At 41.1% G+C, this 72,089-nt stretch overlaps 1 protein-coding gene and 1 long non-coding RNA gene across 4 annotated transcripts; one reads left to right on the forward strand and one right to left on the reverse strand.

The window, feature by feature from the left end:
- Positions 1 to 573: 573 nt before the first annotated feature.
- Positions 574 to 12,093, reverse strand: PSMA1 (proteasome 20S subunit alpha 1). The gene is made up of 10 exons (XM_032358658.1): positions 12,002 to 12,093; positions 10,476 to 10,520; positions 9,842 to 9,943; positions 9,621 to 9,724; positions 8,133 to 8,221; positions 7,458 to 7,528; positions 7,008 to 7,137; positions 5,737 to 5,816; positions 2,305 to 2,415; positions 574 to 942 (listed from the first exon to the last, which is right to left on the reverse strand). The coding sequence occupies exons 1-10, from the start codon at positions 12,002 to 12,004 to the stop codon at positions 886 to 888; spliced, it is 792 nt and encodes a 263-aa protein (XP_032214549.1). The 5' UTR covers positions 12,005 to 12,093; the 3' UTR covers positions 574 to 885.
- On the forward strand, positions 11,082 to 45,478 carry LOC116599033. Of its 3 annotated transcripts, none has more exons than XR_004289223.1 (7): positions 11,082 to 11,283; positions 11,679 to 12,247; positions 12,347 to 12,416; positions 14,819 to 14,861; positions 26,104 to 26,198; positions 27,264 to 27,345; positions 45,295 to 45,478. It is a non-coding gene; the product is annotated as an uncharacterized LOC116599033 (long non-coding RNA). The 3 variants fall into 3 exon arrangements; XR_004289222.1 differs by lacking the exon at positions 45,295 to 45,478 and adding an exon at positions 29,885 to 30,671 and having other exon boundaries at positions 12,347 to 12,522; XR_004289221.1 differs by lacking the exon at positions 45,295 to 45,478 and adding an exon at positions 29,885 to 30,671.
- Positions 45,479 to 72,089: the final 26,611 nt, after the last annotated feature.

The raw sequence follows: 72,089 nt of genomic DNA on the forward strand, positions 1-72,089 counted from the left end.
ACATGATAAGAGGAAATGATGGTTTGGAATTAAAACCCCTTTTGTCATTTTTGCAAAAGTTCCCTACACTGAGACCAGTGCTATCACTACTGCCATCTGCTGGTTGTAATGAAAAACCATTCATGGTTTCTCAGGTTTTAGTAAGAATCTCCAGAGTTGGGGTGCCTGGGTGGCTCAGTGGGTTAAAGCCTGTCTTCAGCTGGGGTCTTGATCTCGGGGTCCTGGGATCGAGCCCCACATCTTGCTTTCTGCTCAGCGGGGAGCCTGCTTCCTCCTCTCTCTCTGCTTGCCTCTCTGCCTACTTGTGACTCTCTGTCAAATAAATAAATAAAATCTTAAAAAAAAAAAATCTCCAGGGTTGAACCCTGCAATTTGTATTCTGAACCAAATCTCCATGGATTCTCATGTAGCCAGTCCATACCTAGGGGATTGGTATAAGGCTGTGATAGATAAGAGGTACTATTTTTCCCCATCACTAAACCTAAGGCAAATTAATTTGGCAAACACAGCAGACGACCAGTTGTAATCTCATTACTATTTATAGTTGAAGCTACTTAAAAAACAAAAACCCAATACACAGGCAAGTGAAACAATTTTATTTCACAGTTGTCTTTAAAAACACAAAGACACTATGTTCTTCATATAAAAACATTAGTACAGATAACTATACTTACTAGAAAATGATTATATAGACCCTCTCAAAGAAAAATCATACCATTATATGGTTTCAGACAAGTTGCTTAGGAAAAACACATCTGGACTGATTCCTAAAACATACCATAAGACCACCCTGCATCTTTTGGTTCAAAGTATAGATTACTGTCATCAGTACATGTTCCTGAATTCTTACAGATTTGATAATACACACATAGACTGGCTTGTAACTTAATGTTCCATTGGTTCATCAGCCTTTTCTGCAGGTTCATCAGCAGGTTGAGCAGGCTATAGGGGAAGAAAAAAGAAAACAGGTTAAAAAGAAAAAAAATCACTTGACCAATATATACTTCTTATCACAAATATTATAAAAAATATGCAAGAAAAAGGGGTTAGGAGATATTCTGGATACTCAATTTTAGTTAACTAAAATTTTTTAGTTAACTAAAATATTTTAGTTAACTGCCCTGTTAAAGTTTCTGAACAAACGTTTTTTGTTTTTAAGCAGGCATCATTTTATAGGTCTGAAAACCAAAGCATCATTGAACAATTCCAGCATTTTATCATACTTCGTCTTGTTCAGGAACAAAGGCCTCCTTTTTATTATCACTTCTAGCCTTAGAATATAATCAGTACATTTTTGACATTCTCATCTTCTTCAGCACTAATAACACAGAGAAAACACGATCAAACAAATCAGCTGTGTGTAACTCACAGCATTCTTCCCAACAGCACTGGTTCTTACCAACAACAGTTTAAATAATGCAAATCCTACTCCTCCAAATAGTACCAACAATATCCTCTCCAAGTTGAAAAAAAAAATTCACAATGCAGAAAATATTTCTCTCTAGGACACTTTATTTTCAATTACACAGCCATCAGATAAGTATCTATAAATAGCAACTCTGTATTCTAAATACCCAACAAAAAAGACCAGTATTTCTAAGATTTCCCAACACTTCCTGATCCTTTTCTCAGTATTTGTGAAGGGCCCATTCAGTTTCCAAAGGGACCCCAATAAACTTTCAGTCCCCACTCCTATAGACTCGTGGCTGGCTTTATGATTTCCTTTAACCAACAGAATAAGCAAAACTGATGCTGTGCCCCTCCCAGGCCTAGCCTTTAAGAATGTCTAGCACCTTCCGTTTTTGAGCTTTTGAACTTTTGCAAGCCCTGAGCTGTTACCCTGCTAAAGAGACCCTGGTGAAGAGAGGCTCCGAGACTACATGGACAGTGGTCCAGTCATCTTAGCAGAGGTCCCAACCTTCTAGCTGTCCCTCTAGGATATACCTAGAGAGTATGAATAATGAAGACTGTGAATAAAGCCACCTTGGATGTTCCAGTCCCACTGCTTCAACTGACTATAAGAGACCCTAAATGAGACCAGCAAAAGAATGACTTAGCCACAGTCCACAAACAGATTTGAGAAAAACACCAACAGAGAGCCAAATCATCAACCCTCGTTGCTTATGGAGATTACCGCCCCCTCAGTACTTTACATTATTCAGTTCCAAGTTTTCCTACTGCCATTTGAACTGCGAGCCTATCTCAATAATTAAAGCCAAAAATGGTGTCTTTCCTCCACAACTGTGGTAGGAACAGCAGTTTATGACAGAACTAAACCTTCTGGTATTATGATTAGTTATATACCTGTGCCTTTCTCTGCGGTCTTTCTTCAAGACCTTCCAGGAATGGAGATACATCATCATCATCATAAATCGTGAACTCCAAGTCTTTACCAACAATTCCAATGGAAACATTCTGGGGGCAGGAGGAGGGAAAGATAAAAATTGAAAATCAGGAGAATTCATATTGAAAAATGCTTTTGATTAAATGTTGAGTGAAAAAAACAAAATAAAAGTTTATATAGCACTTACTAAAACTAAAAAGTACTTAAGTGTAGAGAAAAAGGGAAGATGAAAACTAGTAGATCCCTGTTTAACTTGCAAATTTAATATTCACTTTTGATAATCATGAGGAACGCCAAAGGTCTGGCCTCCTAGGAATTTGTAACTAGGCTCATAATGGAAATGTGCTGCAGACCAGTGTTACCAGACCAAGCAACTTGTCTGGGAAGTAAGCCTAACTTCAGAGAAATAATCGGGTTTGTTTCCTATGTGAGTTAAGACATGGTGACTCTTAATAAGGAAAGGGAATAAGTTTTAGGTTCTAAAATGTTGACTTTGGTGGGGTCTTGAACTATTTTCTACATGTTAAAATTTAAGAGCAATTCTTAAAATGCTCAGTGAATGCCAACCAGTGTAAAAAGGCCTCCTATAAGATTAAAATTTTAGTGAAAAATTGAGGCATGATATATAGGCCTTCTCTCAATGATTTCACTATCATTCTCCATGAGTCAGTAAACATATGAAATGAGAAAGCCAGATACCTGAGCAAAGTTTTCCAAATTGCAAACGTCAACAAGTAACTGTAAACCCCGATTTTAAAAGATAGTTGTCTTGGAGTGATGGCATTATGGGTACTTTACTCATTTTTGCGGGGAGTGGGGTGGGCAGGGAGAGAGAGAATCTTAAGCAGGTTCCACACTCAGCATGGAGCCTGATGCAGGTTCGATCTTATCATGACCTGAACCAAAATCAAGAGTCAGATCCTTAACCAACTGAGCTACCCAGGTGCCCCTATGGTAAACAAATAAAAATAATTTAATGTACATTCCTGATTTTTAAAAAATTATTTTTAGGATAGGAAAAATTATTTTTAAAAGATTACACAGGCTATAAATTTTTCACATACATATACAATAATAACTATCCAATCACGATAATAAGATAGATTTACAAAATGCTGACTGACCTCCCTTTCATGATCATTAACCACAAGGAGGCCTATAGTGGTTCCTGCATTGTACTATATGGGTCCCTAGATCATCCAATCTCCTCTCTCCTGGACATCTTTCTAAGATTTTCCATTCTCCTTGCTCCTCATTTCACTGAGAAAACAGAAGCATAGTAACTACTGTTTCCTGTATCTACGTCCCTAGATTCTCTCCCTTCCTGTTAGTGTGAATGAACCAATATCCTAAGGTCTACCTTTCCACCTGTATACTGTTTAAGGACATTGGTCCACCAGTTTTTCTCCTATTTCTCCAACATAAATGTTTCTCTTTACACTGGATTATTCTTATAATCATGCACCAGACATGCTGTAATTTCTCCCATTTTAAAAAACCAAAACAACGAAAAGACTCTCACTACATTCTCTTCCAACCACCACCCCCCATTTCTCTGAACCTGCAAGAGAATGAAAGCCACTTCCAATTCCTCTTCTCCCATTCTGTCCCGATTCCATTCCTTTCAGTTTTGGGCTCACTGTTTCAATAAAATTGTCTAGTCAAGTCCCCATCATTATTAATCTAATGGTTAATTCTCATTCCCTATCTTCCTTGATGTATTAGCAATTTTTCATTCCCTCTTCCTCGAAATAGTTTCTTCATTTGTTTTCAAGAATGCTTTCCTCCAAACTTCTTTGTCATCTTTCTCAGTCTCTTTTTGTTGATACTCACGTTCCAATCTCTAAAGGTGCGATAGGCACTCTAGAGGGCCCCTTGTCCAGGCCTTAAACCTCTTGAGAAACTATTTGATTCCTTCAGTGGTTTCATCCAATTCAATCTCTAAATGTCATTTCTACATAAAGACTCCAAACTTTCTAAGTCTAGCTAGATCATTTTCCACCAAACTCCAGGGCATACACATCTGATAGCTGCTTAGTATTATCATCTTTTTTTTTAAAGTAAGCTTTATGCCCAACATGGGGCTTGAACTCATAACCCCAAGATCAAGAGCTGTATACTCTACTGACTGAGCCAGCCTGGTGTCCCAATATCTGCTTATTCTTTATCAGCAATAGACAGTAGGCATTAACAAGTTTTAAGTCCTAAGCTAACTGCCTGATCTTTCTCCACAACTCCTACCCCAAGACTTGTTCCTTCCACTGTCTTATAATCAGCTCAGTAAATCATAAATCTCTCCTTCCTCTAATCAATTCCAAAATCTTGAAAACAACTTTTTTTGTTGTTTTTACACCCTCACAACCAATTCACTAGCAAATGTTTTTAGCTCTAATTTTAAAACATACCCAAAACTGAACCCCTTATCCTGATCTCCAACTTCAAGGCTCTTTTACACCACAATTCCTCTGTATTCTATATCGCCGTAACAGTTTCAAAACTATTTTCACCCATGTTGCCCATTACAATCTATTTTCAGAATGGCATCCAGAATAACTCTTTTGAAACCTAAATCAAATCATGGTATTCTTCTGTTCAAACTTAATAATCTATTCAGTAAAATCCAAAGTACCTACAATGGTTTATACACAATCTGGGCTCCATTATTACACTTTAGTCATTCTCTTCCTCTTGATCTCCAACACTCCTGGCCTTCTTGTCTCAAAGACTAGAAATATTCTGGACTCAAAGCCCTTATACTTGTATTCCCTGGAATGATCTTGCTCTAGACATCTGAATAACTCACTAACTCACCTCCTTTAGACATCTTCCTCAAATTTCACATTCTCAGTGAAGCCATCTTTAACCAACCTATTTTAAATGTCCCTCACCACACCTTCTTCCCATATCCAGATGGTCCTTCTTTCTCCTCTTAACCTATTTTTTCTGTAGTATTTATCATTTTCTAATGTATTATATAATTTACTTATACATATATTGTCTACCTCCCCAACCTGAATGTATGCTCCAAGAAAGCCAAGATGTTTGCTGTGTTTATTATATTCTCAATGTCTACTGCCTACACATGATAGGTGCTCAAAATATATATTTGTTAACTGAGTTAATAATACAAAGATATTCCCACCTGCTGAAGAAACTGAAGGACATTCCACCTAAGACTTATTGGTTTTATTGCTTTATTCCAAAAAGAAATGTTTGAAAATCATTTCAAAATCAGATCATTTAGTGAATAGCTTAAAGAAAAAGAATGAACCAACCAAGGGAACCATCTCCCAAATTAAAGAACTGTTAAGCATATACTCCTCTATTATATTTATGAAATCAATGACTGACCTATAATGTTGAAATCTTGAATTGAAGAACATGTTATCTACCTTTGTAGTTAGGTCCTGTTCTGCCGGAAGCGTCTCTCGTAAGGCACGCAGACCATGTTTCACCAGTTCATTTAAATTGCCTATATAATAAATTAACAATTATTTCTTAATTTCACCTTCCTGCTAGGCTACTTTTATTTGTCAGGTCTATTATGGTTTCAGTCACATACTAAATATATCACAATAATAACAGCCAAAATTATAATGTTTAGCCATATAATCTTCTAATAATAATAAATAACATCACCATTATTTTATGTATTAAGAAAACACATGATTTTTATTCCTAAATTTGGCCTTTTTTATGCTAAATCAAATGGGAATCCTGATTCACAAATCCTACAGCACAAAGTTTTGTAGATTGTATTCTATGGAAGGTGTTTGCTCTTTATAAACAAAGTCTCCAACTCTTTCTATGTGGCCAGTATTAACCTGATACCAAACTAGAAAAAAAAATCACAAGAAACTAAAACTACAGATCAATAATCCTTACGGATACAGACACACAAAAAAAACCTCAACAAAATATCCGCAAAATGAATCCAGCAACATTTATGTTTATATAAACATTTATATATATATATACATATATATATATATATATAGTTTATATTACAAATCATGAGCAAGAAGGATTTATCCTAGGAATGCAAAGCTGGTTTAACATTCAAAAGTCAAATAATGCAATATACCATGATAGAATGAAGGGGAAACAACCACATGGTCACCTCAAGAGATGTCCAAAAAGGATGTGTTAAGGTCTAAGACCCTTGCATAAGCAAAGCACTTGAAAAGCTTGTCCTATGACCACATCTTACATCAACATTTTACTTTTCTTTCCCATAGTTACATTAATTTTTTACTTGTTTATGGACTATTTAATACAGAAATATCTGTGTGGCTGAAAATAAGAGAATCACAGAAAACTAAAAGCTGATAAAAGAACTTATAACTGGTAAACAGTACACTGGTCCTCAACTCTGGTTGGGACACACTTCAGACCAACAGAACCAAGACTCTTCAAAGTTGAGGACATCTGTATTTTCCTATTTGTATTTTGACAAAGTTGTATTGTGATGGAAACTACTGTGATGGCTACATGGGGTAATAACCAGTATGTATGAGAGAAATAATGAACACTCCATGGGCTTATTTGAAAACAAAGTAAAACAAAAACTCCTTCTGTAAGGCTGATAGTTTTCTTCATTTAGGATACTATTTATTCACTATATAAAGACTAGAGGGGACCCCCCCCCCCAAAAATCACTCACACTCCATAAATCCAGACATATGTCTCTCCAAGTAAGTACGAGCTGATTGAGAACGGGCTCCAATGGACATAGCTCTACAGTCAAAATAGTTGGCAGACGGACAGGTTTGGAAAATGTGAGGGCCCATATCCTACAAATAGAAAAGAAATACATATACATAAACACACTGTATAATTTCTAGTCAGTTTTCTTTTGTTTTTGTCTTTTTAAAAGATTTTTTTAAATTTATTTGACAGAGAGAGAGAGACAACACAAGTAAGCAGAGGAGCAGGCAGAGAGATGGGGAAGTAGGCTCCCAGCTGACCAGAGAGCCTGATGTGAGCCTTGATCCTAGGACCCCAAGATCATGACCCAAGCCAAAGGCAGAGGCTTAACCCAATAAGCCACACAGGAACCCTCTAGTTAGTTTTTTTAAAAAATCATAAAAATATAATAATTCTATTAACTTACATCATAACCAGCAATCAGCAGTCCAACACCATATGGTCTCCGGCCATATCGCTGGGTTGGTATCTGGGTCTCTTAAACTAGTTAAAGAAACTGTTCTAACAAGTAATAAAGTATTAAATTTATTCTCAAATTAAACACTATTAACAAAGAGCTCTGTTTTTGTTGCTCTTCTTTTAAAGTTGCTGCACAATCCACCACAGCAAGAAGAAATACAAGAGAAATATTTCTTTGGCCTAGTATTACAAAAATGTTAGAACTATCCACCCAACCCAAGAATGAGTGCTAGCAAAATGGTCTCTTCACATAGAGTACCTCATCTGTTTTGGATGTAAGGGATCATGAATTTTGAAGGACATCTAGAACCACCAACAAAAAACTTTAAATCTTCTCTAAAAATGAGACTTGACTGATTTTCCTCAAATTGAGCTTATCTAGGGCTAGAAAAGGGCTGACAAAAAAGCAACCCAAATACTTATTTAGAATACATTTTTCCATGACAAAATGCCCCACAATTCCTTCAAAATTTTAAACATTTTGTTGTTGAAAAGTAACTAACCTTAAAGTTTTCAAAATTTTACCTATGCTATGTATTATATTCCCAATAATTACATAACACTTAAGTATCAAAACTCTATTTAAAGTTCACATTCATAAATGCTAACAAAAAAAGGATACTGCTTCCAATTAGAGATACAAGACGAGACACAGGAAGAGGTCTGTCAAATACAAATCTGGAATCCAAACACTCCTGGCGCATAAAATTACTAAAAAGGAAACAAGGAAAATTAGTTATTTCACATCAGAGTTATTTCAGTCTAAATAAAGTAGTTTGATTTTTTTGTTTTGTTTTGTTTTCTTCACATGGATTACATCCATGTAAGGGAATGAGAAAGGCCACAAGGATGTGTATTTATACCAAACTCTTGGGACACATGAGGTTTAAAAAAAAAAAAAGGATTAAAATACTCCTTAGTCTAGATAAACCTGGTCTCTGAGCACTTTAGAGAACAGAGAAGGCTGAGCAAGAGAAAAAGAGCAATAAATTACCCAAAAGGTACTGTGTTACATGCTTTACATGTTGGGCTCTTAAACAAAAACCTTGAAAAAGTAAATACTAAAAGAACTGATGATTTAAGTAACTAGCCTCATCTCAAATACTAAGGGGAAAAGAAAGAATGAAACTCAATCTGTGTGCCTTCAAAGCCCCAGCTCTTCATTTTTAGAATGCCTCTCAACTAGATATAATCTGTTTCCTCTGGACTCACAGAAATCTACCTGTTACTCTCCACTTTCTACCTTGAATTATGGATATACTACTAGATTTTAAGTTCCTAGAAAAGATGCTTGTATGACTCATCCTTGTGTACCCTGCAGTATCCAGTATTGAGCTTTGCAAGAAATATATGTCTAATAAATACTGGCATATTAAAGAAAGCAAGAGTAGTTCCCCCAACCCTCAGAAATCAGACCAAAGTGTCAAGGTCTTCTTCGTCATAACATTGTCTCAAACAATATATCCTGAGTTAACAAGTATCACATTATTTGGTGACTTCTCAAAAGCTTTAATCTTTTTTTTTTTTAAGATTTTTTTTATTTATTTTTTTGACAGAGATCACAAGTAGAGAGAGAGTGAGAGAGAAACAGGCTCCCCGCCAAGCAGAGAGCCTGATATAGGGCTCGATCCCAGGATCCCGTGATCATGATCTGAGCCGAAGGCAAAGGCTTAACCCACTGAGCCACCCAGGCGCCCTACAAAAGCTTTAATCTTAACATGGTTGGGGCGCCTGGGTGGCTCAGTGGGTTAACCCGAGGCCTTCGGCACAGGTCATGATCTCAGGGTCCTGTGATCGAGTTCCACATCGGGCTCATTGCTCAGCAGGGAGCCTGCTTTCCTCTCTCTCTCTCTCTGCCTGCCTCTCTACCTACTTGTGATCTCTCTCTGGCAAATAAATAAATAAAATCTTTAAAAAAAAAAAATCTTAACATGGTTAAATCTAGTAGTTTCTACTAGAGGGATCAAGAAACAGAGCATTCAGCAACTGAGCCCAAATCCACTAAGGTATCACAATCTGAATTTAGAATCTCTACCAGACAGCTTCCTAAAATGTCTTAGCTGGACGAATCAAAAGGGGTATTTCTTTTGTTTTACATAATCATACTCACCATAACAGTCTAGCATCAGCAGTAAGTCCCGCAATTGAGATACCAATATGGTTGTCAACATGGAGAATTTTTTTCTGATGAGCTGCAAGCTCTGACTGTGCTCTCTAAACAGGGACATTATAAAACACAAAAACATTTATGTTTTATTATTTACACAGTGAAACTTACATTTGTTAGTTCCATTTCCTACATGAGGAAGATTTATTTACTGCCTCACTCACCTTTAGTGCAACCAACACTGCATGGGTTTTTGATTTCAGACCAACCGTGGCTGAACCTTGCTTGACAGCTTCCATTGCATACTCAATTTGATGAATCCTGCCCTAAAGAGAAAACAACAACACATCTTAGAGTCATCTTACAAGACCCTTCATATATTCAAAATTGATCTAGTGTTCTTAAATCTCAGGTGAATATAGTTAAATCTCATATGATTTTTCTTTTCTATTATTTTTTAAAGATTTTATTTATTTATTTGAGAGAGAGAAAGAGCATGACAGAGGAGAAGGTCAGAGGGAGAAGCAGATTCCCCATGGAGCTCGATCCTTGGATTCTGGGACCACAACTTGAGCCTAAGGCAGTCCCTTAATCAACTGAGCGACCCAGGCGCCCCTGATTTTTCCTTTAAATTAGGAAAGTTACTTTAATGATAAATCTAGGTTGCAAGAATGTCTGAAATGATTATATTCCATTTTCTCACAGCCTACAAATTTCATGAGTTTTTCTTTCTTTTTAAAGTAGGCTCCACACCCAATGTGTGTCTCAAATTCACCACCCCAAGATCAAGAGCTGCTAGTGAGCTAGCTAGTTGACCCTCTAAAGCCACTTCACAGATAAAGTACAAAACATTTTTACCTGAGGGCTCCAAACAGTGACATCATTGTCATACTGGTTGCGAAACTAAAAGTAAAAGAAAAAACACCTATTGATTTAAGAACATTACAAATTCAAATTTTTAATAAGCTCTATCATTAAAAATGTTCTCCCATCTGTTTCCATTCAACATTAACACATGCTGTTATACAACCTCATTGGAAGATTATTCAGTTGCAAAACAAATTCTAAAACTTACCAGGAGCTAAAAGGGACCTAGATGGGACCAACTTTCTATCTGTCCTACTCTTTTTAGGTTCAATTACTAAAGTTCAATAGTGTTCAACGTTCGTTCCCTGTTTATGCTCTTTCCTTATCCTGGTCCCTAATTAAGAGTTAAAAGCACTCTTCCCCTTTAAACTCGCTCAAATGTCTACCTCTTTAAGTCTTCGTCTTTTCTCCCAAAATTCCAACATACACTCCCATCAATTCTTTATCTGCACGTCCCTTTCTGCTTAATGATTAGGAAGAGGGCAGATTTATCTTTGAACCCTTGCTGCACTCAAAACAGTGCCTTGAACGTATAAACATTCATACTGAATGAATAAACACAGAATGTTCTCAGGAAGTCTGACGTTGACACAAACAGTTACAGCCATCAGAACCACTACTGCTTTAATAGACACTGAAACGAGCCTACTAGCCAAAGAGTGGGAGAATAATCAGGACCGGGGGAGAGTGAGAAAGTTGAGTGCTGGAATGGCAGATTATGGCTGGAAGTCCTGAAGCCAGGTGGTAGCCGTGACACCACCACTTCTCCCAGCTTCGGTTTATTCATCCGTAAAACTAGGTGACTGGACAAAATGAAAAGAACCCTTTCTTTTTAAAAAAGATTTATTGAGAGAGAAAGAGAGAGAGAGAGAGAGAGCGCACAACAGCGCGAGGGACGGGGAAGGAGGGAGAGGGAGAGAAGCAGACTCTCTGAGAAGCAGGGAACCCGACATGGGGCTTCACCCCAGGACCCTGGGATCATGACCCGAGACAAAGGCAGACGCTTAACTAACTGAACCACCCAGGTGCCCCAAAAGAACCCTTTCTGATCAAGCGGTAGGGGAGAAAGAAATCAGACGGACCCACAAGTAAAATGGACGCTGTCCTGGAACCCAAACCCAGGGATCAAGTCTGCTCTGGCAATACAGTGAAGCGTCGAAGTCAAGTCCCTGTGTCCCCTTCTCTCCCACACAGGGCACGAGGGGCCACTCTGAGCTGCTTGGAATTACACCACTGAAATAACTGGAGAGGCGAACTCAGCTGCCTGACCGAGGAAACAGTGTCCCAGGCTTGGAAGAAAGCGAAACGAACCCCGGAGAACCGCGGCACCGACTACCCACCGCCCCTCTCCCGGCCAGGCCGGAGATGCTGAATCACTGCCGGAATCCTCCCGTTGGCGGGGGTTCCCATAGCCCCTAGCCCCGGGCCACTCTGAGAATGACAGGACGGGGGGCTCGCCATTCCCCCCGCCCGCGGACCTCAGCCCCAAAACTGCCCACGCTCGGAATCCAACGCACCATGGTTCCGGCGCGGATCTGGCTGCGGCCTCCTGCAGAGGTGCGGAATCAGAAAGGTTGCCGAAACTACCGCTCGACAATCTACAGAGAAGCCTTCGGGATTTTGACGAAGGCGGCGCAGGGCAAGGCAGTCTATCCCAGAGATATCGATAGAACCCGCGCTTCCCCGCCCTCAAGGCTCGCCGCCTCTCCAAAGTGGGCGGGGCTCAGGAAGAAGGAGGAGTTGAGATTGGCGGGAAATCTTGGGTCAGGAGTGCGGGCGGCAGCAGAGAGTTGCGGGGCGGCCGCTACAAAGTCGCCCTTCTTGGATTCTCAGTGGTTTGCAGATTCCCTGTGTTTTTGCAGATTCCCGCCAAGTCCTCACCGGCCCGACCGATACACCTGAAATCGATCGAGACAACACCTGCGACTCCAGGTGATCCAGTGTGCCGCTGGACATCTTTCGTTCAGGGTCCACAGAGATTTGGGGTGTTGTGTGACTGGGAGAAGGACGAGGCTATAAGAAAGGCCACAAAATAATGGTCCGTTTGTATGTGTGAACCACACTCTTCGTCTAGTATATTGTCTGTGTACATGCTTTTCTTTCTACTTTGGAATCCTTTTCTCCGTTTCCTGGAGAAAACATTTTTCAAGGCTGTTACCCTTGATCGCGCTTTATCGTGATTGGTTTCCTCTACAAGACTTTGAACTCCATGAGGGCAGTAATGTCTTTCTATGGTCTCAAAACCAAGCATCGATGCTTGGTTTTTATCTGTTTTTTTTTTTTTAAATATAATTTTTTAATCTGGTAAATTAGACTACTAGAGGGGGGGAACTGGGCATTTTCTTCTGAAACATATTTTCTCTCTTGAGAACTTTCAGTAAATCCCCAGATAACAGACTTCGGTACAGTAACATCCACTTTGCGCCAGGGTTCACTTATTTTCTTTACAAAGTAGAGAAGATATGTATGAGTTAAGGTATGAATTGAAAGGTTAAGGTATGAATTGAAAGGATCCTTAATGATCTTAAATTTGCAGGTAAATAATACACTCAGATCACTTAAGTGATTTGCTCAAGTTAAGAGCAATTTAGTATCACACTCTTTTTAAACCTTCGCTTTTATATTTTGGTCTTTTTCCCCTGTTAAACATTTTTAGGTTAAATATGACTTTCTAGTATTCTGTGTTATGCATATATGCATATATGATGTTTTATTTATCGAAGTCCCCATTGTTTAATATTTAGCCCCCCCCACTCACCCACTCATTTATGAGCTGCTTGATAAATATTTTTGGCTCTTTTTTTTTTAAGATTTTATTTATTTGTCAGAAAGAGAGCATAAGCAGGGGAAGTGTCAGGCAGAGGGAGAAGCAGGCTATACTCCTTTCTTTAGAATAAATTCCTGGAGCACCTGGGTGACTCAATGGTTTAAGGCCTCTGCCTTAACCAGTCATGATCCCGGGATCCTGGGATCGAGCCCCACAGAGCCCCACATCGGGCTCTTTGGTCCACGGGGAGCCTGCTTCCTCCTCTCTCTCTGTCTGCCTGCCTCTCTGCCTACTTGTGATCTCTGTCAAGTAAATAAATAAATAAAAATCTTTAGAATAAATTCCTTAAAGTGGAATTGCAGGGTCAAATGAAATGGATTTTTCTAAAGCTTTTAATAGAAAGTGCTAAATTGCCCTCCAGAAATGTTTTGCCAGTTTATACTCTGCACAATATTATATGAAACCTCTCTCGTGGTTTAGTGGTTAGGATTTGGTGCTCTTCACAATAGTATATGAGGGTCTTCTCCCTAAATTCACCAATACTGGTCGTTGTCATTTTTAAAAATCACTGTTAATTTAGTGAATTAAATTAACAGGTTTAAATTAACAGATTGTTCTCTTTTGTTTCTCTAGCACTCAGCATAATGCCTAGCACATACTAAATGTTTAATAAATACTGAATGTTGAGAGACTAAGGAACTATTCATTTAAAATTGTTCATGTAGCCCAAAAACATTTGACTATTCTTCACATGTATATATTCACTTGCTTCAAAAATACGTATAATGGAGGCACCTGGGTTGCTCAGTCTGTTAAGGGTCCAACTCTTGATCTCAGTTCAGGTCTTGATCTCAGGGTTGTGAGTTCAAGCCCCACATTGTGCTCCACACTGGGCATGGAGCCTACTTAAAAATATACATATGTATAATAGATATATAATTGTTTTTACAAATAAGATCATCCTAAATTGTTTTATACTACACTTAAAAAGTTATGATGGGGGTGCCTGGATGGCTCAGACGGTTAAGCATCTGACTCTTAGTTTCTGCTTAGGTCATGATCTCAGGATCATGGAATGGAGCCCCATATGGGCTCCATGCTCAGTGAGGAAGGAGTCTGCTTGAAATTGCCTACCTCTCTCTCTCCCCCTCTGCCCCTTTCCCTGCTTGTCCATGTGCAAGCACTCTCTCTCCCCTTCTCTCAAATAAATAAATAAATAAATAAATAAATAAAATATTAAAAAAAAAAAGTTATGGCCATGTTTTCATGTTCGTTAAATAATGATACATATTATTTTCAATAGTTGATATTATCCCATTGTGTAGAAATATGTTAATTAACTATGGGTAAGCCATTAGATCATTTCTAAGCCTTTGCTAATATAAAAATACTATAATGAATATTCTTATACATACACACATTTTGTGTACTTTCCTGATTTCCTCTTTATGATGAATTAATTCATAGTGATAGAATTGCCAGGTCAAAGGGAACCTGCATTTACAATTAGGATAAATATGGCTAAGTTACAAAACAGTAAAAAGTTACATCAATTTATATTCTACAGTGCCTGAGAGTTCCACTTTCTGACTTCACCAGCACTGGATAGGGTGAGTACTTTTTACCTTTATCAAGTTGATAGGCAAGAAAAGAAACAAACAAACAAACAAACAAAAAACTTTAATGTATTTTTTGATTAGCAAAAAAAAAAACTTTACATGTATTTCTTGGCAATTTATGTTGCTTTAGGGAATTGTCATTTAATTCCTTTTCTCAATTTATTATTATTAGTCATTTTCTCATTGATTTGTAGGAGTTCCCTTCCATTATCTTGTTACTGTGTTACTTTCGTAGAAGGATCCTGTTGAATACAAAAAAAAAGAAACTCAATGAAATCAATTCAAGTAAAAGTTGGTGGGCTGCAGCATGGGGATACTGTAAATATGTAATAGGGAATCACATAAATACTCAAGGATATGAATTTTTTTATTTACTGAGGTATTTCTAGGTGTTAGGACAAGGCCTGGCATAGTAATAGGTACTCACTAAACATTTGTTGAATGAAAGAGTGGTTAATCTCTTACTCCCAAACTTGCCCTTTTGCAAATATCTGGGGCTTTGTGATATATTATTCATTCACAGTGATTGGCTCTTATCAAGGCTCCACTTATGAGCCATCAGAAGAGGCATTTGGTTGTCCTTTTTGTCAAAACTGAAGGTCCTAAGTACTTAATATAGTTTTGATATGACTTTCAGCTCCTTTCTGCATGTTTTGGGGATTTGGCTTGGAATACATCTTGGTCCTTAACCAAGAGCTGAAAAATTAGTCAATAAAGATATTTAGTAAGAAGATTGGGTCAGCAAATGTAACACTGCTTCTTTGATTTAATGGTCATTAGTTAATTTTTTTTTTTAAGATTTTACTTCTTTATTTGACAGAGAGAGAGGTCACAAGTAGGCAGAGAGGCAGGCAGAGAGAGTGGGGGAAACAGGCTCCCTGCTGAGCAGAGAGCCTGATGTGGGTCTTGATCCCAGGACCTTAGGATCACAACCCAAGCCGAAGGCAGAGGCTTTAAACCACTGAGCCACCAGGCGCCCCAGTCACTGGTTAATTTATGTCAGGCTTTTTAATTTTATTTTTAAAAAATAGTTTATTTATTATTTATTAGAGAGAGAGGGAGATAGTGGGCAAGAGATAGAGCACAAGCAGAGTAGGGAGGGAGAGGGAGAAGGAGACTGCCTGCTGAGCAGGGAGCCGGATGCAGGGCTCCATTCCAGGATCCGGAGTTCATAACCTGATCTGAAGGCAGAGGCTTAACCACCTGAGCTACCTAGGCACCCATATGCCAGGCTTTTTTAGAATCAAGTTAAAAAGTAAATGCTCAATAAAAGCCAAGTTGGAAATTTTCCCCATGGGGATATAAATCTCAATATGTTACTGTTTAACAGCTATAATCGGTACATTGTGCAAATGAGATGTGTAAGGTACAATTTGCAAATAACTTATTTTCCCCCATACATTAAAATACACCCAGTGGTTGAGGTGCCTGGGCATAGGCAGTTGAGCGTCGGACTCTTGATTTTGGCTTGGGTCATGGTCTCAGTCATGAGATCAAGCCCAGAGTAGGGCTCTATGCTGAGCATGGAGCCTACTGAAGATTCTCTCTCTCCTTCTGCCCCTCCCACACTCCCCCCAGTGCCCATGCCCTCCCACTCTTTCTCTCTTAAAGAACAAAACCCAAAACCACACTCAGTGGAGTTAATTCCTCCCTGCTCCTTGAATGAAACATGACACAAATATCACCAGTATTATCTTCCCTCCAGCTTGAGCCTGTTATCACAGAAAGGGGAATGGTTGACTTCGTTTCTGTGTCCCTACCTAAAATTTCTTTTTTAATACCCCTTCCCTTTACCAAGGAGGTTTCCTTACTTCTCCCAAGTTGGAACAGAGGGAAGGGCAAGAGCGTTCTTAACATGGCTAATAAAGTTCTGCAATTAAGGGTTGATGTTCTCTGAACTTAACAGATGTTTACACTTGATACTTGTTACTTTATGCATTCTTTGGAAACACCTATACCCTCATCTTACCCTGATGAGCAAATACTGGCAATCTCTTGCTTACACTTGGGTGAATAAATGTCATCTGGCAATCAGTTCAATGGTTGCTGGCATCTGTGCTCTATGCCTCAAGCTTCTTTCTGTGGAAGTCTCTACTCTTCCACTTGACTTTCTTCAGTAGTCCATATCTGATCCAGTGGCTTTGCCTCACACCTCTGGGAGTATATATTTGGACCAAACTCAAAACTCATCTTTGCAATTAGCCAGCCATCTTTGCTTGTCCAGATTCTACTAGAATGTTGGCTCCATGAAGGCAGGAGATTTTCATATATTTCATTCACTGCTGTAGTCACCTGTGCCTAGAATATACTTGTATTTTGTAAGTGCTCTGTAAGTACCAAATGAATGATTTCCTCAAATATCATCCTGACACTAGTGCACTATGACCCCCAGAACCCCCAGCTTTAAGGGCCATATATCAAAGTTGTATAAAGCCTCTCTCCCTAGGCATGGGGTGAGGAAAGAAGCAATGTCAACACACTGCACACTGAAAACCCTCTCAAAATCTTTTTTTTTTTCTTTTAAGATTTTATTTATTTATTTCACAGAGAGCTGGAGAAAGAGCACAAGTAGACAGAACAGCAGGCAGAGGGAGAGGGAGAAGCAGGCTCTCCACTGAGCAGGGAGCCCAACGTAGGGCTCGATCCCAAGACCCTGGAATCATGACCTGAGCCAAAGGCATACTGGCATACCCGAGCCAAAGGCAGATGCTTCACCAACTGAGCCACAAAGGCACCGCCTCTCAAAATCTTCTAAACTTCAACTTTTTTCTAACTTAGAAGTGGATAGACAAGTAAGAATTGCAAAAGCAGCCCCCATTTTTTTTTCAGTTTCTACATTTGATGGCCCTCCACTTTACCATGGAATGTGGGAATAATTCACTTTCTTAGAGGCGCAGACAAAAGTAAGAGTCTCATTTTAACCTCCTGCTACACACACATAACAATTGCACCTGTTTTGAGTGCTGTGAAGTATGTAAGCCTGATGATTCACAGACCTGTACCCCTGGGGCAAATAATACATTATATTAATAAAAACAATTTAAAAAAGCAAAAAAACCCAATTGTACATATTTGTTTATGTACTGTCTCCATCTATTAAATCATAAGCTCCTGGAAGACAAGGCCTATGTTTTATATATATTTATACACACACACACATACATATATGCACACATGTATATATACATATATACACATGTATATATATACATATACACACATATATACACACATATAATTTATATTATATATTACATATAAATATACATATTTATATTACACACACACATACATATGGTGTCATGCAAACTGAGTGCTCAATATGGTTTAAAAAGTTAAGAATGAATAAAAGTACCTTAGTAGCAATAATAATAATACCAAACATATTGCACAGTATCAGAGATTAATGTCGAAAACTGTCTTCTGAATACTCTTCTAGAAGAAATCTTTAAGTTTGGAAGTATTTTTTTTCTATTAAAAATTTTTTTTTAAGATTTTATTTATTTATGACAGAGAGAGATAGGGAGAGAGGGAACCCAAGCATAGGGGAGCTGGAGAGGGAGAAGCAGGCTCCCTGCCAAGCAGGGAGCCCAATGTGGGGCTCCATGCCAGGATACAGGGATTATAAACTGAGCTGAAGGCAAATGCTTAACAACTGAGCCACCCAGGCGCCCCTAGAAAAATTTCTTTAATTGAAGTATAATTGACATACAATATTATATTAGTTTTAGTCTCAACATAGTGATCCAACAATTATATATGTTACAAAATGCTCACGTCAGTAAGTGTTGTCACTACCCGTCCACCATACAAAGTTATTATAATATTATTGACTATATACCCTATGCTGTACTCTTCGTCCCTGTGACTTATTTATTTTATTACTGGAAGTTTGTACCACTTAATTCCTAAATTTGGAAATATTTATAGCAGCTTTGTAGGATTGCTTATACCTTGATGTTTCTGAGCTAAATAGTCTCCATTGCCCCTATAGATCTTCTTCAGCAACATCCCTTTCCCCTCTGGCTTCTGGTTGAGCTCAGCGGATGGAGGGCACCAGCAGGACATCAGAAAGTAGTGGGAGAGGGACACCTGGGTGGCTCAGTGGGTTAAGCCTCTGCCTTCGGCTCAGGGCTCAGGTCATGATCCCAGGGTCCTGGGATCTAGCCCCACATCGGGCTCTCTGCTCAGCAGGGAGCCTACTTCCACCTTCCCCCCCATGCCTCCCCAGCCCCACGTGCCTCTCTGCCTACTTGTGATTTCTCTCACTGTCAAAAAAACAAAATCTTAAAAAAAAAAAAAAAAAAAAAAAAAAGAAGAAGGTAATGGGAGAAAGAGGTCAGTGTATTTATTACCCTCCCTCCATACTGGCCCAAGTTGGTAGTGGTACTGTACCATCTCTTGCTGCCCTGCCCGCATTCTGATGTACTCTCTTCAGTTGTGCCTTTTGAGTGTGCCATCTGTTTCCTGCTGGGACCCTGACGGATTTGAATAATATTTTAAATATTTACAGGGTACAGGAGGTATACAATACCCCCTTTTTTTTTTTTAAATGTGAGAAAAGCTTGTTTTCTTGAAGTTGAGTTTATATTATACCTCTTAGAAGGTTAATATTGGTAGGTCTGAAACAACTGGAAAATAGAACCTAAGATTATGATATATCCCTTTCCCTGTTTTTTTCCTGCTCAAATATACAGGGAAAAAAGTCAGCTTACAGTTGGTTTTATAATTTTTTCCAATACTAAAAGGAATACACATTTAAACTTTTTCAAATGCAAACAGCATGAAAAAAATTTCTTAGAATTCACTAGGTAGAGAAAAATCACTGTTAAAATTTTAGTGATTTTTTTTCTCCTATAATAATGTACATCTAAAGAAAGGAAGAAAATTTACCGTGAGAATATATTTCTAATATTTATAATATGCAGTACATTGTATAAGCATATATGTATCGTAGGTGTGGCTCTCATTCCACTGAAATAAATATTGCATTTCTTTAGATCAACCTGAATCTAATCTTGAGCTCTCAGCCTGCCAAGGCTGGTGGGAAAGTCAGTCTCAGTTACTGAGCATTTCCTCTCCACCTAAGATTGTACGAAGTTTCTAGGGCCTTAATTATTGTGGAAGTACGTGGAAATTATTATTTTTTAAAGGTTTTATTTTTCATTTCTTTGAGAGAGCTAAAGAGAGTACATGAGTGGGGGAGAGGGACAGAGGAAAAGGGAGAAGCAGACTCCCCGCTGAGCAGGGAGCCCGATGTGATGTGGGGCTCCATCCCAGGGCCCTGAGACCATGACCTGAGCCACCCAGATGCCCTATACCTGGAAATTAGTTGTCTGTCCACATTGATTTACTGCTGAGATTTCCTTTTATGCCATCTTCCCTTCTGGTCTGATGATTCCAGTATTCATTTACCACTCTTGGAACTCAAGAATCTGGAATCAAATGAGTGAATCTGGCAACCCCAGTACCCAGGTGCAGACTTCCCCTTTGAGGTTTTGCCATCATCCTGGGCTCTGTCACAGAGCAAGATGGAAGATTTAGCTGCTCACTCAACCTTTTGGGTTTCAGACTTCTAAGTCTTGAGGAATGTCTCTTCCATCTCACTTTGAAAGGCATTCCTGTCTTCCCACCCCCACTTCTCATTTCAAAAGACAGCAAGAACCTATGTTGTCACTAAGTAGCTTTTGCTTTTTGCCTTACGAAAATATTAGGATCTGGATACCTATTGTATGGGGGCAAAAGGTAGGGGAATAGGAGAACACACAGAATTAAAATCTCAACAAAAGGGCGCCTGGGTGGCTCAGTGGGTTAAGCCGCTGCCTTCGGCTCAGGTCATGATCTCAGGGTCCTGGGATCGAGTCCCGCATCGGGCTCTCTGCTCAGCAGGGAGCCTGCTTCCTCCTCTCTCTCTCTGCCTGCCTCTCTGCCTACTTGTAATCTCTCTCTGTCAAATAAATAAATAAAATCTTTAAAAAAAAAATCTCAAAAAATAACCTGCTATAAAAAAATATATGTATCGGGCGCCTGGGTGGCTCAGTGGGTTAAGCCGCTGCCTTCGGCTCAGGTCATGATCTCAGGGTCCTGGGATCGAGTCCCGCATCGGGCTCTCTGCTCAGCAGGGAGCCTGCTTCCCTTCCTCTCTCTCTACCTGCCTCTCTGCCTACTTGTGATCTTGCTCTGTCAAATAAATAAATAAAATCTTTAAAAAAATATATATGTATCAAATGATAAATGTTTATTTTTCCCCTGCTTTTTTATTTGAACATTGTACCATAAACATTTCATGTTGCAGTTCATGCTTGTATTTATTTTTAATTTTTAAAGATTTTATTTATTTATTTGCAGAAAGAGAGAGACCACAAAGTAGGCAGAGAGGCAGGCAGAGAGAGAGGGGGAAACAGGCTCCCCAGTGAGCAGAGAGCCTGATGTGGGGCTTGATCCCAGGACCCCGAGACCATGACCGGAGCCGAAGACAGAGGCTTAACATACTGAGGCACCCAGGCACCCCATAGTTCATGCTTTTAAATGTCTGTATAACAGTAGGATCCTCTATCATACGAACATATTATCATTTATTTATTTATTTATTTATTTAATTTTTTTAAAAAAAGATTTTATTTATTTATTTGACAGAGAGAGATCACAGTAGACAGAGAGGCAGGCAGAGAGAGAGAGAGGGAAGCAGGCTCCCTGCTGAGCAGAGAGCCCAATGCGGGACTTGATCCCAGGACCCCGAGATCATGACCTGAGCTGAAGGCAGCGGCTTAACCACTGAGCCACCCAAGCGCCCATATTATCATTTTTTTAACAGACATTTAACTGATACCTCATTCTAAAGGCAGCCTTATCTGTGTTTGCTACCTTTTTATTTTTACTTTTTCTAGTTATTCAGAAGCTACAGTTCTCTTCTGGTAATAACTAAAGCTTGGAATAGAACAGTTGGAACTAATAGACATAATTTAGAAGAGCAACAATTTAGAGTCTTATCTAAACTCATAATATAATTTCCCTCCCTTAGTATTACCAAAAGTGAGGCCTGTACAAAAGCCATTGGCATCCTTTAGTTGTTTAGAAATATTTTTTCCAGAAATGAAGCAATTATTACAGAATGTCATCTAGATTGTTGAGTAACAATGAATGTTACATATCCATGGGATAATTTCAACTTGGCTCATATTAGAATTTATTTTTATTTAATTCTAAAAAATCCTGAACTGGGGTGTCTGGATGGCTCAGTCATTAAGCGTCTGTCTTCATCTTGGGTCATGATCCATCCTGGGGTTCTGGGATTGAACCCCTTGTCGGGCTCCTTGCTTAGCAGGATGCCTTCTTCTCCCTCTCCCAGTCCCACTGCTTGTGTTCCCTCTCTCACTGTCTCTCTCTCTTCAAATAAATAAATAAATCTTTAAAATAATAAAAAAATCCTGAGCTAATAAATAATGGCTTTTTTTTTTTTTTAAAGATTTTATTTATTTGTCAGAGAGAGAGGAGCTAGAACGAGCACAGGCAGGCAGAGAGGCAGGCAGAGGCAGAGGGAGGAGGCTCCCTGCCAAGCAAGGAGTGCGATGTGGGACTCGATCCCAGGACACTGGGATCATGGCCTGAGCCAAAGGCAGTGGCTTAATCGACTGGGCCACCCAGGCGTCCCTTATTTTCATTTTCTTAAGTTTAATTATTTTTAAGTAATCTCTACGCCTAATGTGGGGCTCGAACTCACAACCCCAAGATCAAGAGTCCCAAGCTCTTCCAACTGAGCCAGTTGAGTGCCCCAAGACTGGCCTTTAAAAAAGATTGTCCTGATCCATGTATTGAGAACAGATTATAGAGGGCCAAGCAGGCTGATAAGATCAAGGCTCTTAGAAATGACGGTGGCTTGGGCCAGAATTGTAATGCTGAGATGGTGGGGCATAGTTGGATTCTGCATCTATTTTGAAGGCAGAGCCAACAAGACTTTGCTGATGTGGCAGGTAAGAGAAAGAGAGGTTGCAAAATGATGAATGTTACTGGCCTGAGCAGATGGAAGAATGGAGTTCCAGTGAACTGTACGGAAGGAGAGGTGGGAGGAGCAGGTCTTGGCTGGGGGGTGGGGAGATGAGAAGGCAGTTTTGTATATTTCAACTTTGGGATGTCTGCTGGACTGTCTAGTGGAGTTGAGGCATAGTTTGTTGGCATGTGAGTTGGAATTCAGTGGAAAGATGGAGGCTGCAGATCTAAAATTGGAAGTCACCAGTGCTTCTGGCTGGTTCAGTTGGTAGAGCCTGTGACTCTTAATCTTGGGGTTGAGTTGAAGCCACACACTGGGTGCAGATAAAATCTTTTTTAAGGGGTACCTGGGTGGTTCAGTCGGTTAAATGTCTGCCTTTAGCTCAGGACATGATTCTAGGGTCCTGGGATCGAGACCCACATCGAGCTCCCTGCTTTAGTAGGGAGTCTGCTTCTCCCTTTGCCTGCCACTCCCCCTGCTTGTGCTCACTTACTATCTGTCAAATAAATAATAAAATCTTTTTAAAATTTTTTAAAAATAAAATAAAGATAATATTGGCTAGTATCTTTTATGATTATTGTGAAGACTAAGTGAACTTTTTATTTAAAGCACTTAACACACTGTCTGGCTCATCGTAAATACTCAATAAGATATTAGCTATTACTATTATCTTTAAACCAGCATTTGTCTTCCAAAATGTTGCTGGTTGCCTTGGTGATAATATACTTGTAGAATCTATACTGTAACAATACCTATTATTTAGCTAAATAAAATGTGGCAAACTGAAGTGTCCAGTGTGTGACTCCCTCCCCCATATATAGTATCTTAAATAAATAAATAAAGTAATGGGGCTCCTGGGTGGCTCCATCAGTTAAGTGTCTGCCTTTAGCTCAGGTCATAATCTCAGGGTCCTGGGATCAAGCCCCTCATAAGGCTCCCTGCTCAGCAAGCAATTGGTTTTTCCTTCTCCCTCTGCCCCTACTGCTCATGCTCTCTCTGTCTCTCAAATAATTTTTTTTTTAAAGCACAGTTTTAAATAAATAAATAAATAAATAAATAAACATTTCTCAAAGGAGATTCAAGCAAAATTAAATATTTAGGAGAACTTCAAAAGCTAAGAAGTTGAAAAAAAAGGTTCCTGGCTAAAAATGTAACTTATTTTTCATCATGAGAAACATACTCCTTAATCCCCATCACCTAATTCACCCTTCCCCCCACCCACCTCCCCTCTGGTAACCATCAGTTTGTTCTCTATATTTAAGAGTCTATATCCTGGTTGACTGGTTCAGTTGGTAGAACATGAAACTCTTGCTGTCAGGATTGTGAGTTCAAGCATCACGTTGGGCAGAAAGCTTAGTTTTAAAAAGAGAGTCTATTTCTTTGTTTTTTTTTTTCTCCATTTGCTCATTTATTTTGTTTTTTAAATTCCACATATGAGTGAAATCATATAGTATTTGTCTTTTGCTGACTAGTTTTGCTTAGTATTATACTTTCCAGCTCCATCCATGTTGCTGCAGATGGCAAGATTTCATTATTTTTGATGGCTGAATAGTATTTCATTATATATCTCTATCTATCTATCTATCTATCTATATATATATATATATATATCATATTGTCTTTATCCATTCATCAATCAGTGGGCACATGGGCAGTTTCCATAGTTTGGCTATGGCATATAATGCTGCAGTAAACATAGGGTGCATGTATCCCAAAAATTAGTGTTTTTGCATTTTTTGTGTGTGTAAATACCCAGTAGTGCAATCACTAGATTTTAGGGTAGTTCTATGCTTAATGTTTTGAGGAACCTTCATTCTGTCTTCCATAGTGGCTGCGTGAGTTTGGATTCCCACCAACAGCATACGGGAGTTCCTTTTTCTCCACATCCTTACCAACACTTGTTGTTTCTTGTGTTTTTATTTTAGCCATTCTGACAGGTATGAGGTGATATCTCATTGTGGTTTTGATTGGCATTTCCCTGATGATGAGTGATACTGAACATCTTTTCATGTGTCTGTTGGCCACCTGTAGGTCTTCTTTGAAGAAAGAAGTTAATTTTGTTTTAGTTGCCCAGATCTCTGAAATACAAGGATAGGGACTCCTTTAAAGCCTTGGCATTCAGTATGGCTGACTGCTATAAAAGTAGACACATAGTTGGTAAAGTTTGAAATAAGGATGTCCTTCTTCAACAGATTTGAATAATCATTGGTCTAGAAATTATTTCATGCTTTATAGGAAGATGTCTTCTAATTTTTAAAATAAACAACCTCTTATCCTAACCAAATAAAATCCATTTTGATCCTTTTTTTATAGAAATCCACCCCAAGATTATTTGGAAAATCACTTTCTGTATTAAAAACAGACAGTTCTGGGGCACCTGGGTGGCTCAGTGGCTTAAAGCCTCTGCCTTCGGCTCAGGTCATGATCCCAGAGTCCCATGACTGAGCCCTGCATCGGGCTCTCTGCTCGGCGGGGAGCCTGCTTCCTCCTCTCTCTCTGCCTGCCTCTCTGCCTCCTTGTGATAAATAAATAAATAAGATCTTTAAAATAAAGATGCCTACACCCAGTTCTACCTTTAAAGCCAGCATTTTTTAGTCCCAGAGTGAGTTCAGCCTTTCTTTCCCTTTAGCCTATTGCTGAGGTGGCAGGGGTAACCACTGAGAAACAACAACAACAACAAAAACCAAGACATTTTGTGATGGAAATAGCATTCTTATCAATAAGCCAAAATTTTTCATTTGTTTTATTTCTTTTTGTTTCCTCATGACAAGAGAGAAAAAATTCAATCCCTAATCTACGAGTAGGCTAATTATTCTTCAAATATTGGTCATGTTAAAAATAACGTGCCTTTCGCAGGGGTGGCTCAGTCGGTTAAGTGTCTCCCTTCGGCTCAGGGCATGACCTCCAGGTCCTGGAATTGAGTTCCGCATCAGGGTCCTTGCTCATCTGGTTCTCCCTCTGCCTCTCCCCCTGCTTGTTCTCTCTCTCTCTCTCTCTCTCATTCATGCTCTCTCTCTCACTCTTACAAATAAATAAATAAAATCTTAAAAAAAAAAAAAAAGTAGCATGCCCTTTAGGGGCGCCTGGCTGGCTTAGTTTGTGGAGTGGGCAACTCTTGATCCGGGGGTTGTGGGTTCAAGTTCCATGTTGAGTGTAGGGATTACTTTAAAAAAAAAAAAAAAGTAACGTGCCCTTTAAAACCAATTGACTTGAAGTCCAGTGTGCAATTCCCTTCTCTGCTGCTAGGTGGCAATTAATGCCTTGGAGAGGAAAAAGTCTGCCCGGCCCCCCACCCACTCCTTCCCCACCCAGAAAGATATGTGCGTTTTCTCTTCCTTAAGGTAAGAATTCTCTTAAGGATAATATTCTCTTTCCTGTTTTGTTTTGTCCAAGTGAATTTACATTCACCTTTTCCTTTAATTGTTAAGAATAACACATACAAATCTAAAGCAGACTGCTATAGCTAGGGAAGAATAGATCATATCTTTTAAAGAGGGTGGTTTCCAAAAAGAGTGTATGTTCATGAGTGATATAGAGTAGGAAGTTGCTATAATTTCCCTGCAGCATTTTTTCTTCTTTCAGTTTTACTAAAGAAAATTTCCTGTGAAAGGAATTATAACTGGCCCATGCCAACTTTATGCCAAATGTAATATAGTTAAATATAAAATAAAAATGGAGGAGGAAAATAATTTTAAAGACCTCAAAGTAATTCCAGTGTGGTGACGCTGGTTTCCAGGTGAACTATAGGAAAAACAATAAAATAATTCTTTATCAGAATCACAGACTGGTACAATATTTTTTTTAAAAACTAAGGTTTTGGTTTTTTTTTTTCCCCCCCTTTTCAGACGACCTATTCAGATTTATCTATTCCTATCGAAATTATTTAAAGGCTACACATACTTTCTGTGTGTTTATAAATCTAGGAGTCTGGTCTGAATGCTTTTAAAAATATATTTACTCATGTACATTGCTTTTTGTGACTTTCCTTACCAAAAGACTGTATGTAGTGGGTGTTTTGCTCCATAAAATTCAAAATTTCAAATCCCTATTCAAAGAAGACTCTCAGTTTGGGTCTCAAACCAAAAAGACTCTCCCCAGGCTGAACTTAATGAAGCCTAACACCAAAAAGAAAAGCTGTTTCTGGCATTCTAGGCCTTCCCTGCATCCAGATGGCCCGTCTGTAGCCTAGCCAGAACCAAACCCTTCCTGCTGCCTTTTCTGCCGGCCTTGGATGGTAGCCCTGGGCTACACCAGCTTCCATACCCCTTTAACTCCTCAGTATCCAAGGTTTTTAAGACATGGGACTTACCGTGTGAATTGGTTGAAAGAGTAAATCAAATTGAAAGCTTAAAGTTTAGTTTATAAAATATTTCTCTGCATCACCTTCCCCCCTTCTCCTCCCATAGGCCTCCTCCCGGAGTGGCTCAGCTAGCCAATTGGCATCAGAAGAGCACCGTTTGGAAGGGAGTGTGTGTGGGCAGCCTGCAGGTGAGGACAGGGCTGCCAAGGCAGACGATGCGGTTTGTCCTGTGCCTACACCCAATACCTGACTTGTGCCTTTCCAGAGCATTTGTATACACAGAGCAGTTCTGCTGTTTAGGGTGTGGGTAACTTTAAAAAGTACTTTTTTAAAATAACTCGTTGAAGGGACTACGTTCAGCAAACAAGAATGCATAAATGGGAGATAGAAAATGACCATGCATGGATTTAAGGGAGAACTTCTACGAAGGAGTTGTCCCAGCAAAACAAATCTACTCTGTGTTTTACAAGGACCCTTGGAAATCTAACTAGTGGCAGCCATTGTTTTCATCAAGCTTTTCAAATGTTGGTTTGTATGTGGGAATTTCACCAGAAGGTAATACACAAAGCAAACTTTACTCCCGAAGGCAGTATTTCCCAATGGTTTTGCTTTTCTCCACGTTGGGAGATGGCTATTAAACTGATTTGTAAGGGTGCTTCTAAGTTGACCAGAATAGATATTTTTGCATGAAAGCCTAGGACTCTCTATCACTTTCCTTCTTATTTTTGAATCTCATTTCTTAGTTCTGTGCTCACAGTTATTTTTAATTATTATTATTATGCCTGTTGCCAAGCTATTTCACTTTCTGCAGAGTTGATTAGAGACCTGAGAAATCTAGGCCAACATAAAGTCCTGGTTTCCAGGTCAGACTACACGAACAAAGGGGAAAAAAAAAAGGCAAAAATGCTAGCTTTCACAAAGCCCTTAAAGAAAACAAACCCCCCAAATGCAAAGGAACCTAGAAGTATGGAGAATGGAGTTTAAAAACAGGAACCCATGGAAGGAAGAATGAAAGGATAAAACACTATTATAGCACTGAGATGAAAAGAAAGTATTTGAAAGAGTGAATGGAAATAGGTCTGGTATACTTATTGATTTTCAGTATTTAGCTTGGAGTGCTGGGCGTCTGCTCCAAGCACCAGAACTCTCTCTCTCAAAAGCTGACGTAAAAGAGGCACTCTGGCCCCGCTTCCCGTTTCTAGCTTCAGAACTGAAACACTACCCTTGACCCTCTCCACCCACCTCACTCTGTTCATGGCTTCACTCACCTGATCTCAGCTTCACCGCTTACCTCTCTGCATTTCCCTGGCCCATGAACGCACAAGGTTGTCTTCTATACCATGACCTTGACTCCCTACAAATAGGAGGATGAAAACTGGGGACTCTTCCTCCAGCTATGTTGTCTCAGGCTGCCTTGGGTAACATTCCTCCTTGTTGGACCCACTCTTCAGTATTCTTCCTCCTATGGAAAAGACAATGAACCCTGACAGGCATTGAGCAAGATCATGTCCTCAGGAGAGATCAGGTATCCCTTATGTTTCTATGCATATTTCCAGAATATAGGCTGAGAGCACCTTAGTGCAAAAAAAGCAAAAGGCCCATGATTTCTGGACATAAATGTTTGTTTTTAAGTTTTACACATAATTTTTAAAATATATTTTATTTATTTTTTTGACAGAGCGAGAGAGAAAGAGTACAAGCAGGGGGAGCAGCAGGTAGAGGGAGAAAAGCCCGACTTGGGTCAGCCCGACCTGAGTCAAAGACAGACGCTAAACTGACTAAGCCACCCAGACATCCCCAGTTTTACACATATTACCTTACTAACAATTGATATCTGATGGATTACAGTCAGATTTTCACAGAACAATAAAAAAGTACTTCTCTAGGAAGTAAATGTGAGAAAACAATTTATGAAAGCAAAAAAGGAACTAACACATCAAGGTAGACGTCAATTTTTCTTAGAAAATCTGAAGAAAAACCCAGTTAAACGGGAAGATTGTTTTCTAATAAGTCATCTAATGTTGGTTTAATGCTCTTTTTTAAAAAGTGCCTTTTAGGGACACCTGGGTGGCTCAGTTGGCTGGGCATCTGCCTTCAGTTTGGGTCATGGTCAAGTCCCATGTGGGGCTCCCCGCTTAGCAGGGAGTCTGCTTCTCCCTCTGCCTCCTGCTCCACCTGCTTTTGCTTACTGGCTCTCTCTCTCTGACAAATAAATAAAATCTTTTTTTTTAAAAGTGCTTTTTATTTCTGTGAAAAGAATTTTACTTCCCTTTTCATTTTGAGGAGAGGGGCAAAATCTTGGGAGCATCATTCCTGCGTTCCAGTATAAAAAGAAAATTGCTGGCATGAGAAATGTTATGAATTTACGAAAAATATCGCTTTCTTTCCTAATTAAAATATTGCATTTTCCCTACTTTTCCCCATTACCATGAGAGTGTATACATACATGTGTGTATGTATGTATGTATGTATGTATATATACATACATACATACAACCTTGCATGAAACCCTTTGACCAGATTTCACAACTCTAGTCCTATGCTCATAAGAAGCTTTATTTAGTTTCAGTCTTTCCAAATAAGCCTGTAAGTTTTGACAGAGCAAATACCAGTTTGGTCCTCTCTGTCCTCTGTCCCTTGACCCCCTGCTGAAACCTGGCTCAGTCTGTTCACCTAAAAAGGTAAAACTAGACCCTATTTCTACAGAGTATTTTTGTTTTTATGTAGGGCCAAACAGCCATGGAGAGCTCCCGGCGGGCCCAGGAAGGAGACAGAGATTGGCTGCCCTCCAGTTGAGCTGGCTCATGAGAAGTTCAGCTTCCTTGTCCTCTCACAGACAGTCCCTTCCGTGCTGACCTTTGACTAGCCTGCAGGGCTCTCGTGCCCTAACCCTGCTGCCTCTTTGCCCATGCTCTTCCTCTTGCCCACACTGTTGGTACTTCTTGGAAGAGGGAAAAAGCCTGAGGAAGAAGGGCTGGGGAGAGGAAAAGTGAAAGTCTTAACTCTTGAGCCTCTAAGGATTTTCTTTCCGTCCTTGATAGGAGAGATACTGTTAATTTAAAAGGATGTCAACATATGACATGTGAAATTTGCAAAAATATGGAGAATTTAGCGTACTCTATGTATTAGGGTAATTTACAAGCCTCAGAAGAACATGCTAGCCCTTCTGCAAATATCCCATAGTCTTTTTTAAATTCTGTATTTAATCAAACTTTTTGCAGACAGTTTGCTTCCTTTTTGTAATTATTATCAGTAGTTCTGTTGTAGGGGAATAGATTTAAGGAAAAATTGCAGTGCATATAGACCATGATCAAGTAGGTTATAAGTTTTAATGCTAAAGACTTTGAAAATGCAAATGATTTTTTCATAATTATTTGATTAATTTTGAAAGAGACCCAAACAATATGTAACACCTTCTATACTGTGTTTAATATTTAAGAAAGAAGTAAATTATATGGAGCAACAATTGTAACAATTGTAACAATTGTAAAATTACCTTTATCATTGCAAAAGTAAAGATTTGATTTCCCGGATTTTTCTTCCCCTTCGATGACTTTAGTGCCAGTGGCTCAGTTGCATGCTTGGCATCTCTCCTCCTGCTAACTTTGTGCAAACAATGCCCTCCCTCATTTGGGGGTGTCTATTACTCTTTCATCAGGCCTCTTCTATTTACCTTCCAAAAGCTGGCATTCAACTGAAACCAGAGGAAAAAATCTTTTCCCAGTTTGTTGGCTACTTGTTGCAGGCAATTGACTGCTTTTCCTTCCCCTATTGTGTCACCTCTACCCCTTAAAACACTTCATAAAGCTCTGGCTGAGCCCTCTTGTAATTGCCAGAGCTTGGCTTCCTTTAAAAAAAGTACTTAGAAGCAACCGGTATTTTCTTAAGAAAAGAGTCCTTGATCTCTATCCATAATGAAAATGAAAAGCACCATAGAACTGGAAGGGACTTCCCAATTTAATCCCACCCATGAATTTACGGGGGACTGAGGCCCAGAGGACTAAGAGTATCGTCCGATTTCTAAGGCAGAGATTTCTTTTTCTTTTTTTTTTTTCTTTTTTTTTTTTCTTTTTTTTTTTAATAAAGTGGACTTTTTTTTTTTTAAGGTTTTATTTATTTATTTGACAGACAGAGATCACAAGTAGGCAGAGAGGCAGAGAGAGAGAGAGGAGGAAGCATGATCTCGGGGTCCCGGGATCGAGATTTCTTTTTCTATACCATGAATCACCTTGTCATCTGGTGAAACCTATGGACTCCCTCTCAAAATAATGTTCTTGTGGTGCCTGGGTGGCTCAGTGGGTTAAGCCTCTGCCTTTGGCTCAGGTCATGATCTCGGGGTCCTGGGATTGAGCCCCCCACATCAGGCTCTCTGCTCAGCAGGGAACCTGCTCCCCCCCCCCCCCGCCTGCCTCTCTGCCTACTTGTGACCTCTCTCTCAAATAAATAAATAAAATCTTTTAAAAAATTAAAAAACAAAAAAAAGATTTTATTTATTTATTTGAGAGAGAGAGAGCAAGAGAGAACGCATGAGCACAGGGAGGGGCAGAGTGGCTTCCTGAGTGGCTCAGTCCCTTGAGGCACCAACTCTTGATTTTGCCTGGGGTACTGATATCAGGTCCTGAGATGCAGCCCTGCATCAGGCTCCAAGGTCAGTGGGGAGTCTGCTTGAGATTGTTTTTCTCTCTCTCCTGTCCCTCCCCCTGCTCATGCTCTCTCTCTCTCCCCCTCTAAAATAAATAAATAAATAAAATCTTTTTTTTTTTTTAAGAGCATAAAATTGGGTTTATGAAGTTGGACTCCTTCTTTTTTTTTTTTAAAGATTTTATTTATTTATTTGACAGAGAGAGATCACAAGTAGGCAGAGAGGCAGGCAGAGAGAGAGAGGAGGAAGCAGGCTCCCTGCTGAGCAGAGAGCCCGATGCGGGACTCGATCCCAAGACCCCGAGATCATGACCTGAGCCGAAGGCAGTGGCTTAACCCACTGAGCCACCCAGGCGCCCGATTTTTTTTTTTTTTTTTTTTTTTTTTTAAAGAGGACTCCTTCTTCACACCATAAAAAAAAAATTAACTCAGAATGGATCAAAAACCTAGTAGAATTAAAATGATAGAATTCTTAGAAGAAAATATGAGTAAACTTGAGTAACTGTAGATTAGGGAATGTTTTTTCTGTCTTTTTTAAAACAGTTTATCAAACTGTAATCTATATATACCATAAATTCCATCCATTTAAAGTATATATAGTTTTAGTATATTTACAGAGTTGTGCAACCATTATCATGGTCTAATTTTAGGACCTGATTTGTTGATTTTAATTTTTTTTTAAGTAATCTTCATTTATTTTGGGGGCCTGAACTCACAACCCTGGAGATCAAGGGTTGAATGCTCTTCCAACCAAGCCAGCCAGGTGCCCCACTTACTTATTTATTTTTAAACAATAAGGAGGATTTATTGGTATATGTACAGAGATGACCAAACGGTGACAACAAAGTCTGGATTTTTCTCAGTCTACCTCTTCTTTTCTTTTGCTATTTTTAAAAGGTATCTCTCTTAGATTAAGCCACATATTATATAATTCACTCATTTAAAATATATAATTCAATAGTTTTTGGTATATTCACAGAGTTGTGCAATCATTACCAAGACAATGATTTCTTAGACATGACATCAAAAGCACAAGCCATAAAGAGAAAAGGTAAATTGTACTACTTAAAATTAAAAATTTAGGGGCACCTGGGTGGCTCAGTGGGTTAAAGCCTCTGCCTTCGGCTCGGGTCGTGATCTCAGGGTCCTGGGATCGAGCCCCACATTGGGCTCTCTGCTCGGCAGGGAGCCTGCTTCCTCCTCTCTCTCTCTGCCTGCCTCTCTGCCTACTTGTAATCTCTGTCTGTCAAATAAATAAATAAAATCTTTAAAAAAAGAAAAAATTAAAAATTAAAATTAAAATTAATTACTTCAAAATTAGAAACTTCTCTGCTGCAAAGAATACCAAGTCATTGAAAAGGCAACCCACAGAATGGGAGAAGTATTTCCAAATTATACGTATGATAGGGGACTTCTATCCAGAATCTAAAAAGAACTCTTACAGCTCAACAATTAATGGCAAATGATCCAATTAAAGATGGGGAAAGAATTTGAATAGATAGTTCTTCAAAAAAGAAATACAAGGGGCGCCTGGGTGGCTCAGTTGGTTAAGGGACTGCCTTCGGCTCAGGTCATGATCCCAGAGTCCGGGATCAAGTCCTGCATCAGGATCTCATGCTCTCTCTCTGTCACTCTGTCAAATAAATAAATAAAATCTTAAAAAAAAAAAAAAAAAAAAAGGAATACAGATGGCAAAAGAGCTTCAGCAATGGAATGTAGAAAACACCCATCAGGCTCACCCACCTCCAGATATCCATAGACCCTAACCAATGGGCTACTTACAACCAGGCACAGTTATCGAAAAGGGAGAATTCCATATGTTGCCATACCTCCTCACCTCCCCACCTTAAAAACAGCCCCCACCCACTGCTTCATTGCAGACAGCCTCTTCTCTGCTGTCCTTCCTGCTACTGTTCTGCCGGCTGTTCCCCTGTGGTATGTTCAATAGACTTCTGTCTCCTTTTTTCTGCCTCAGGTGAATCCTTTCACTGCCCCTACCACTGGCCTCCACTCTATTGTTGCCCCACATTTGGGGGGCCCCATCTGATTGAGGGACACCCTTTTTAGACACCACAATAACCACATGAAAAAATGCGAAGCCTTATTAGCCATTAGGCAAATGCAAATCAAAACCACAATGAGATACTACTTCATACCTACTAGAATGCTGTAAACAAAAAGATACACAACAACAAGAGATAGAAAGAACATTGAGAGATCAAAACTGGCAAACACTGCTGGTGGTATAAAATAGTACAACCACTTTGGAGAACAGTCAGGCAAGTCTTCAAGAGGTCAAACATGAAATTACCTTATGACCCAGCAACTCTAGGGATAAACCCATTAAAAATTAAAGCACCCATCTACAAACAGTTGTAGTTGAATGCTCATACCGGCATTATTCATAATAGCTAAAAAGTTGAAACAACCTAAATTTCCATCAGTATGAATAAAAACATGGTATATCTATTGTGATGGAATATTTTTTGACAGTAGAAAGAAATGAAGTCCTGATCCACGATACAACTCAGATGAACCTTAAAAAACATTACATTAAGTGAAAGACACCAGTTACAAAAGACCATATATTGTATGACTCCATTTATATGAAAAATCTGGAATAGGCACATTTATAAAAATCAAAAGTAGATTAGTGGTTATCTAGGGCTGAGGGCTAGAAGGAAGAGAGTGGAAAGTGATAACTAATGAGGATTCGTTTCTTTTTTGTGGTAATGAAAATGTTCTAAACTTAGATTATAATGATGGTTGTATAGTGCAGTGACTACAGTAAAGCCATTGAATTGTACACTTTAAATGAATGAATTTTATGTGATATGAATTATATCTCAATAAAGATCTTTTTAAAAAAATAGCATACATAAGAACCCAAAGGAAACCAATTCTATCAAAATGTGGTCATCGGTATATTAAAAAACAGATATGTGATATTGTACGATATGTGCTTTCTTATAAACACATAAAGTTTTAAATTACAGCAGCAAATCTATTAACTACCATGATTTCGAAGTAGTGATGAATGGTTATGATACTTTGAGATAAATCAGCAACAAATGTAAAGCAATAAAATATCTGATTTCTGTTGGTGAAAAGTCACAAGTCCTACTAACACGCTGGTTTCTTGTCTGTAGTAATAATCGAAGGACTACATGGCATATTTAAGCCTACAAATGGGAAGAAGTAACACATAGAGGAGATGTTGGGAGGTGCTGAATGAAATGCTAAATTTCAATTAATAATGATGTAATTTTTTCCTTTCCAAATTCACTGGCACCTTGAATTCTATCTATAGACCCTGTAGGGGTTCATCAGGAAAGTCAGTGAGAGAGGTGGTATAAAACTATTCTTCATGACAGCCCAGTACCCCATCGAACCTTACTCTTTTTGAATAAAGGGGAGTAAGTAGAAAAGAATGAATTTTATTTAAACTGCTAAAGTGAGTCATTTCTAAAAAGAGAGGGACCCAAGATTTGCTTGCATGGGAGTTTCTAAAGAAAAAAGGATTTTTGGCTCTAACCTTCCCCTTCCTACCCTGTCCCACCCCCGCTCCGCCCCCGCCTCACCACAACTACCATCGTCAAACGATGCTAGAATGCTTCTTCTCCCTTTCAATAGAATACACTGATTTTGAGAAATACTTGTTACTTAGAATTCTAGGGGAAATGTGAATTTTTCAGTTTTCTTAGAGGGAATATTTTTAAGAACTTGCCTTTGAATGCCTGGCAAGGCAGGAAAGCTGCCGACAGAGTTTGAATCAGTGGGAAATGATGGGGTAACCAAGCTCCAACCACTGATTTTAGATTTCGCAGAAATTTAGCCACTTTCTGAGTTACAGAGGAGTTTACCAGGGCACGCCATCCTTAGAGACAGCCGCTAATACACATATGGTCACTAAGAGGTGGAATGGAGGAAAACAGAAAGTTGTTTGCCTCCATTACATCCAGACAACAAATACCAGATGATTACAATATGTACACACAAATAGAGTGAATAACTTTTTAAAATGAGAACAGATTGTGTGACATTTCTGCCATTATTTGAATTCTGGAGCAAGAAAGTTTTTGTGAACTATGAGGAACTATATAGTTCCTGTGAGCTATGCCTTCTTTCCAAATCACTTACAGCACACAATATGTTTCTGCCTGATAGAGTAGTAGGGCTTGGACCAAGGATTGGGACTGGCCATTAAGAATAGTGGTGACTGGGGCGCCTGGGTGGTTCAGTGGGTTAAAGCCTCTGCCTTCGGCTTGGGTCATGATCCCAGAGTCCTGGGATGGAGCCCAGCGTTGGGCTTTCTGCTCAGCAGGAAACCTGCTTCCTCCTCTCTCTCTCTGCCTGCCTCTCTGCCTACTTGTGATGTCTGTCTGTCAAATTAATAATATAAAAAAAAACTTAATAAAAAAAAACTTAATAAAAAAATTTTAAGAAAATAGTGGTCACTCCTTGGGGCACCTGGGTGGCTTAGTTGGTTAAGCATCTGCCTTCAGCTCAGGTCATGATCCTAGGGTCCTGGGACTGAGTCCCACATCGGGCTCCTTGCTCAGCGGGAAGCCTGCTTCTCCCTCTCTGCCCCTCCTCCACACTCCTTTCCTCTCTCGCTCTCTCTCTCAAATAAGATCTTAAAAAAAAAAAGACTAGTGGTCACTTCAGTATTGGAAATTAAAAGGTTAGACCCACCATGATTTTCCTGGATTAAAGAAAAAAAACTATGGGGTTTTGTAATTCTTTCTGTCATCAAAAATTCTCTAGGCAATATACTTTATATACCAAAGCATTGGAGGTCGGAAAGACAGAATATTTAAAATTGACACTATCTGGAAAACCCAGGTTGAATGGCTATCATAGTTACAGATATCCCAGGTCAAAAGAATTGGAATTGCAGTAAAAATGGGTAAGAAATGAGGAAGGTTGAGAACAAGATCTTCAGTTGGGGTTCCAAAGCAAAGCAAGGTCATGAGGTCAAAACCCAGCAGTTGAAGTCCAGAGATCCAGGTATATACTCAGAGCAAGGATAAGGAAAAGACACCAGTCAGAAAGCAATAGAAGAGAGAAAACTACCTGAGCTCAAATGCTCTGGGGAATGAGGGTAGGTAGCCAAACACCCAGGGCAACGCTCCAGTTCTTGGAGCTCCCCAGGGACTGACTGATGGAGAGGGACACGCACACAGCAAGACAGCACCCTTAAGGTCCCATCACAGAACGGGTCCTTCCTCAAGTCTAAAGATTTGCTGATTCTAATTGGGACAGAGTCTAATCCCTACAAGGCTAACCTGAACCTGCAAATTAGAGGAAGGGAGAGATAGAACAGAGGCTGGGGAGTGGAGAAGGAGATCCAGGGCAGCCGCAGCTGCTTCAGGGGGGTAAGATCCTGACAAATCCTTACATCTATGTGTACACACATGTATGCACACACATGTAGTCATATGTAGGTAATAATTTAGTAGCAACAGCAATAATCATAGCTGATACTTATACAGCACTTACATGTTACTGTTGATACTTTGCACACATTAATTTATTTAATCTGCATAATGTACCTTTTAAATGGTATAATTATGTTCATAATGCAAAAGAGGAAAACCGAGAACAGAAACATTAAGTGATTTTCCCAACTCACATAACTAGAAATGGATTGGTAGAGGTGGAATTTCAAAGTGGGCACTGCCTTCAGTCTTTCTCTCTACTCCGTAGCCTTCTTCGTGCCCAAGCGCATGTGTGTGTGTGTGTTTGTGTGTGTGTGTGGTGTGTATACATACCCATACACAAAGGAGTATGTGCTTTGTGTGCATACATATCTTTATGTGTGTGTACATGTATATATGTGTACATACATGTATGCGTATGTGTGTAGGTGCGTGTGTATGTATGTGTGTATATGTGTATGCTTGTGTGTGTGCATATGTGTATGTATATGTGTGTGTGCATGTGTATGTATATGTGTATGTATATGCTTCTACACCTATCTAGATATAGCAGTGAGGTGGGGCTTGTTGGTACTGACTCTCTAGAGCCACATGTGCATATCTTTTCCCAACTTCATGTTCAGTGGCATCATGTGGGTGGCTTGAAATTGGCCATGGTGGGAGTATTTACAGCATGGAAATTGTCAAAGGCTATACACCAAGACTTTACTTATTTGACTAGCATACCACTGGGTACACATATCACATAGATATATTATAAACCACACATAAATTAAAAATGCCCAAATATAAAACAAGGTTTAAAAATACTAAGACTGCATAATAACTTTATTTTGACCTACTTTCCCTCACACTCAGCCTAATTGATTTAAAAGATCAATTTAGAAGATTTCTTTAGAAGATACTTGCTATAAGGGGTCCCTGGGTGGGGATGATCCTGGGATTGAGCCCCACATCCAGCTGTCTAATCAGTGGGGTCTGCTTCTCCATCTCCCTCTGCCCCTCCCCCCAGCTCATGTGCCCTTTCTCTGTTTCTGTCAAATAAACAAAATCTTAAAAAAAAAAGATACTTGCTATAAAATATGAAATTAAATTTTGTTATAAGAAATAATGCCTTGATACCGCTCTGTGGACAACACTATCTGATAGGTCCCTAGATCTGCTATGTTATTAAAAGAAAAATACTGATTTTTGTGATTGCTGTTGGTTTGTCAGCCAGACTCATGATAGAGTCAGCAGTGAGAAAGATATACAACAATGTGTCTCTCTCTCTTTTTTTAAGATTTTATTTATTTATTTGACAGGCAGAGATCACAAGTAGGCAGAGAGGCAGGCAGTGGGTGGGGAGAGAAGCAGGCTTTCCGCTGAACAGAGAGCCCATTTCGGGGCTTGATCCCAGGCCCTGAGATCATGACCTGGGCCAAAGGCAGAGGCTGAACCCACTGAGCCACCCAGGCGCCCCTACATTATGTCTCTTGAGGGTTTTGATTAAATGTGCCTATGGGTTGCTGTGAATTTTAATATGAAACTCATTGCCTGGGATCTGCACAGCTTTTGTTGTTTGACTTAATACAATCGTCCGGATGTGGATCAACTTCCTTTGCTCAATATTTATTATTGTTTCATCCACAATGAAATGGAAACTATAAGCATTTGGTAAGTGGGCTGAAAGGCTTCTATATCTCACTCTCACCTCTTAGAGTGAGTCCCATTCTGTGCAGTCAAATGATTTTATAATTCCCTGCAGTGAAAATTAAACCTAAAGAGATATTCTTGTCACCTCATGCAACATGGCAACAGGGCCGCTCTCCCTGTGCCCTTGCTTCTTCCCGGCCAAGTATCACAGAGTGTACGCAAGACAGGAGCTCTGGCCAGAGCCGGGAGGACGGGAACAGATTCTGTCCTGATGCTCCAATCCTGTTGCAAGGGGATGGAGTCAGTAGGTAATAAGGATACGTGGAACTGGATCTGTTCTTGTCTTAGCAAAACAAGACCTGTTAACTCTTCTAAGCCTCATCTTACCCTAATGCCTGGTGTTCTGTATTTCACAAAAATGTGTCTTGGGTGAAATGGTCATCTGAACAAGATTCTGAGCACAGTCCTTACTTGTAATCCTGCTGAGAGCGATGGAGACCATATGACTTCCCTCTGGGGCTATGACTGCATCTCTTCATCTCAAAGGACAGAGCTGAACACAACTAGCTTATTATTATTATTTCAAGTTCACATAAATAAAAAAGGGTCAGTATGCATGAGTTGGAGGAAAGCAAAGCTCAAAGTAAATATATTCATGTATTTCATAAACATTCATGTGTTTCATAAATAGTCAAGGAATCAAATCAAAATAAAACAGCACAACTTGATAGAAACATTATGCTGTTTTACCCCCAAACCAGTTGAACTGAACTTTAAAAAACTTCATTTTTCTCATATACTGCCTTTGGAAGCCTAAAATTATACTGGAATTACTCAGAAGCCTTAACATGCTAATGGCCTATCTATTTATCTTCGTAGATAAAGCTATTACAAAATCATTCATGAGGCCAATTGACTGGTGTTTTTTTCTTGCTTTATTGGACTTAATGAATTGATTAAGATTAGGAAGATCTCATTAGTAATGATGAGTACTCTGCTTGTGCCTTTTTGAGGAAACTAGAGAAGAAAAGTAAGATTAAAAGGGAAATAAAAAGCAAGCAGAAGTTACTAGAGAATATAAGGGAACTAAACAGTTTGAGGAAACAAGCTTAGTCTTAATTTTATTCATGCTACAATGGGTAATATAACTGAAACTTTTTATGGGAAAAACGACCTTGAAATTTATTATTACTGTTACTATTAATTATGTTTTCTTATTCTTCTATAAAGTAGAAAATAGGGTAATAATTCATAGTTTCCACATAGATAATATAGGTGAGGAATTACCCTAAAGATTGCTTTTAAGCATTTTCAAATTGAGAGTACAATACTTTTGTTAGAACATCCATTATTTCTCTGCAAAGAGTGGGAGGAAATGTCATGGACTTGCTTATTTTATACTAGATTATTGATAATCTAGTATAAAATATACTAGATATCTCAACACAGTACAATAATAATAATCACACAACATAATAAAATACAATAACCCAAAAAAGATATCGTTACCCACTAACACCTAAACACCTAGGAACATTTACAGTGAAATCACTTGATACTTAACAGTATGTACTTAACACTTAAAAATCTGATTTCAGATTTTATTATGGATCGTTTATATCCAGCAAATTTCACCCATCATCATGCATACTAACAATTATTCTTCAATGGTTACTATGATGTAATTTTTTTAAAAGTATGATTTATTTTGGACACCAGGGTGGCTCAGTTGGTTGAGCAACTGCCTTCGGCTCAGGACATGATCCTGGAGTCTCAAGATCTAGTCTTACATGGGGCCCCCTGCTCAACAGGGAGTCTGCTTCTCCCTTTGACCCTTCCCCCAATTAAAAAAATCTTTAAAAAGAAAAATGCAATTATTTAAAAAAATTTTAAGATAATTATTGTGGATGCTTCTGTGTTTAGAATCCCACACTGAAGATCTAATGTAATTAGTTTTGTATATCTAATATAATTAGTTTTGTATATATAGTTTTGTATATTATTAGGATGTGGCAGATACGGGAGGAGTAACCCAAGAACAAAGAAATTATATGGCTCTTTGAGTGTTCAATCTAAAGTCCCTGTGCAACTAATTGGAACAGATCTGTGCAAATTATCTCAAAGAGATGTGAATCCTAGGCCAAGCAGGACTGGCCTGTTATTTGATGAAAGAGGTGGTCAGTTGTGGAAGCATTAAAAAAAGGACAGTCTCTAGGACAAATGGTCGTGGTGCTCATCCAAGTGGTCTCCTGGGAGAGAGAGTCATAGCCAAATGCCTCTGAATATTGCAACTCCATTGGCAAGGACATTCCCAAAGTGAGCATGGACCCAGGGGACTGTAGCCAATGAACTTCCAGTGTTTCCAACTCCCTTAGCATGATGTCAGTATCCCTATCATGGGATTGATACCTGAGACTAAAACAGTCTGATTCAATTATCTATCTATCTATCTATTTATTTATTTATTTATTCATTCATTCATTCAGCCTGACCCCTTTAAATGTTGAATTGTTCTAATTTCCCTGGTTCTAATTCTAGGCTCATCAAGCAACAGTCTAAAATCTTGAATATCTATCTTAAAGAGAGCAGAATGGAGAGCTTAGTCGGTTAAGCATCGTCTTGCTCAAGTCATGATCCTGGGGCCCTGGGATTCAACCTCATGTCAAACTCTCTGCTCAGGGAGGAGTCTGCTTCTCCCTCTTCCTCTGCACCCTGCCCCCCTTCTCGTGCTCAGGTCATGATCTCAGGCTCTTGGGATTGAGCCCCACATTGGGCTCTCTGCTCAGCAGGAAGCCTGCTTCCTCCTCCTTTCTCTCTGCCTGCCTCTCTGCCTACTTGTGATTGCTATCAAATAAATAAAATCTTTAGAAAAAAAAAAAGAGCAGAATGGGCTAGTCACGGGAATGTGACCTGTTGCTGTGATATTCATTGCTTATTGCAAATCAATTAAATGGCTTTTCTGGTTCAGTGTAGTTTTGGCAGAATTTGTTAAAATACTAATTTTATTTTGTTCTCCCTTTATTTTCCCCCACGTTTCAGAAGATAGTGAGGCTTTGTCATTACTGCAGGTATTTTAGCAGGACCAAAAATAAAAGTAGCTTCAAGTTAATGGTTTTTCCCACTGTCTGGAAAAGCTAACATGATTGATTAGATGATGCTGGGTGTCCTTGGAGGACCAGGAAAGAAAGGATATTAGAGAAGTAATTCTGTAGGAGTTTCCCTGAGGCAGGGGAGGAGGATATCTCAGACCCTGAGAAGGTACGAGACCGCAGGGGAAAAAGGCTACGTGGAGTTCACAGGCAGGCTGCGTTCTAGGCACTGGACAACCGAGTCCCAAGTATCACAAAAGCCATGGTCACCATTTTGGGGAGTACCCTTCAGACTACAATAGTAGGTATCTGTGCGACATCTTTGCAAAGAATTACTTAGGTTGCATTTCCTCCAGGTTATAGGATGGGGGTTTGGAGTTCAAAGTAAATTGATTTTTTGAAAAAAGATTTTATTTCTCAGAGAGAAAGAGAGCACAAGCAGAGGAAGCAGCAGGCAGAGGCAAAGAGAGAAGCAGGCTCTCCGCTGAGCAGGGAGCCCAATGTGGAACTCAATCCCAGGAGCCCAAGATCATGACCTGAGCCAAAGACAGCCGCTTAACTGACGGAGCCACCCAGGTGCCCCAAAGAAAATTGATTTAAAGAACAGAGAGAAATTTGGCTTTTCTGGTACATTTGAGTGTGGCTGAGATTGTTATTCATAGCACATCAGTCTTGTGAACTCAGTTAATGTAGAATCCAATCTGCAAGAAAATCAGGTTTAGGGGTTGAAAAACTGAGGGCCAGACACAGGACTATGGTAAGAAGTGCCACTTTGTCAGGACTCTTAGGACGACGCTACTTGCCTTCCTGAAACAGGGAGCACCTAAAGAAGCACCCGGCGTCCACATACCTGCCACCACATGCTTCTTTGCCTTCACTGTGTTTTGAAAGAAGCACTATTCTTAGATGAATTTTTACAATTTCTACCAATCCTTCCAATATGTAAATGATCATTTTTATACAATCTATAAAAAGCTTGCTAAATAGAGATAACTTTAATCCCCAAATTGATAAGATTTACCTAACATTTTTCACAGCATTTGTTTTTCCTTTTTAACTTTAGTTTGGAATAATTACAGATTCACAGGAAATTACAGACACAATTCAGGGAGGTCTTGTGGCCTCTGCACCCAGTTCCCCCCAGTGGTTACAATAATAATATCAAATCCAGGAAATTGACCTTGGTACAATCAATAGACTTTATTCAGATTCAGATTTCGGTTTTATATGCACTTGTGTGTGTGTGTGTGTGTGTGTGTGTGTATGCGTGCATAACTGTGTGTACCCAGGAGTGTTGATTGCTGGTTCATGTGATAAGTGTATGTTCAGTGTTTAAGTATATTTCAGTTTTTAAGAAATTACCAAATTATGTTGCAGAGTAGTTGCACTGTTTTACATTACAACCAGCAATATGTGATAGAGCCAGTTTCTGTGTCAACACTTGGTTTTATCACTGTATTTTATTTTAGCCATTCTCATAGAAGTATAGTGAAATCTCAGTGTGGTTTTAATTTGCATTTCCCTAATGGCTAATGATTGCATTAGAATTATGACTAATGAATGCATAAATTGCATTTCCCTAATGGCTAATAATTTTTATTTGCTACTGTATCTCATCTTTCCAGAAATGTCTTTTCATTTCTTTTGCCTTTTTTTTTTTTTTTTGTCAGAGAGAGAGAGAGAGAAAGACAGAGAGCCTATCGGGGGTGGGGGGCTGCTGTGGGGGGTAGCAGACAGAGGGAGAAACAGGATCCCCATTGAGCAAGGAGCTCATCTCTGGGATCATAGCCTGAGCCGAAGGCAGATGCATAAACTACTGAGCCACCCAGGCATTCTTTTTGCTCATTTTCTAATTGGATTGTTTTCTTACCGTTGATTTTCTTAGAATTCTTTATGGTTCTTAACAGATGTTTGGTTTGCAGTACTTTCTGCTATTAATATGTTTTGGTTTGTGACTACTTTCTCCCAGTCTGTGTCTTGTGTTTTCATCCTATTAACAGGGTCTTTTTGAGAGGTTTTCTTTTTCTTTTCTTTTTTTTTTTAAATTTATTTATTTGAGAGAGAAAGAGGATGCACACATGGGGCAGTGGGGAGGGGGTTGGAGGAGCACAAAGAGGGAGAGAGAAACTTCAAACACACTCTGCACTGACCGCAGGACCTGACTCAAGGCTTGATCTCATGACCCTGAGCTGAAACCAAGAGTCGGTCACTTAAGCAACTGCACTACCCAGGCACTCCAATGGGTTTGCTCTTAATAGAACAGAGCAAAAATTTTTAAGTTTGATGAAGTCCTATTTATCACATTTTCTCTTACTGAGTATGCTTGGAGTATCATATCTAAGAAATCTTCACTTAGGCTTAGGTTCTATAGATTTTCTCCTTTGTTTTTATCTAAAAGTTTTATAGTTTGACATATTACATTTGAATCTCTTTTTTAAAAATAGATTTTATTTATTTAATTGACACAGAGAGAGCCAGTGAGAGAGGGAACACAAGCAGGGGGAGTGGAGAGGGAGAAGCAGGCTTTCTGCTGAGCAGGGAACCCCATTCGGGGCTTGATCCCAGGACTGGGATCAAGACCTGAGCCGAAGGCAGACACCTAATGACTGAGCCACCCAGGCGCCCCTACATTTAAATCTGTGATCCATTTTGAGTTGATTTTTGTATAAGTTTACAGTAAAGTTCATTTCTTTGACTATGCGCATCCAATTGCTCTAGCATCCTTTGTTGAAAAGACTATCTTTCCTCCATTAAGTATTTTGTACTTTTGTCAAAAATCAGTTGACTATGGGGCACCTGGGTGGCTCAGTCATTTAAGTGTCTGCCTTCAGCTCAGGTCATGATCACACAGTCCTGCCCCACATTGGGATTTCTGCTTTGTGGGGAGCCTGCTTCTCCCTCTGCCTCTGTCCCCTCCCCCCATTTTGCTTTCTCTCTGTCTGAAATAAATAAAATCTTTAAAAAAAAATCAGTTGGTTACACTTGTGTGCGTCTATTTCCCTATACTATTCCATTAATCAATGGAATATCTATCCCTTCACCAATATCTTGGTGTTTCAGTATAATTTTATCATATGCAATCCATTTAAAAAAATCTTTCTGAATAATAGCTCTTTTTCTTTGAGTGCTTATTATGCCAAGCATTGCTGTAAGTGCTTCAAAAGCATAAACTTATTTAATCCTCACAGAGTCCTATGAAATGCTAATATTTAGGCCTATTTTATAGATGAGAAAAATGAGTGGAGAGAAGTTAAGTAACTTTCTGAAGAGACAGATTTGAAACTCAGGCCCACTCACTGGCACCATGTTGCACATTTTATCTTTTACACAGGATTGCTTTTACTGGCATCTGCGTTGGCATTTTGTCATCGGCCTACGTCAAGAGACATCATAAGAAACAGCTCAGTGAAAGTATTGTTGCAGTTGCTGGAGGCAAGTTGATGAGGTTGTGGTTCACTGTGTCACATGATGTCCTCTTTAGGAGGACAGATGGGAAAAATGTCTCTCAGATCTCAGTACCCGGAATAGATATATTTTTCCTGAGTAAGTGGTTTGTTTTTATCTCTTGGACATGGTGAAACCGTATAAATGATTACATTTCCCACTTTGTGCTGTCCGCTAAAAAGCTCAGAACCAAATTTCCAGCCTATCTTTAGCAATGATATATACTAGATCTAATATTACTTCTGACTTCATCTTGTTTTTTCTACTCTGATTTTCTCTTCTTCCTTATTTCCTCCCTCACTTTTTTCTTCAGTCTTTTTAAGAATCAAAATATAGACACACATACTATAAAAAAATCAAATACAAAGCTTTTAACAACACTGGCGAAATAAAATGGCAGACCCTTTGCCCACTCCTTCCCACTTATGATTTCTGCTCTACAGAGCCAACTATTGTCTTTTTTAAACTTCAGTTTCATAATTACAGCAATCATTAATTTCTGCTGAAGCCTTCTGACAGAATTGTGAATCTCTCACTCCATCAGTTTTGTGTGTGTTTTTTTCCCCCTCAAAGACTTCTCTTCTGGAACTTTCCATCATCCAGCTTAGGTCTAAACCTAATGCTCTCTAGGCCAGCCATCCAGCTGTCATCCTAAGATTTCCCTTTTACATCATTTTAGGAATTTCTTCTGCATCTCTCTTCTGTCGGATCCCTTGTTTACCAGATCTCATCTTCCTTTTGGTTTTACGTACTTGGTTTGGTGGAGCTCATCCTGCAATAGCTTCCTGAGAAAAAGTTCATGAAAGGTAAATATTTTTCAGACCTCACATGTCTTGAAATGCCTTTGTTTTAGCAATTCCCTGGGATGAGAGTCTGGTTATGGAATTATAGTTTGGAAATTATTTTCACTTGGAATTTTAAAGGCATAGCTTCTTAGTTGTCTAGCTTCCCACCTAGCTATTGAGATGCTAACACCTTCCATGGTTTTTTCCCTCCTCTCTGGAAGGTCTTGGGATCTTCCCTTTTTCCCTAATGTTCTGAAATTTCACGTTGATATACCTTGGAACAGGGTCTCTTTTCATACACTGTGTGGAATGAACTCAACAGGCTCTTTCAATCTGAAAACACATTTCCTTGGGTTTTGAGAAATTATCACTTATATTCCTTTTTTTTAATGGATATTCTTATTTTTGTCATCCTACTGTTGGGTCCCCCAATAATGGGTCCATGGTGAAAGGAGCGAGACTGATACAAAGCAGAGGTCAAGCAAAGCTTTATTTCGAGCCAAGCATCAAGAATCCCGGCCGCCCCTTACAGAAAGGGCAACCTCTCTCTTCTTTACAGACTGGCTTTTAAGGGCAAAGGCCATGTGGTTGGGCCTGGCCACACACAGGTGACCAATGAGATTGTAACACAGAAAAAGCTGCACAGTCCTGCTAGGTCACACATAAGTGACCAATTGAATTACAATTTACCGTAGTAGACATCTGAACCAGCCTATCACCTAGTTCAGAATTGGCGCCCAAAGGGCACCCAAAGGGCGGGGCCCATACTCCTTGGTAGCTAGGGAAACAGTATGGGTCCCCACTGATTGAATACCTCCACCTGGCCTGACCCACCCTTGTATTTGGGCTTTGTAACCTGGAACTGGTTTCCGGGACTTGTTTTTAAGTAAGTTCCCTGAAGGTGGGAGGGCAGGGTCAGGATGGAGCTGCTCTGGCTAAATAGGCCCTTACACTACTCCCTCCATTTTCTCTTTCCACTCTTTCTAGAACTCCTTTTTTTTTTTTTTTTAAGATCTTATTTATTTATTTTTGTGTGTGTGAGAGAGAGAGAGCACAAGCAGGGGGAGCAGCAGGCAGAGGGAGAGGGAGAAGCAGGCTCCCTGTTGAGCAAGGATCCTGATGCGAGACTCAATCCTAGGACCCTGAAAATGATGAAGTCCCAGAACCTAAGTCAGGTTCGGTGGGGTGAGGAGGTTCGGAGCCGACGACTAAAGAAAGAATTCTTAAGACGTCATTGGTGGTTTATTAAAGCACGGGGACAGGACCCATGGGCAGGAAGAGCTGCTGCCCCGGGTTGTGAGGAGTGGTTGGTTATATACACAGGAGTTGGGTAGGTGAGGACAAAGGGGTGTTCAGAAGGGCTATTGGGGCAAAGAATACTATCAGGATATTGAAGGCTTAGTTGCTATCAAGTAAAGACAATTGGAAGTCTGGTGGAATGTTACATTCCTGCTATCAAGCATCCTTGTTAATGAGATTTAAGTTTAGAAGAAATTTAACTTTATTTACTTTTCCTTCTACTTCCACCTCCTTCGGTTTTTATGGAGGGGAGGGTAACATTAGGCTTGAGGAACTGAGTTCTGTGTCTTTGGAAATTGGGCTATTGATAAGGTAACTTCTTTGTTGTAATCTCAAGGAAATTTGCAAACCAAGGGAGACTCCTGTCTTGCAGGATTGCGATCTCAGCAATGATAACTATTTATCATTTTATGGCAGTCAGGGGTGCCTGAGGAATGCTACACATATGGAGGGGAGCGGATGAAGGGGGGGGGGTGCAAGGCGCCAGCTTTTGCTTTGTCCTCAGCCAGCCTCCTGCTCCCTCATCAGAATCATGACCTGAGCTGAAGGCAGACACTGAACTGACTGAGCCACCCAAGCATTCCTATTTCTAGAACTCTTGATTCAGTTCTTGGATCACTTGAACTGATGTAATAGTCTTTGAATATTTTTTATGGGAGATTTTCTTTGTCTTCTAACTCTTCTATTGAAAGTGTAAATTTCTGGTCTCATATTACTTTTTTTCATATTGTTATTTTTTAAAAAGCTCTATCTGGTTCTCTGTCCCCTCCCTCTATTCCTGGTTTTGTTTTGCTTTGTTTTTAAGTGGCACCTTGTCCTTGTCATTTAAATACTCAATGGATGGGGGAGCCTGGGTGGCTCAGTCGTTAAGCATCTGCTTTCAGCTCAGGTCTTGATCCCAGAGTCCTGGGATTGGAGCCCTACTTTGGGCTCCCTGCTAGGCAGGATGCCTGCTTCTCCCTTTCCCACTCCCCCTGCTTGTGTTCCTGCTCTCACTGTGTCTCTGTGTCAAATAAATAAAATCTTTTAAAAATAAGTAAATAGATAGATAGATACTCCATGGATGCCGTGTTTTCTCTCATCTAAGGACATTAACTTTAGTGTTTGAAGTTTTCCTTTATTTCCCACGTTGTCCTCTCCCTCTGAACTCTTTTTGTTTGTATTTCACATTAGTGACTTCTCATGAATTGCTGCCTATTTATATTAAAGAGTGAGAAGCTTAAATGCCCCCCTGAATGGGCAGATCCTCTTGGCTTTTGAGCTTCAAAGTAGTTTCACATTTCTTTTTTGCAGGGGAGGGACCTCCAAATGTCATTACGGGAAGATCTTTTCTCTTAGGTTGGGAAGTCAGTCAGTCAGAGAAATTTTTTGCATGGGAATTTATAAACCTGCCTTCTAGCCCTCTGGGAGCTTATCAGAGGAAAGGGACTGTAGGGTGGGGTGAGGGGAGTTCATAATTCCTTGTAAAGACTTTTATTAATCAGCAGCCCTCACCCCCAAGCCTAGAGCCTTTGGCCCAGCCTCTCAAGAGAATAAACTTCCTGGCCTCTTCTAGGGTGGCGGAAGGGTAGTCACTTGGCTGTACTTTTGGGAAGAAGATTTGGACATTTAACTGGTCATTGTAAAGGCTTCGAAGCATCTTTCCTTTCTACCTCACATTCCCATCTTCAGGGGGCATCTGATGCCTTCAATTTCAGAGTATACCAGGATTCTGTGGTTCAATTTATCTTACTTCTTTTTTTTTTTTTTTTTTTTAAAGATTTTATTTATTCATTTGACACAGAGAGATCACAAGTAGGCAGAGAGGCAGGCAGAGAGAGAGAGAGGAGGAAGCAGGCTCCCCGCGGAGCAGAGAACCCGATGCGGGACTCGATCCCAGGACCCTGAGATCATGACCTGAGCCGAAGGCAGCGGCTTAACCCACTGAGCCACCCAGGCGCCCCAATTTATCTTACTTCTTTCTGCCTTCTTTGATCTGTCCCAGTGTGAGGGAGCCTGAATCCTGATTCAGGAGGAAAACAAAAGTTGGAAGTTAAAGTCAGAGAAATGGTGCCTGTAATCAGGTACAAAACAGGAGCAAGAAACAAGAAGGTTCTGAAACTGGAGGAGTAATTGTATTAAAAGTCACAGTCTTTGTCTACTTTCTCTACATACTTCTCCATTTAAAAGACTGTACTTTGAGATAATGGGCTGAAGAGGAGCAGTAGTTCCCTTTGCCATGCCAGCTCTGCCTTGAAGGAGAGGCGAGGCTATATATGGGAGAATGTTCCAACGTCAGAAACCTGAAGGTTGTTGAAAGATTGAGAAGTAGGTCCAGGCTTGAGAACTAAGGTCTACAACAATATGAGGCTGGGGAGGATCCAGTTTCTCGAGGTGCTTGATTCAGAAGTGCCCAAGAGGCCTTGATGTCTTAAAGGAGCCACTGGGGAGGGGGCTGGGTTGTGGTTTCCAACCTCCCTGACCCGTTGGCCTTGAAGATCCGCAGGTTGATAGAAATCTACTGTTGGGGACATTGCACTTTACTACACTAGATATAGTGGGCCTTTACAAAACTTGCAGGCCTTCCAATGTAAGGGTCTATTCAGCCAGAGCGGCCCCACCCCAGCTGAAATGCCATTTTGTTGTGAAACTTAAATTGACCTTGCCCGCTCCCCTCCCAGGGGAACTTATTTAAAAGCCAAGTCCAGAAAACCAGTCCCAGGTAACAAGTCCAAATACAAGGGTGGGTCAGGCCAGGTATTCAATCAGAGGGGGGCTAATACTGTCTCCTAGCTACCAAGGAGTATGGGCCCCGCCCTTTGGGTACCTTTGTAGTGCCAATTCTGAACTAGGTGATAGGCTGGTTCAAATGTCTACAGGGTAAATTGTAATTTAATTAGTCACCTAGCATCACTGTGGAGTTTCCTGTGTGTGTTACAATCTCATTGGTCACCTGTGTGTGGCCGGGTGCAACCACATGGCCTTTGCTCTATAAAAGTTAGTCTGGAAAGCAGGGAGGGGTCGTTCTCTGTAAGGGGCATCCCCGGCTGGTCTGTTTGAGGGTCTGTCTGATTCTTGATGCTTGACACGAAATAAAGCTTTGCTTGACCTTTGCTTTGTATCAGTCTCGCTCCTTCAATCACGGACCCATTATTGGGGTACCCATTTTGGGAGGACCTAACATATGGGAGCTCGTCCGAGATTAAACAACGAGAACTGAGCCAGCATCGGAATTTCTGGGTCTGAATCTGTCTGCCTGGTTGTGGAGCTCCAGGTATGGCCCACCGGGGTGAAGCTGGAAGCAGCCATGCTCCCCAGGGCTGGAGTGGATGCAGGGATGCCCCATCCCTCTTCTGGTAGATCATCTAGGGGTCCGAGTCCCCCCTAGGTGGTCATCTGGGTCTGTAGGGGGCCGGGTAACCCCCATCTGTAGGGGGCTGGGAAAACCCCCACCAGCGGGTGAGAGCCGCTGAGTCTGGTTCTGTTCTGTGGCTAGTCCGGGCCAGCGTCTGCAGGGGGCCGGGTAACCCCTATAGGGGCCAGGAAAACCTCCAGCATGGCAGGTTCTGGACGAGGACCCCTGGGTTTGCGGTTGTCTTTGTCTTGTCTTTTTGTTGTCTGTTGTATTATTGTGTTTGAAAGAAGGGGGCAAGCGGAGAGTAAGGGGACTCTGAACTTTCGTCTCTCCACCTCCTAATAGATGTGGGGCTTCTCCCTCACTCATTTAGCGTGTTTAGGGCTATAACTGGAGCCAACTGGGGTTAGTCTAACTCGAGACAGACTTTTAGGAATATTCCCAAGCAGCTGCCAAAAAATACTTTGTTTTGGGGACATTCCTTGCCCTTTCTGGCCCGAGGGAGACTGCCTAGCCCCTCCCCCCCTTGCTGGCGGGAAAGCATGGCGTCTGCTCCTCCCTTGGAGCTGATGAGCTCTAAAACTGGGAACCCTTTCTCTGCCTTCTGGTGGCACTTTTTTCTGGTCTTCACTGTCGGGAAACAAGAAGAGCGCCCCCTGGACCTAACACCCCCCATTCCGGATCTTCCCACGCGGGTCTCAGGTAAACATTCGAAACAGAGTGGGCCCAGGTGGAACGTAAATCAGTATTTGAACTAAGTTAAGTTTGTTGGGTTAATTAGGATAAACATGTCTTTTGAGTTCACAGTAGTAAATGTGAAACTGAAGAGTTCTTAAAGTCAAATAAGCTCATGTTATCTGTAAAAATCTGTTGAAATTTGTTAGCAAAGAGATGACTAAAATGGTTAACTGTCTCAAAGTTTTTTTTTAAATATTCTTTTTTTTAAGATTTTATTTATTTATTTGACAGAGAGAGAGATCACAAGTAGGCAGAGAGGCAAGCAGAGAGAGAGGAGGAAGTAGGCTCCATGTTGCTGTCTCAAAGTTTTAATGGGTAATTGTTAAAGTAGCTCTCAAAGTCTTTGCTAACCTGAAACTTTAAACCAAATGGGGTAAAATGCTAGACTGCTGGTTGCTGGATCTAGGTTTGTGTTTTTTGAAATCTGTTGGTAAACATCTTTTGTGCTTAATGGAATTCTGTTCTAACAGCCCCGTGGCCACTGTCTGAGCTAGACCCATTCGTAAAGAATGGAAGGGGAGACTGATCACCTCCCATTAGCCAGGGATACCCTAAGGGGAGGGTGTCCAACCTGTTTGAATCTGAAGAGTGCCCGACTGTGTGAATGTGTCTGTATGCCTCCACCGCTTCGGCTACGGAGTCTGAGTGGGCTGCACCCTGAGTCTCTCGGGGCGTCATACGGCATAACGGTCATCTACTCCACGGAGTAGCTTGGTCTGGGGCTTATATGGACAGACCTTAGCTAAGATGCTCTTAAGTTCCCGCGAGGAACACGAGCAGGACAGCATCTGAAAGAGCCGCCTTCCTTTACAATGGGAGGGAAACCCAGAAAACTCACTATCTTAAAAAAAAGAGGAAAGACACTGGTATAGAAAAGCTGGTTTTCTCTCTGTTTAAAAAGGCCAAGTTTTCTTAGGTTAGTGAATCTGTAAATGGTTTTCTCTTTGCCTGCCCAGAGTTGTAAATAAGGTCTCTTTGACTCAAGGCTTTTCCTTGATATGCTAAGTTACTCAGGGAGTACTGCTAAACCAAGGATAAACCTTGCCTTACATTTGGGTAACCACCCTAAAGGAAATTCATATGGGAAATGTTCAGGGGAACTGAAATGAGTAAGAATTTCCAGAAGTAAAAGCTGCACTCGGACTAAACCAGGGACTAGGTGAACTGAAGGAAGTTGTAATGTTGTGTCTCTTAATGTTTTGTCTTGTTTTAGACATGAGACTGGTTCTGTAATGTTTGCTCCTCTAGACTAGGGAAACTTTTTAAGTTATCTATAACTTACAGAGATGTAAAAGTACTCATTTGTAAACGAATCAAGGCATTCAACTTTTCTCTCTATCTGAACCCTCTGAAACCAAAAGGTCTTAGTAAGTATTCTTTCATGGCAATCAGTCATTTGCATAAGTTCAATAAGAATCTGTTCTCCTTGTAACAGGACAGCGTTGGAAACACTGGTTATTTTACCAAGGCTTTGACTGGAATGTCATATTTGAAAAGACTCAGATATGACCAGACAGTTTAAAGGAACTAAGGTTGACTTTATGAAACCTGGAGCCCTAAAGCCCTTTGGAACTGTTGGCCTAATACCTTGCTTACAGAGTTCCCAGCAGCCTTACCAGGTGAGTCAAGAATGTCACTCCCTCGCAGGGACAGGACCTCAGGAAGAGTAATTCACCCAATTTGACAGGTATTGCAGGCATGTCTGATGGCAAGTACATGGCTTGGCTTCTGGCCCCGAGAGGCTACTAAAAGTTCAACCTAGAGATTCCTTATAAGAAGTTCCAGCAGAGCAGATTCTAAAAGATCTATATGATCACTCACTGTTCTTGCTGAGCTTATATAAATAATTAGGCCAAGTTTGTTAAAACTGGACTTGTTTTTCAAGTGAATTAGTCCTGATTCGGCTATCTCTGGAAATGAGAGTTATTTTAGAAAGAAAAATTGTGTCTTTAACACCTTTATGGGTGTTAAATTCTAGATTTGGTTGTCTTTAAGTGTTTACCTAAGCTAGATAACTTGAGGTAAACTTCAGAGAAGTTGCTTGATAGCTCATTTAGACGATCTTGCCTTTTTTTTTTAATAAAGATTATTTATTTGACAGAGATCACAAGTAGGCAGAGAGGCAGGCAGAGAGAGAGGAAGGGAAGCAGGCTCCCCGCTGAGCAGAGCGCCTCAGGCCTCAATCCTAGGACCTTGGTTTCATGACCTGAGCCGAAGGCAGAGGCTTTAACCCACTGAGCAACCCAGGCGCCCAATATGATCTTGGCTTTTGGCAGTCAGTCAGCCCCAGAGATAAGGAGGAAACTCCAGGAAATTGAAGGATTTGAAAGGAAAAATATGAGTTAGTGGGAATAGTGGAAATAGCCGCTGAGGACTACGGGTCATGTTTGTGGGGGACAAGTGCTGTCTTACAGATTCTGCAGGAAAAGGGTATCAGGTGCCAGCAATGAAAGCACAGCTTTGTCAGAGCCATGCCACTTATTTAGGCTTCGATCTCTAAGAGGGAGTTTCTTGGGACGGTGGGCTACTGCAGGCTGTGGATACCGCAGTTTGCGAAGATGGCGTGACCTCTCTACGAACTGACTAAAGGAGTTTTCACTCAGACTCTGTGGCATTGGCAAAGGCCAGTCGCCTATCTTATTAAGAAACTAGATCTAGTAGCGGATGGGTTCCCCCTTGCCTCAGCATGATTGCTGCCACGGACCTCCTGGTCAAGGATGCAAGCAAATTGACTTTGGGTAAAATCTCATCTTGACCACCACCCACGCTATGGAGGGCCTCCTTCGGACTCCACCAGATCGGTGGATGACAAACGCCGGAGTGATGGGGTATCAGGCCCTCCTCAACGAACCAAAGTGACCTTCCAGCTTCAGGCAGTGCTAAATCCAGCCACGTTGCTGCCAGAGGAGCTGGCTGACCACCCATGAGAATGTGGGGAGGTCCTAACCCAGGTCGCAGGAATAAGGCCGGACCTCAGAGACACTCCCCTCCCGGATGCGGAGGTGACTCTGTTCACAGACCACAGACGGGGGTAGCTACATGGTCGATGGGAAGAGGTATGTGGGCTGCGGTGGTTTCTCCTGAGCAGGAACTCTGGACAACAGCCCTGCCACACAGAACCTCGGCGCAAAAAGCGAAGCTGATTGCACTCACCAAGGCACTACAGATGGCCAAGGGTAAGACCGCCAACATCTATACAGATGGTAGGCTGGGTAGAGGCTTTTTCTGCTAAACAGGAGATGGCAGGAATGGTAGCCAAAAAGGCTACTAGAGGTTTGGGTTACCTCTCGCGATTGGGTCAGACCACAGCCCTGCATTTGTGAGTTCAGTCTGACAGGCATTGGCCAAGGCCGCGGGCACTAATTGGAAACTACATTGTGCCTACCGACCCCAGAGTTCCGGGCAAGTAGAGAGGATGAACCAGACTCTTAAAGAGACCTTGACAAAGTTAATTCTGGAGACTGGCGGTGGATGGGTGGATCTCCTTCCCTTCGCTCTCCTCAGGGCGCGATGTATACCTGCTTAAACAAGGTGACCCCATTTGAAATCGTGTTCGTGAGGTACCCCTTGCTCTGCCCTCGGCTACAAGAGTTTGTCTTGGCAGAAATGACTGATCAGTCTGTACTCCAGCCACTGCAGGCATTGCAGGCTGTCTTGGAAGGAGCCACATCCTCGCCAACCCAGGGAGTTGGTTTGGATGCGCTGCTGCCAAGTGGGAGGCTTGGAGCCTCGCTGGAAGGGACCGTTTGCTGTCATCCCGACCACCCCCCACGGCTGTGAAAGTAGAAGTCATCAGGGCCTGGATTTTCGCAGGTCATGTCAAATGAGCCAAGGATGAGTACGCCCCCCAGAGGTGGATGCCGCTGCCGATGGACCCCACCGATTGTGGACTAAAGCAAAGACTCGGAAACAATGAGTTCATTGAGTTCATTGTTGCTCCTATTGTTAAAATATAGGTGGGAAATATAGACCAATTAGGGCTTGACCTACTCTTTCTAAAAAGGGGGGGGTGGTCTCTGCGTAGCCCTAGGAGAGAAATGCTGTTTCTGGGTAAATCACTCTGGAATCATTAAAACAGTCTGGCAGCTATTAAAAAAGGGACATGGAACTGGCTAAAAAGGCAAAGATTTGACTAATCTTCAAAGAAAAGGGGGGAATGTAAGGGCCTATTCAGCCAGAGTGGCCCCACAATGGTTGAACTGCCATTTTGTTGTAAAACTTAAATTGACCTTGCCCCCATTTAAAAGCAAGTCCAGGAAACCAGTCCCAAGTAACAAAGTCCAAATACAAGGGTGGGTCAGGCCAGGTGGTGGTATTCAATCAGTGGGGGCCCATACTGTCTCCTAGCTACCAAGGAGTATGGGCCCCGCCCTTTGGGCCCCTTTTGGGTGCCAATTCTGAACTAGGTGATAGGCTGGTTCAGATGTCTACTAGGGTAAATTGTATTTTAATTAGTCACCTAGCATCACTGTGGAGTTTCCTGTGTGTGTTACAATCTCACTGGTCACCTGTGTGTGGCCAGGCCCAACCACATGGCCTTTGCCCTTAAAAGCTAGTCTGTAAAGAAGAGAGAGGTTGCCCTCTCTGTAAGGGGTGGCCCTGACTGGTCTGTTTGACGGTCAGTCTGATTCTTGATGCTTGGCGTGAAATAAAGCTTTGCTTGACCTTTGCTTTGTATCAGTCTCGCTCCTTTAATCACGGACCCATTATTGGGGTGCCCATTTTTTGGGGGGACCTAACACCTACACAAAGAGAATGATGTTAATACGATCTCCATTCAAGGGCATGAGCTCTGGGTTGTTCCAGTGGGATGTATTGCAAGATTCAGCCAGACACAGCAATCTGCTGCCAACTTTGGTCCCCAGGGAATCTGCAAGAAAGAATGGTTGTGCCCCTAACAACACTTTTAATAACCTTAAATTGGGTGTAGGTATAGCCCAGCTTCACTTAAGCGATGACTCAGGGTTGGTTCATAAGAAATGTACTAAAGGAAGGAAGGAAAGAGCTTCGTTTTCATTTTAGCTTTGTCATTCCAAAATTTTAAACTGTAACAATAATAATAATAAAATCTGAAAGTGTAATACAGAGATTTACTATCAAAGGGTATTGAAATCCCAGAGGGCATAGGAAATTGAAGATGCAGTGGAGTAAGGAAGTGACTTAACTCTCTGATCACGAGAGAAAGTCAATGGGAGCAAATGAAAGAAATGGTGATTAGTACCCGGAGAAATTTAAGGTCCCCTCTTCCTAGTGACACAGAGATTCCCACAACTCCTTCAGCATCTGGGACTTCCTGGACTGGGAGTGGAGGGAGATGAGTGACAGCTAGCAGTATCAGGAGCTTTCTAGAAGGACAGGAGAGAGACTTTCTGGAAAGATGGCCTGGCACAACCAGAGAGCTGAAGAAGAAAAGAAAGGACCGTGAGACAAGCTGAACTGGAAGGCTTCCTGGCTGCTTCTAGCATTCAGCAGCGCCTGCAACAGGGTCCCAGGAAAACCGTCTCCCAAAGGAGAAGTAACGGTGTCAGTGTTGCTGGTGAGGTCAATGAGCTTTCCAGATGCAGATCATCTAGGGATTCCAAATATCTACTTACAGGTGATAGCCACACAAAGCCTGTGTGTTAGGTGGTATTTTCTGTTTGAAAAAACAAAAACAAAAAACTGATACAACGTTTGCATACTGAGTCACCCAGAAACTGACTCTGAGATGGAGATTTGCATGCAAGAAGTTTACTGGGGAGAACCTAGGGATTCAACACCGGTAGAGGAGTAAAGGAAATAAGACTGGGTAGAAGGAAGGACTGAATGACAGACAGTACAGTCACACCAAAGCTTCTCAGCCAGTCTGTAGGAAACTCTGTCCTGCTTTGGAGCAAAGTGGGCTGAGTCTTCACACCTGGGCATGAACTGGTCACTATCATGAGGGAGCAGAAGACTGGGTGAAGACAAAGCATAAGCCGACGCCCCCGTAACCTCCCCCTACCCCTCTCTCCTGGGTGGGATCTGTGTGACATTCTTCCAAGAATCTCCCAAGAATCTCCCAATTTTCTAAAAGTTAATACCCTGCTAGAGGGGAAAGTAACCTAACCTGATTTTGGCAAGGCCTCAGAAATCTTGCAGGTCTTCTTTAGCCTAGGAAAGTTCTTTTGAGACCTCCCTTTTCCTTACCTCCCCCAACTCCCAAGTATATAATCAGCCACGCCTCCCTACCCCAGGGCAGCAGCTCTTTCTGCCCAGGGATCCCTTCTCTGTGCCTTAATAAAACCACCTTTTTGGGGCGCCTGGTGGCTCAGTGGGTTAAAGCCTCTGCCTTTGGCTCAGGTCATGATGTCAGGGTCCTGGGATAGAGCCCCGCATCGGGCTCTTAGCTTAGCAAGGCGCCTGCTTCTCTTCCTCTCTCTCTGCCTGCCTCTTTGCCTACTTGTGATCTCTGTCTGTCAAATCAATCAATCAATCAATCAATCAGTCTTTAAAACAAACAAACACCTTTTTGCACCAAAGATGTCTTAAGAATTCCTTCTCGGTAGTCAGCGCCAGACCTCACCTCACCAAACCTCATCTATATTCCAAAACCACATCAATTAGATGTGGGCAAGGTGACTCTCAGGCTGAGGACAATATCAGAAAAGACACTCATCTGAGAGCCATGGGCCACCAATATTTCCAGCAGCTAAGGGAATGATTGTCTTGATCCGGAAGGAAGGATCTGAGTGGCATACCGTAGCATCCATTGCGGCAAACTCTTTGCACTGGATCCACTCACTTTGTATAATAAGGTCCGAGAACTCCTCCAGTTGGTCTCTTTTGCTGGGGAAGAGGAAGGTTAGTAGGATAAACTACAGCTACCAGCAGCACCCCCGGTACTGCTCCTGGTCTGAACGTTGCAACTGATACTTATCTCCTTACTCTGTAACCCAGTTTTGTTTCCCTCACTCTCAGCTCTGTTTACCATCACAATTGGCGAAGCGTTTCTTACTCAATCACTAGGACCTCCAAACCCACAGAGTTTAGAGTTACTGGGACAAGAAGCATAAATACCGCAAGTGGGTCACTGTGAGTGATGGTAAGCAGGGCTCAAAGCCACTGCTACTTCCTTCCCTTCAATTCCAGAACCATGTATTATGCCTACTGAGAACCGAGGCCTGTACAATAATTGTTGATTTGCATCAACATCTTGGAAGATGTCACTCCGTTCCTGAAAGGTATCACCTTCAGAGCGGTAGCTCAGTGGTACCTTCAAAAGGCCATTTCCTTACTGGAGCTGACAGCCTCTATGCAGCCTGGTGTGAAATAGGAAGAGTGGATCCCAGGGTACTGGGCTGCTGGTGTAGCTACTCTGTAGTGAAATGGGTTCCTGGGTCCAATAAAAATACTTCCCGGGATTCCATGTTGGTGGATCAGACACTGCATGCCCGCAGATGGTGGTGCTGGCTGAGGGCTGAGGGCAGGAAAGGCAAACCTATACCCCAAATATATATCCATTCCTGACAGAATGAATCACTGCCCGTTCTGGTGTAACCAACTTATCATTAAGGGGCTGGTTGCTCTCCCAAAAAAATGGTGCTGTACTGGGGGCTCAGGCTTGGTATCTCTTGTTGGCGTTTTGGACAGAGGAAGAAGTTAACAGTGAATGCAGTGGCCACAAAGGCTCCCATAGGGAGCCCTGGGACCAGATGACCACTGGAGGTGTGCTTCCTTGAGGCAAGGGAGTCTGGCCTTTTTTATCCCCACTCCCCATCATTGGCCAGACATTAGAAGTGGCTCCCCTCAAGGTAGGGACACGACCTTGAGCAAGGCAGCTCTTTTCAGTTGAAAGAGGGCAGTGCTTTTTATTTATTTATTTATTTGACACAGAGAGAGAGATCACAAGCAGGGGAAGCTGCAGGCAGAGGGAGAAGCAGGCTCCCCACTGATGTGAGGCTTGATGTGGGGCTCGCTTTAAGGGCTCTGGCTCATAACCTGAGCCAAAGGCAGACACTTAATTGACTGAGCCACCCAGGCTCTCATGAGGGCAATTCTTGAAGAGATCCTCTTCTGAGAGTTTCTAGCCACCTCCCCTGGGATGGGCAGGGGTGTGGGGGATGAGGGTCCGTGGAGGCCGGGTGGATGAGTGCATCAGTAGGGAAAGGGAGATCTAGGGAGGCAGCCTACCACAGAATCCACTACAATGACTAAATGGTTTAAATGTTTTAAATTTCAGATATTCTGAGGAGTTCTGGAATGGGGATGGGTTGGAGTTAGGATAGAGATTTGTGAGATGTATCACCTGCCAAATTTCATAGCAGATTATCTGGAAAAATTCATTGAAAACTGCCTATTTTGTTGTTTCATGTTGATCCAGGCCAAAAAAAAAAAAAAAAAAAATCTCTAAACAGATCAACAAAAAACATAGAGAAGGGTTTTTTCATAAAATATTCACCATTTAGCAGCAATGTCCACAATAGCCAAACTATGGAAAGAACCTAGATGTCCATCAACAGATGAATGGATAAAGAAGATGTGGTATATATACACAATGGAATACTATGCTGCCATCAAAAGAAATGATATCTTGCCATTTGCGACAACATGGATGGAACTAGAGCGTATCATGCTTAGCGAAATAAGTCAAGCAGAGAAAGACAACTATCATATGATCTCCCTGATATGAGGAAGTGGAGATGCAACATGGGGGCTTAAGTGGGTAGGAGAAGAATCAATGAAACAAGATGGGATTGGGAGGGAAACAAACCATAAGTGACTCTTAATCTCACAAAACAAACTGAGGGTTGCTGGGGGGAGGGGGGTTGGGAGAAGGAGGGTGGGGTTATGGACATTGGGGAGGGTATGTGCTTTGGTGAGTGCTGTGAAGTGTGTAAACCTTGCGATTCACAGACCTGTACCCCTGGGGATAAAAATATATGTTTATAAAAAATAAAAAATCTAAAAAAAAATTCACCATTTATAAGATTCTGCTTGCTTTTTAAAAACTATTGTTATATAGACATAATGTTTGCATAGTCTTAACGAAAAGTTGTTTTTATACTATTTTAATTTCTGTTTTTTCTTTTCCATGAATACACATTGTTCATAAATTTATTTATTTATTTTTTAAGATTTTATTTATTCATTTGTCAGAGAGGGAGAGCAAGAGCGAGCACAGGCAGACAGAGTGGCAGGCAGAGGCAGAGGGAGAAGCAGACTCCCTGCGGAGCAAGGAGCCCAATGCGGGACTCGATCCCAGGACGCTGGGATCATGACCTGAGCCGAAGGCAGCTGCTTAACCAACTGAGCCACCCAGGCGTCCCAAATTTATTATTTTTATTAGCAATTCAGTATTGTTCCATATTAATTTATCAATGTTTTCATAATGACTTATTCCCTCTATTTGGGGCATTTGACCTCTATCGTTTTTCACAATAATAAATAATGCTTATTTAAAACAGTTCTCAAGTGGCGCCTGGGTGGCCCTGCCGGTTAAGCATCTGCCTTTGGCTCCGGTCATGATCTTGGGGTCCTGGGAGAGAGCCCCATGTCCCTCGTCACCTCCCTACTGCGCAGCCGGGAGTCTGCTTCTCTCGCTCCCTATGACCCTCTGATCCTCCCTCCTCCCCACTGCTCCTGTTTTCCCTGGCTCGCTCTTTCTCTCAAATGAATAAATAAAAAATACCTTTTTTAAAAAAAGCAAAAACCTGATGGGCACCCGGGTGGTTCAGTTGGTTAAGTGTATGCTTTCAGCTCAGGTCGTGATCCCAGAGTCCTGGGATCAAGTCCCCACATTGGGCTCCCTATTTACTGGGGAGTCTGCTTCTCCTCCTCTTTTCCTCTATCCTCCCCGCCACAGGCCGTCTCTTGCTGTCTCCCAAATAAAGAAATAAAATCTTTTTAAAAATTAATTAATTAATTAATTATTTTAAAGACCCAGTTTTTAAAATCTTTCTCTTTTTTTTCCCCCCAAAGTGGTATTAACAGGTATATTCCCATGTTGCTTTTGAGAAAGGTTTTCTTTTTCTTTTCCTTCCTTTTTTTTTTTTTTAAGATTTTATTTATTTATTTGACACAGAGAGAGATCACAAGTAGGCAGAGAGGCAGGCAGAGAGAGGAGGAAGCAGGCTCCCTGCCAAGCAGAGAGCCCGATGCAGGACTCGATCCCAGGACACTGAGACCATGACCTGAGCCAAAGGCAGAGGCTTAACCCACTGAGCCACCCAGGAGCCCTGAGAAAGGTTTTCTTAATTTGCAGTGCTATAGGCAATGTTCAAATGCCTATTAACCCATTATAATGCTAAGATTGGATTTTTCTCACTTGTATTTTTGATAGTAGAATGAATTGTCACCTCATCATTGTTTTAAATTCAGTTACCTTAATTATCAGTGAGGCAGGGAGTTTTCCCAAGTGTTTATTTACTTTTTGTATTTTTTGTTATTTATATCTTTTGGCTATTTATCTAAACGGGTACTGAGTTTTCATATTTCTATCAGGCCTTTATATATTACAGATAATAAACTTTGACATTTCTTTTCAGTGGTTTCTCATTCCATTATTCTTTATCTTGAATTCACTTTTTAAATAGTTGGCTTTGTGATTTTGTTATTGTTGTTTTTAAGATTTTACTTTTATTTATTTGTCATAGAGAAAACACAAGCAGGGGGAGCAGCAGGTAGAGCTGGCAGAGGGAAAAGCAGGTTCCTGGCTGAGCAAGGAGCCTGATGAAGGACTCAATCCCAGAACGGTGAGATCATGACCTGAGCCAAAGATGGACACTTAACTGACTGAGCCACCCGGTGTCCCAGTAGGCTTTGTGTTTTACAGCATAAAAACCCACTGATCTTGCCAGAAATCATTTTTTAAGTGCTTCAATATTCTAACATTGATACTTTATTTTCTGTTAGGAAGGGAATATTATTGGATTGTCTTCTATGTTTTATGACAAATTTTTGAAATTTTTACCTTCGAATGAAATCGATTCTGGTTTAACTTCTCCAAAGTTATTGCAACAAATAGTGTAAATGGGGTCATCTATTTACATTCTTTTAAATGATATCCAGTTTCTCCACTATGGCTTAACAGTGATTAATTTATTTGTTATTTATTTCAACAAATTTTTCATGCATTGTGTAGATTTGAATTTATTTCTGCAATTTCTAATTTGGTCAGTTGTCTACTTTTTTTTTTTTTTAAAGATTTATTTATTTATTTATTTGAGACAGGGGGACAGAAAGGGGCAGAGGGAGAGAGAATCCCAAGCAGACTCCCTCCTGGATGTGCAGCCCAACTTGGGCTGATTCCACAACCCCATGATCCTATGACTCCAAAATCATGACCTGAGCTGAAACCAAGCGTTGGATGCTTAACCAACTATACCACCCAAGTACCCCCAATCGGTCTATTTAAAAAAAAAAAAATCTAGTACTATAAGACTCTTCCCTCTAAAATATATGCATATGACCATAAGTATATGCATAAAAATAAATATGAGACAAAAAAGCCTGGAGGGTTAACTGTGGATGGTTGGATTACAGATGAATTTCATACTTTTCTTGTCATTTATCTATAAACTCTAATATATATTACATTAATATTAACACCTATCACTTCATTACTTAAAAACGGAGGAACTCTTCAAAACAAAATGAAGAAAACAAAAATATCAATCATGAAATAAAAGGCAGTTATTAGGAAAATAGAAAGAAGAAGGAGCAGGTTAGGGAATATGTCACATTGGGGGCAAACTCAGACAAACAGTAATTCTTCTCAAGTCCCTTCATGTAATTATGCTTGACACCATCCAGCCCTCTGTGTAAGCTTATCTCTGCAGAGCTGCCCCTGACATTTCTGAAATATCTGCTCTCCTGTCCCAGCCTGTCTCAGTCCTATTCATGCAAACTTCTACCTGTGAGTTGCAACTTTAGCTACCTTTGGTGTTAGACCCAGTTGGTTAGCACAGTGGCTACCAGTCATTGATTTCTTTCTAGAGTTCTGATACCAGATTTTGCTCTCTCTGTGTTTGGGCAGCTGCTCAAATCTCTTTGCAGTCATGCCTCAATTATCAACCCTGCTCACCTTCATACTGCCCACCGCCCCCAGCTCTCCCAGCTTCTGGGCTGCCCTATTCTCAGCTGCATCAGAACGTTGCCGGGACAGACCATCTGCTCAAAGTAGCCATGGCCTGGACGTGCTTTTTTGGAAGAAATGGATCTCTCTGCCCACAGGAGAGATAGCTTGTGCTTTGTGCACCCGAATGCTCAAAAAACCAAATGAAGCTCAGTCCTGGAGGTGGCCACATAGCAATCAGGGTCCAATCCGGAAAACCGAAACCACCGCGGACATGTTATACAGAAGGGATTTAATTCAGGGAGTTTGTCAGAACGTTGGGAAGGCAAATCCTCCAAGGCTGCCGCTACTGCGGGAGCTGGACCCGTGGGGACAGGTGGGAGGTGCTGTCACCCAGCCAGTGCTCAGAGCTGGGGGATCACGGAGGCACTAGGAAAGGTTCTTGGGATCTGGAGAGAGTTGCCTTGGTTCATAGTTTTCGCGCAGTGAGATCCTACGACTCTGTTTTCACTGAGGTGTGAGATGAAATGACATATTATAGTCTTAAAATAAGCCTCCTTTTACTTGTCTCACAAACAAACCCTCCCAAGACCCCCATTATGGCCATCAGCCTTGGCCCCTTCCCCCATGTTTTCCTTCACTGCCCTGACTCAGAACAGACCCTCTGTTTGGGAGTTGAGCTGCCAGAGAGAGTTGTGCTCTGTGACATTACAATGTTTTTAAATCCAGGAAAGGGAAGTTCTGCAATGTTATCTTTTTATCTCCCAGAACATGAGCATTTTTGTTTGCTGCTTTTCAGGTGCATTTTACAATTGTTTCGTGTTTTATATTTGTAAAACTGTTAATGTTCCATTAATTAGCATTGCATTAAATCTGTGAACGGAAAGTGTCACCTTAACATGTGTTCAGTCTTTTCAGTTATGAACAAGGTTAACTCTCCATCAAGTCTGATTTCCTTTTACTCTATCATCAAGGTTTTGGAGTTTCCTCTATAGTTTTTGTTAGACATTAAAATATTTAGTGGGGATCTGGAGTCTTGATTGTGGATGGATTGTTTTTTTACACTTCCTTTTCTGGCTACTGCTTATAGCAACTACATATTTTAAAATCTTTGTATGTTCCCTGCTGACCACTTGAGGAAATGAGGAATTCTCCAGCATGAGAGGGGGTCCAGAGCAGAGATGGATTTGTGTCACCTCTTTGCTTTCACATGTTTATGTCTCTTATATGGACAATGTTTGAGTAGTTATGTGGCCCTCGTGAGCCATTGGGAAGGTGTACCTTTCCCACTTTCCCCCATGAATGACCCAAGTTAAATGAACTCTGCTCGGACCGAATCCATGTCCTTAAACTTTTACTCTGAAGGCACAGGGAGTACAGACCTTTGCTTTCAATAGCTCTCATTTCTAATAATTAGATCTACCTGAACTGCTTTGGGAACTATTGATTTCTATGATATGAAAGACTGAAATGACTAATTATTTGGAGATTGGTCACAGGTTTTCAAGCCATGGATTACGAATTGGTCTGAATAATGTCCTAAAAATACGGTGTGCTTTGAAAATTGCACAAAAGTATTATCTATACAAAAATGAGGAAATCCCCAGAAGCTAAGAAGAAAAGAAAAAGAGAAAAGAAAAAGAATGCTCATAATTTCACTACTTAGAAATGACTACTGTGATTTTGGTGTCTTTTCTTCTGAATGGTTTCCTAGATCAGATGTACAGGATTATAAAAATGAATATGCACATTCATGAGACTTTCTCTATAATCATGTGAACCAATTCCTATAATAAATCTCCTCTTATATATCTATATCTATATCTATATATCTCTATCAACATTGACATCTTTATCTATAATCCTATTAGTTCTCTTTCTCTGGAGACGCCTAACTAATATACCCAGTTTCTTCCACTGTCTTGCAAAACTATAGTACAGATTCACAACCAGGATTTTCTCCCTTCCTTCCTTCCATTTTTTTTTTTTTAAGATTTTATTTATTGATTTGACAGACAGAGATCACAAGTAGGCAGAGAGGCAGGCAGAGAGAGAGTGGAGGAAACAAGCTTCCTGCTAAGCAGAGAGCCCAGTGTGGGGCTCGATCCCAAGATGCTAGGATCATGACCTGAGCCAAAGGCAGAGGCTTAACCCACTGAGCCACCCAGGCACTTCTCTTTCTTTATTTTCTTTCTTTCTTCCTTTCTTCCTTTCTTTTTCTTTCTTTCTTTCTTTCTTTCTTTCTTTCTTTCTTTCTTTCTTTCTTTCTTTCTGAGAGGGAAGAGGGGGCTGCATAGGGGCAGAGGGAGAGAGAAAATCTTGAGCAGGCTCCACGCTCAGTTCAGAGCGTGACGTGGGGCTCTGTAATCACGACCCTGAGATCATAACCTGAGCTGAAACCAAGAGTTGACACTTAACCCACTGAGACACCCAGACACCCTGCAACCAGGATATTGATACTGTACAGAACATTCCATCACCACAAGAATCCCCATGTTGCCCTTTGTAAGGCAACTCTGTCCCACTCTCCTCACCCACACTGGGTCTGTTATCCCTGGCAGCTATCAGTTGGTTCTTTATTTCTATAATTTTGTGGAATCACACAGTATGTATTTTTTGGCTTTTTTTCCCCCCAGTTCACATAATTCTTTTCTTAACTTAGTGAAATTAGTAATTTTTTAACTTAGTTTAATTTCACCTACCATGCCAAATTTAGCATGTATCAATAAGGTGTTCTTTTTTCATTGTTGAGTATTCCATGCATAGGACATATCCAATTTGTTTAACCATTCATCCACTGAAGTACATCTGGGTTCTTTTCAGCTTTTGGCTATTATAAATAAAGCTGCTGTAAACCAGGCGCCTGGGTGGCTCAGAGGGTTAAAGCCTCTGCCTTTGGCTCAGGTCATGATCCCGGGGTCCTGGGATTGAGTCCCGAATTAGGCTCTCTGTTCAGCGGGGAGCCTGCTACCCTTCCTCTCCCTCTGCCTGCCTCTCTGCCTACTTGTGATCTCTCTCTGTCAAATGAATAAATAAAATCTTTAAAAAAAAAATCTGCTGTAAACATTCATGGACAGATTTTTGTGCGAACAGAAGTCTCCATTTGCCTGGGATAAACAGCTGGGAATGCAATTGCTGGGTTGTATGGTAGTTGGATGTTTAATGCTTTCTAAAACTACCAAACTGTATGAACCATCTGATTTCTTGGCATCCTCACCAGCATTTGGTGTTAACTTTTTATTTTAGCCTTCCTGATTGGTATGAATTTCCTTAATAGTTGTAGTGCGGAGGCGCCTGGCTGGCATAGTCATTTAAGTGTCCAACTCTTAGTTTCAGGTCTGATCATGATCTCAGGGTCCTGGGATGGAGACCCGCACAGGGCTCTGGGATGAGTGTGGAGTCTGTTGGAGATTCTCTCTCCTTCTCTTTCTGACCCTCCCACTCATGCTGTCTTTCTCTCTCTCTCTCTAATACATAAATAAATCTTTAAAACATAGTTATAGTGCTATTCGAAAGATCTATTTCATATTGGGTGAGTTGTGTTAGTTTGCATTTTTCAACAAATTAGTCCATTTCATCTAAGTTGCTGAATTTATGTGTGTAGAATTGTTCATAGTATTTTTTAAAAAAATCATTGATTTCTCTTGGCATTTGCAATAACATGGGTGGAGCTAAAGAGTATCAAGCATAAGTCAGAGACTGACAAATACCGTATGATTGCACTCATATATGGAATTTAAGAAACAAAATAAATGAGCAAAGGGGAAAAAGGAGAAAGAGAGAGAGAGACAGACAAACCAAGAAAGAGACTCTTAACTACAGAGAACAAACTGAAGGTTATCAGAAGGGAGGTTTGAAGGGTGTGGAATGGGTGAAATAGGTGATGGGGATTAAGAAGGACACTTGTCGTGATGAGCACCTGGTGATGTATGAAGTGTTGAATATGGAAGTATTGTATACCTGAAACTAATATTACACCATATGTTAACTAACTGCAATTTAAATAACAACTTTTTAAAAAAGATTTTCTTTATTTATTTGTCAGAGAGAGTGAGAGAGAGCATAAGCAGGCAGAGTGGCAGGCAGAGGCAGAGAGAGAAGCAGGCTCCCCTGCAGAGCAAGGAGCCCGATGCGGGGCTCGATCCCAGGACCCTGGGATCATGACCTGGGCTGAAGGCAGTAGCTTAACTGACTGGGCCACCCAGGTGTCCCTTAAATAAAAACTTTTTAAAAAAATTAAAAAAAAATGAAAATCATTGATTTCTGCTATTTGTTATTCCCTTTCTTTTGCTTTGGGTTTATTTTGCTCTTTTTCTAGTTCCTTAAATGGGTGCTTAGAATATTGATCTGAGGGTGCCTGGGTGGCTCCGTCATTGAGCATCTGCCTTTGGCTCGGATCATGATCCCAGAGTCCTGGGATCCAGTCCTACATTGGGCTCCCTGCTCAGCAGGAAGCCTGCTTCTCTCGCTCCCACTCCCCCTGCTTGTGTTCCCTCTCTAGCCGTCTCTGCCTCTGTCAGATAAATAAATAATATCTTTAAAAATAAAAAAAGATTTTTTTAGAAAGAATATTGATCTGAGATGTCTCCTTTTTTCTAATATGTGCACTTAGTGTTATAAATTTCCCTGAAAGACAGGGTGCCTGGGTGGCTCAGTGGGTTAAAGCCTCTGCCTTCAGCTCAGGTCATGATCCCAGGGTACTGGGATTGAGCCCCGCATCAGACTCTCTGCTTGGCAGGGAACCTGCTTCCCTTCCTCTCTCTCTGCCTGCTTGTGATCTCTGTCTGTCAAATAAATAAATAAAATCTTTAAAAAAAATTTCCCTGAAAGAGATATTTTTCTATTGTATAGGGAAACTGTAGTGTACCTGCCATGTGTATAATTCCCTACTGAGGAATTCAATTCAATTCAGCAAATATTTATGGAGTGCTTGGGCCAGGCACTGTTCTAAATCCTCAATGTACACCCAGAACAAGCCAGACAAAGATCTCTATCTTTGTAGAACTCACATTCTAGCTGGGGAGACTCACAATAAATAATGAACATCATTTAGATAGGATGGTAGAACAGGATACGTACAGGAGCAAAAAGTACTGCAGGACAAGAGGAAAGGGACATGTGGGGAACTACAGTGTTTAATACTCCAGTACTGACAGTACGACGTTTGACACTACACTTCAGGCATAGTACTGAACACGTTGGTCAGGCAGGATTGTGGAGAAGGGGAGATTTGAGTAAAGATCTCAAGGAGTTAGTGAGGCCCATATCTGGTAGCAGCATGCTTCAGACAGGTGGGACAGCTAGAGCAAAGGCCCTGTGGTGAGCGTGTGCCTGGATTATCTGAGGAGAAGCAAGGTGACCAGTGTGACTAGCACAGGATGAGCAAGGGGGACATAGTAAAGATGAGATCAGAGTATAATGGGAGCCAGGTCTTTGGGTCTTGCTCTGAGTGAAATGGGGAGGTGTTGCAGTATGTGAAGCAAAGGAATGACATGACTCGGTTTAGGTGTTCACAGAATCACTCTGGCTGCTATGTGCAGGTCAGACCATGTGGAGAAGAGAAGCAGGTGACCTCTTAGCAGGCTTCTGCAGCAATGCAAGTGAGAGGTGGTGTGGCTTGGGGCAGAGCGCTGGCAGCAGGAATGGGGAGAAGTGATTACATTTTTTTTTTAAGATTTTATTTATTTATTTGACAGAGACAGAGACAGCAAGAAAGGGAACACAAGCAAGAGGAGTGGGAGGGGGAGAAGCAGGCTCCTCACGGAGCAAGGAGTCCAATGCGGGGCTCAATCCCTGGACCCTGGGATCGTGACCCGAGCCAAAGGCAGACGCTAAATAACTGAGCCACCCAGCCACCCCTGAAGTGATTACATTCTAAATACATTTTGGGGGCGCCTGGTTGGCGCAGTCAGTGGAGCATCTGACTCTTGGTTTCAGCCCAAATCATGGTCTCAGGGTGGAGAGTTTGAGTCCCATGTCAGGCTCTGTGCTCAGCATGGGGTCTGCTTGAGACTCTCTCCCCTCTTCTCCTCCTCCCCATGCGTGCTCTCTAAAATAAATTAATAAATCTTTAAAAATACATACACACGTTTTGAGAGTAGAGCTAATAGGAGTTCTATATAGGCTGGACTTGGGGTATTCAAAAAAGTTAGGTATGTAGATAAGCAGCTTAAGCTCCATCCTTAAGTGCAGGTGACCACATTCTATACCATACACACCCTTCCCACCCCTACAACCCTGCTCACAACTTACTGGACAATGGCAGACACTTAATGTAGGAGGAATTGATCAATAGGCTGGACATTAGCCTACAGAGTGTCCTGGTATGAAAGTTTTGCCCAAATAAGTGGCAATTAACTGTGCCAATGATTTTCCCTTTCAGGAATCAAAACTGGAGAAATAAGAAAAGACAGTCCATGAAAGCAGAAGCGGGCAGTCACAGGGAGAGGCAGCATTCAGACTTCATGAGTAAGCCAAAGCGGTGAATAAACAAGAATCCGAGCGAACGAAAACCATGAGGCAGCCCAAAGTTATATGAAATAATGATGGAAGTGATAGAAGACAACTAAGACCACATCAGATTCTCTGGAGAAGGAGTTCATGGCCAGGTCTGGGTCACTGGCCAACCTTGGAGCCAGAGGTACAGTCACCTCCTCTGTTACCAGGGGCGGGGGAATGGCACTAGACGGACAAAGACTACAGGTGTGCCCCAGTGTGCCAAGTCAGGCTGGGATTGACTCTTCAGAAGCCAGAACCAAACATGAGCCCAAATTACGAGGGTTCGAGGAAGCCAGAGAAAGCAGAGGAAAGCTGTTTCCTGAGAGAAGCAGAAAGTGTAGAGATGCTCAGAGAGAAGCAGGGATGGGTGATGAGGCAGCCGCATGAGATAGCGCATAACATCTCACCTTCCTGTTTCAGTCCCATCCTCGGGGGGGGGGGGTGGTGGTCCCGGCTGGGCTGATCCCTGCACTTCAGAGCCCCTGGAGACCGTACCTTTTGTATCAGTTCAAACTACTTCCTTTCCTACTTAAGTTGGTGGGAGTTGTTCTTGGTCAACGAGGCATTTAACTGGAAGTTTCTTGGTGTCTGCTTATCTCTCAGGATCGAGCATGGCAGACAAGGTACAAAAGGTGACAATTCAAATATTTGGGTAAAGAACTAGCTGGAATCATGTAAAGCGTTTTGCATACCTTGTCTCCTTTAATCTGGAGGGTCAGACAGGTAGCATTATGGAGGCTCACAGAGGGTTAAGTATAGCCTACCTTTGTTATTCATTGAATCTGGATTTGCAGATTGGCCTACTCCCTAAAATCTATTTGTAACCCCAAATCAGGACCCCGAGTGCTTTCCCAGTGTTGACAGACACGTGCAGAGTGGTGAAAAAATTGAATTGTTCCAGGCACATGTTCCCAGCTGACGTTAAAAACGTGACACTCGGCCCTTCTGTTTCAGCTCCCACACTGTAAACAAGGTTCCCATCTGCAGTCTATTTAGTGCCACATTTGTCACATTTCGTGTTGGGTTTTGGTGATTTCACTATTTCAGATGGCCTCCGGTCTGGGCTTCTAAGCACAAGAAGGCCATGACTGACGTGCCTTACAGAGAAAATGTGTGTTCGATCTTTGTTTAGGCAGGAGTTGTAGTGCTGTTGGCTGTGAGGTCAGTGTTAATGAATCAGTAATATATATTAAATTGTCTGTCTTTAAGCAGAAACAAGCATAAAATGAAGTTGTACATTGACTGGTGATGAAAATGTCATGACCTTGGGCCCACAGGGATCAAACCCCATATTTTCCCTGGGCATAATAGTTCAGTGTTTGCTAATTCAGTGTCTGTAGCGACTTTACAGAGCATAACTACCACGAAAAACAAGGATCCACTGTACCATGTACAGGATCGGTGGACCAGTTTGCACACCCAGCTCTGAAGCCATGCCGCTCAGATTCTGGACACCTCTTGCTCCTTCCAGTGCTCCTTCCACTGCACACTGCTGCCTCCTCTAGAAACTGTTGCCTAGTTGGGAAATGAACAGGTATGAAACAACTGTGGAAACCATAGTAGGATCTACATTAAGGCTGAAACAATAACATGTAACACGTTTGTCCTCTCATCCCTTAAACAGATGTGGCAGGCATTGCTCATCTACCACAGCCCCTCTTCCTGTTGAGCCTTGATGGGAGCTCCATACTCCTTCTCAAGACAGGATCCAGCAACCACTATCCACTCATCAGAGTTGGCCTCTAAGATGAAACTGTTAACTTCCTTGCATGATAACCGGTGTCCTTAAAGATGGAGAATACACTTAGAGGATCTGCATTGCCAGCCTTAAGGAACTTGAGAGTTGAAGCGAATATGTCAGGATCAAAGCCTAGACCCCTGGTAGCTCTGAGTGTCTGGTTAACTCTCTTTGGAAAGGCTTTCTGGATTTCTTTCCATAGGACTTTGCTCCTGAAAGATGCATCTTGATGGGAACCATCTTTCTTGTTCATCTC

This window comes from Mustela erminea, chromosome 9 (genome assembly GCF_009829155.1).
Source record: "Mustela erminea isolate mMusErm1 chromosome 9, mMusErm1.Pri, whole genome shotgun sequence".
In the NCBI taxonomy this organism is placed as follows: domain Eukaryota; kingdom Metazoa; phylum Chordata; class Mammalia; order Carnivora; family Mustelidae; genus Mustela; species Mustela erminea.

Bases quoted from the DNA above. Each gene is read 5' to 3' on its own strand.
- PSMA1 (XM_032358658.1), bottom strand. The intron at 5,817-7,007 runs GTGAGTGATTTT...TTTATTATATAG, and splicing joins TATGTCTGGATTTATGGAGT to GCAATTTAAATGAACTGGTG. The intron at 943-2,304 runs GTATATAACTAA...CTTCCCCTATAG, and splicing joins GACCGCAGAGAAAGGCACAG to CCTGCTCAACCTGCTGATGA.